The 69,564-nt window shown below is 54.4% G+C and overlaps 2 protein-coding genes across 4 annotated transcripts; both read right to left on the bottom strand.

Annotated features, from left to right (window-relative positions):
- Positions 1-22,961: 22,961 nt before the first annotated feature.
- NOTCH3 (notch receptor 3) lies at positions 22,962-54,528 on the bottom strand. Of its 2 annotated transcripts, XM_046672450.1 has the most exons (34): positions 54,336-54,472; positions 51,759-51,837; positions 50,226-50,277; positions 48,249-48,391; positions 47,831-48,169; positions 47,614-47,736; positions 47,293-47,526; positions 46,522-46,677; positions 46,246-46,431; positions 45,523-45,636; positions 45,170-45,283; positions 44,414-44,647; positions 44,184-44,294; positions 43,526-43,718; positions 43,298-43,449; positions 42,957-43,070; positions 42,357-42,512; positions 41,226-41,451; positions 40,568-40,769; positions 40,182-40,335; positions 39,584-39,768; positions 38,908-39,040; positions 38,564-38,821; positions 38,366-38,484; positions 37,436-37,998; positions 35,784-36,116; positions 34,087-34,241; positions 33,772-33,994; positions 32,722-32,806; positions 30,424-30,586; positions 29,026-29,330; positions 28,590-28,737; positions 26,022-26,119; positions 22,962-25,021 (listed from the first exon to the last, which is right to left on the bottom strand). In XM_046672450.1, exons 2-34 carry the CDS (start codon positions 51,802-51,804, stop codon positions 24,002-24,004), a joined length of 6,837 nt encoding a protein of 2,278 aa, XP_046528406.1. In that variant the 5' UTR covers positions 51,805-51,837; positions 54,336-54,472; the 3' UTR covers positions 22,962-24,001. The 2 variants fall into 2 exon arrangements, with proteins under 2 accessions (XP_046528406.1, XP_046528405.1); XM_046672449.1 differs by lacking the exon at positions 50,226-50,277 and having other exon boundaries at positions 54,336-54,528.
- Positions 54,529-65,107: 10,579 nt separating this feature from the next.
- Positions 65,108-69,082, bottom strand: EPHX3 (epoxide hydrolase 3). 2 transcript variants are annotated; one of them, XM_046672492.1, is made up of 8 exons: positions 69,017-69,082; positions 67,920-68,295; positions 67,666-67,751; positions 67,294-67,451; positions 67,070-67,198; positions 66,070-66,173; positions 65,843-65,979; positions 65,108-65,752 (listed from the first exon to the last, which is right to left on the bottom strand). In XM_046672492.1, exons 2-8 carry the CDS (start codon positions 68,160-68,162, stop codon positions 65,527-65,529), a joined length of 1,083 nt encoding a protein of 360 aa, XP_046528448.1. In that variant the 5' UTR covers positions 68,163-68,295; positions 69,017-69,082; the 3' UTR covers positions 65,108-65,526. The 2 variants fall into 2 exon arrangements, with proteins under 2 accessions (XP_046528448.1, XP_046528447.1); XM_046672491.1 differs by lacking the exon at positions 69,017-69,082 and having other exon boundaries at positions 67,920-68,399.
- Positions 69,083-69,564: the final 482 nt, after the last annotated feature.

Consider the following 69,564-nt stretch of genomic DNA (forward strand, 5'->3'; position numbering starts at 1 on the left):
CTGGTCATGACCAGATCTGACAGAGAGCCTGTGTGAGTCCCCTCTGCCCACTGGCACTCTGCTCCCGAGGGCCTGGGCGCAGCCGACTCCAACCTTACGCACCTGAGCATCGGGACCGAGACTTGAGGCAGATTTGTGAGCAGGCTGCTCACCACACCTCCTGTTCTGGGCCCCAGTGGTGGGGGCAGGAGAGGTGGATGTGGAGAGGGGCAGGCAGAGCGAGACTGGACTATGGAGGGGATGGGTCTCTAGGGCCCGCCTCACCCAGCCTCCCCTCTGCTTCCCAGGGGCTGGGACCCCAGCCACAGCTCTTTTTGACTTATTTCCTTCTGCAGGGGAAGCCCTCAGACCTGAGGCCTCTTATGGGAATCCAAAGATGTGTGAGATCCAGGGTTCTGCCAGTCCCTCTCCAGCCACAGCCCCCGTGGTCCCCAGCCTGAGCTGTGGAGGCAGGAGATTCTCCTTCCAGACCTGAAGACCACTCACGTTCTCAGGTGGTCCTGTGACCCAGCATCCTGGTCAGAATATGGGAAGATGCATGCACGTCTAGAAGAGGCCACAGGGGTCCGGCATCTACCTTGTGTGGACATGAGTGCTTGTGATGTCTAGTGTGGCTGTCCCACACTCAGGCTAGGGCTGAGGCCCAAGGAGGAGTCCGCCTCACTCAGTGAATTACCTGAGCGTCTAGAAAGGACCTGCATGTAGCAGGTGTTTACTATACATTGTTCAACGAATACACCCCAGCCAGACCCTTCCCAGATATCTGAGCGGGCCTGGGGTCCCTCTGCTGCCCCACCAAGGACAAGGACCAAGGCCAGCTGGATGGAATCTCAAAACTCCTTACCAACAGGAAAACAAGCCGACCCCCCTGGACTTTTCCAAACTCAGAAAAGCCAAAGGCCAAGTGGGGGTGAGGCAGAGCTTGTTCTTTGGGGAGAGGATTAAGAAACATGGAAATGTCCAGCATGACCAGCAGCCCTTTCTGCAGAGCCAGGCACCAGGGAAGCACCTGCCGTGGCCAGCCCATGATTTCCTACCACCTTATGAGGCTCAATCTCTTACCTCTCCACTGCTCAGAGGAGCAAAGTGAAGCTCAGAGAGGTGCATTGGCATTCCGCAGACAAACAGTAAGTGGGTGGGAGACTCCCCACAGTGCTCTGGAGGGGGCCGCACTCACCCCTGGAGCAGCTGGTCCACGACCTGTAAGGTGATGTTGACGGCCTTGTATGCATGGAAGGTGGCGATGCAAGAGACCTTTCTATCCAGGAAGGCTGGTGCCAGGGACCCTGCCACCTGCTCCACTGTGCCTGTCTTCAGGGTCGGCATCATGCAGGCCTCACAGAGGGACAGGCTGGACTCCTTTTCACACCATGAGGACGAGGAGGGACACAGAGTCAGCGGCATCACCATGAGCCACCAGGAAGAGCACGGTCTGAAGCTGAGACCAGAAACTCCCATCACCTCAGCAACTTGTGCGAGATGAGGGACATGAGAGCCCACATGGGAAAAGGTTCTGGGCCTTCAAAGTACAGTTTGATTTTGGGGGAGTGATAAACTGGCACCTTCCAGGCATTCTGTGAGCTGAGGAACAATGCCTCCTTCTTGTATTAACGGCCTATATTAAGAGCATTATCCCAGTGAGTCATCAACAAACTTGGCCACTGTAGATGTTGGGAAACAAACGGTTAGTAATTTGAGTGGCTGCTCAAGATCACACAGGTCAGACCCGAGAACGGTATCTGGCTGGGGCTGCTTGACACTCCCTCTCAACCGCCTGAGGCTTGGTCTGCTCCTGGCACAGAGGGGAAGGCTCTCAGGAAACCACATTCCTGTGAGGACCCCAGGGGAATCGCCAAATTGCAGTGTTGGTTCTTGGTCCACCTCAGTCATCTCTGGCTCCTGGGTGTGGAGACCCCTCTGTGCCCACACTTACCCCAGACCAGCAGTGGCTGCTGTGGGTGGCCTGGCGCATCTGCCCCTTGTCTGGGAAGATGGAATATTTACACAGTGACCAGCTCCTGGAGGATGTCCTGAGTGGAGCTCCACAAAGACAGAGCCTGTACTGGACCAGCAGGCATCAGGCACCTTCCACCCCATCAGTGGTCCTCTGTTATGGCCGACCCAGCAAACTAACCCAGTCTATGAGGACAAACTTCCAATGCCCCCTCAGCACTGCTGAAATGGCTCCGAACTGAATCCTGTCAACGTCCAACAACATCAAAGGGCTAAATGGCTGTGGCAAACGCCCTCTTTTATGGGACATTATGAAGGTGAGCAAGGCCACAGTTCCTGACCTGGCGGGCCCACAATGACTTGATTGGTTCTGTGAGATGGCAAGTTGCAGAGAAATGTACACACCACCTTACTCCCACCCCCAGTTTTGTACAAACTGCCCAATCAGGTGTGACAATTCCTAAGGCTCTGAGGAGGTCTGCAAGGACGTGGAGCTAACTGCTCCACGGGACACTTGGGGGCAGTTAAAGCAATCAGAACAGTGGCCAAATGCAAGACAACATAAAAGCTTTTCTCTATTATTCCAACAAATAGGCGAGGAGTGTATTTCTGCTCTACCACACAGCAGGTGGTTACGTGTGGAGGCCCAGACTCCTTTGGGAGCGGGCCTGTGGGACAGGCAGGTGAGAAAGCCCTGGGAGGGCCTCAGGGGAGTCCTGAGACTTGAGTCTGGGTTCTGAGCCTGCCACGATCACCTCCAGATCCCGGGTGTGCACACCCTCTGCTCCTGCTCGCACCTCAGACCAGCACTGGACAGTGCGGGCGGTCTGGTGCACTGGCCCCCTATCTGGGGAGACAGGGTATTGGAACCCACCAATCAGCTCCTCAACGATGTCCTGAAGAGAGTTCTAGAAAGACAGAGCCTGGTAGCCGGGCCAGGAGGTATCAGGGACCTGCCTGGACATCGCCACTAGGTCAATTCCCAAAAGAAATCCTCAGTTCAGGTACAGAGGGGCATCTGCAAAGAATCTAGTCAGGAAAGGAACAAGATGACACCTCAAGGGCTCAGGATTAGCATGCAGACAGAGGAGCCTGGTCCCCAGCACCCACCCTCTCATCCCACCACCCATGACCTGGGGTATGAACATGACAGACCCACCGAGCTTCCAACACCTAACCACCTGCTCCTGCCCAGGAAGGACCCCCCATCCCCTGCCTTCCCCCAACACACACACGACGAGGGGCACGGGGTGTGGGGCGGCTCTGGTGGGATCACAGTTGTGGCCCACCCTGCACAGGGCTGCCCTGTGTTACCTTTGGGTGCCTCCTGCCAACCAGGCAAAGGCATCAAGGATAAGGGCTGAGCAAACATCTACAAAGACAGAAAGGCTTCTCTCTCTGGGCTTTCCTGAGCCCAGAGCCTCTGAAAGTGGGGACACAACAGCAGAATATCTCGTCCTCTGGAGTGTCTCCGGTCAAGTGAGCTGGATACGGGGCTGTGGGTGCCTGGTGACCAGAGTTCTATATTCTGTTGGGGTCTGTCACCGAGGAAGTGAGGTCATTTTTTCAAGACTCGATTACCTGGACCCTTCCATTCAATCAGACCCACTCAGAGCCCCCACCCCGGCTGTTCCTGCTCGCTGTCCTTCCCCGGGCCCTCTCCTTAACTGACAGGGTGAGCTAGCGCAGCCCTAGCCACAGCTCCCCAGACATGTAACTAGGGCCCTAGCATTGAGGAGACAGAGCTGAATTCAGACGTCCTTTTTCTCACCAGTTCTGTGTCCTGTGAAATTCATTGTGCCTCCCAGGTCCTTCCCAGTCTCCCAACCTGCACAGTGGGGATCAGGCTGGAATCTATTTCTTAGAGGGACGTCATCAGGTGTATATGAGACAATACCTACAACACCTGTGGGCTGGTGTCACCCGTATCTAAGGCACAAACTAGAGATGGAAGAATTACAAGAAGGGGTGGGATGCAGCATGGAGCGCCACTCAAAGCAGGCCTGGGTTCCAGCACTGTGGGATTGCAACAGTCACTTCCAACTTGGCCTCATTTTCAGGGCAGCACTGACACCGAGCCTGAAGTGAGTTCGCTCACCCATTGCACAGCAAGCCAATCTCTGACACCAGGTGTGGTGGAAGAAAGTAGGAATTTTATTTTTGCACAGCACTGAGCAAGGAGAGAGGGCAGCCAACGCTGAAATCCCAAACTCCCCAAAAAGCTAAAAGGAAGGGTTTTTATTTGGGGTTTTAGGTAGGGGAGGGGGAGCATATGGCCTTGCTGGTTGGAGATTTCCCACTAGCCTGTCTTTGGCCTTGAGACACTTGCAGAGAGGAGGAAGCCTGTGACCTTGCTGGTCAGCAGCTTTCCCACCAACCCGTAGCCCCTTCTGGGGAGGAGATAATGAATCCAGGTGCTTGTCCCTGGCTGTGTCTGTCTTCATGGAGGATAGTGGATTCTGGAGCCAGGAAGCCAGAGAGTAAGCAGGGAATGAGTGTTTTGGTTTTAACCCCATATATGCTGAGTTTAATGTGGGGAAACTGATATCAGGGTTGGTATCAGCACCATGAGGGGGTTGAAACGAATGGACATTCAGACGCTGCCATCCTCTGCCATAAAACCATTCAGTCGTTTCCTGTTCTATTTAGATTGAGACCCAACGGCTTCATCTCGGCCTATGAGGTGGGCAGTCTTCAGTGTGGTACCCAGTGATCCCCACCCATGGTATACACATCCCTTCCACATCCCTGTGTTACCACTGAGTGGTTAGTGACTGGCTTCTGACCAGCAGAATACAGTCAAAGTGATGAGATGTCTTGTCTAAATTTTAATTACAAAAAGTCTCTCACTTCCCTCTTCCTCCCTCTCTTGTGTTCCACCTTTCTCTCTCTCTCTCTCTCTCTCTCTCTCTCTCTCTCTCTCTCTCTCTGTCTTTCTACCTCTCTCCCTTTGTCTCTCTGTCTCTGTCATATCCATGAAGTGGGGAATCAAGCACGGGTGTTTGGGGCTGCCCAGTGTGAAGGGCCACATAGGAAAGAACCAGGCCAACAGACAGAAAGGAACTCAGGCTCTCAGCCCACACTAATCCTGGAGCTGGGAGTGAACTCAGAGCCGGCCCTCCCCCAGGCCAGCCTCAGTTGAGGCCACAGTCAAAGCCCATGAGACACATTGAGGCCGAGGCCCCCAGCTACCCCGTGCCTGATGGCTGGGCCACACAAACTGTGAGATATTAAATATCTGTTGTTTAAAATGCAAGATTTGAAGGCACTGCAATCAGAGAGGAAAAGATAACTAACACAGTGTCCCAGGCCCCAGGCCCTGGCCCTCCCTTCCACCCCGTCTCAGGCCCTCTTCTGCCAGGCTTCCTGCAGCCACACCACCACCTTTCTAACCTCCTCTGGCCAGATTCACTTCTGCCTGTGAGTCTCTGCACCGCTGGTGCCTGCTCCCTGTGACACGCTGCTCCCAGACCTGCGCAGGGCTGGCTCCCTCTTGTCATGTGGTCCCAGCACACATCCCTCCGGTGAGGCCTTCCAGACCCTCCCAACACGGGCCCCCAGCCCTCCCCACAGTCCCCTGCTCTGTTCCCGGCAGGACCTGCTCTTTTCTTTCTCTTGTCCTGGTTTTTGTCCATCTCCCTCTAGACTGTCAGCTTCTGGCAGGCAGGGACCACTCGGTCACTCTCAGCCCGCACTGAGGCACAGGGCGAGTGCTCGGCGCACAGCTGCTGAATAAAGAAACGAGAAGATCTTGTCCCCTTCTCTTGCTTGTGACCAACTCTGGTCATAGAGATGAACGCCAGTAATAGGAGGTGCAAGTTGTTTCTTAGGTGGAGGACAGCCAGACAGATGTCCGCGTGACCCCCCAGGAGCTGGAGCAGAGCTCATGGGCACCTGGAGGCTGAAGGTGTGCAGCGTAACGACTAGATGTGCAGAGTGTGGAATTAGAGGCACAAGAAGTTCAGTGACGGGTCCAGCGCTGTGGCTCAGTGGTTAAGCTGGCGCGCTCCACTTCAGCGGCCCAGGGTTCGCTGGTTTGGATCCTGGGCACAGACATGGCACCTCATCAGGCCACTCTGAGGTGGTGTCCCATATAGCACAACCAGAGGCACTCACAACTAGCATATGCGACTAGGCACCAGGGGACTTTGGGGAGAAGAAGAAAAAAGAAAAAGAAGATTGGCAACAGATGTTAGCTCAGTTGCCAATCTTTAAAAAAAAAAGTTTAGTGAACACCCATCACCAAAAAGAAAGTTTTCCTTGTGATGACAAGTATAGGATCTACTCTCTTAGCTACTTGCTAATATATCCCACAGAGTGTTAACTTATATGGAGCTGTATGTCAACTGTGTCTCTATAAAACTGAAGAAAACAAAAACCCAACTGCCTGTGCACCACGGACATGGGAGGCTGCCCGCCCCCTGGTGGTCAGCACCAGCACTGCGGCCCAGGCAGGATTTCCGCCAAGCAGAAAGCAGCCTTTCTTGGGGTGCCCTCGAGGCAGAGGCTCTCCAGTGTCCCAGGGGTAGAGGAGCAGGACCTGCAGGCTTCCAGGGAGCAGGAGGAATCTCAAGAGCCTACCTTTCCCCCCTACTTTCTGTCCCCCACCAGGGTGTCTTCTTCACTCCTGAGGCATCCTTACCTCAGCCAGGACAATGATGCCTCCCCACCTCCTAATGTGGACGCTGAGGGTCCACCAAGAACTAGTCTCCTCCCTGGACTCTGGACCTGGTGTCCGGTGCTCTGGCTTCTTCCTCCTAATCCCGAGTTCTCATCCACCCAAGCCCCCAGGGCTCCTCGGTTCTAAAGGATCTCCAGGGAGTGGAAAGCGTTTTCTCAGGCTCTCAGAGCACGGTGGATCATCGATGGAGAAGCCAGCCCGACAGACACGCTGTGAAGCATGGAACCCCTGGAGTCAACTGCAGGGTGCGCTCCACTTTATACAGGAGGATACTCACTGAGGGCTTCTCTCCTGTACCCAAGGTCTGCAAAGGGGAGGATGGCCTCATCACATTCCAGGCGCTCACAGAGGTGGACTGCAGGACCCCAGTCCTGTCCTCTCCAGGCTGGGCCAGGGACGGCTTTGGAACAGGTAGAGACCTGGGAACATTGGGGATCTCTCTACCCATCTCTGCGCCGCCAGGCACGTATCTAGGAGGACGGATGCTACTGCCCTGTGGGAGAGCTGCCTCCACCCTCCATCTCTCCTGCTCTTGTCACTTCCCCAGTACCTGCTCTTTCTTGACTGCACCTCCTGGTCCCCACATGAGAAGTCAATGTGAGTGGGTGTGACAGCGCACATGCGAGGACGCAGAGAGGAAAACAACCCCATATGGGGAGGGGGTGGGCAGGAATCCCTGGGATCTTGGGGTCTCTCATTGCCAGAGGAAACCTGAAGGGAAGGGGTGGAGTCTCGGCCAAGGAAGCCTCAGCTCTCCCTAATCTCCTGGCCTCTGATACCTCCTGTTGTCTGGGCCAGCACCTGCCTGTTTCCAGGCCACAGTGTCCCAGCTGTTCAGGGAGGGGTAAGATGTGGCACAGCATGAGGCTGCACTCAGCCAGGACAAGATGTCGGGCTCCATCAGTACTGGATGGGGTGTCACATGGGCTACTGCTCAAGTGAGCAGAGGCACAGAATGCTTCCTACTACAGGGTGACATTGGGGAACAACCTGCCAGTAAACCAGGCCTTGGGTCCAAGACTTGAAAACAAAAGGGGCCATGAGCCGACCTGAGGATAGCTCATGCATGTGAGCCCAGCCTTGCTGTGCACACGTGGACAACACACCCACAGCTCTGCTCCTGAGGCAGGTCTCGGTGCCCTGCCCCCGCTTCACCCCCTGCCACTCCTTCTATTCCTGATAGAAGAGGATACAGATGTTGGCCAGGCAGCGGCATCAGATATCACAGTCATGCAATCTGCCTCCACTCCTGCTCTGCCACTGTGCACAAGGGGATCTGTCCCAGAGCTGGGTCCTGTGTTGTCTAACATGACATAGCGATTCCATGGTAAAGCACATACAGTGGTTAGGATTAGATCTGGCTACATAATCTAGAAAACCCTCAATATTAGTGGCAGAAATGAGAGTTGTTTCTTTCTCATACAGAAAAAAACCCTTGGAGGCAGGCAGTAGGAAATTTATTCGAGAATCCCTATCATGGCAGTTCAGGGATCATCTGCCTTTCTACTCCAGCATCTCAGTATGTGGTTTCCATCATCAAAGCTGTCTGTGGTCCAGGATGGCTGCTGGAGCTCCAGCCTGGACGAGCCACCATGTCTGCATTTCAGACCACAGGCAGAAGGACAGAAGAAGGCAAAGTGGGCCCTCCCAGCCAGGTCAGCTCCCTCTGAGCAGCCTCCCTACAGTCCCACACCAGACTTCCAGTCACACATCACTGGCCTGAACTTCCTGTGGTCACCTTCAGCAGCAAGAGAAGCCAGGAGCATTACCTCTGAATTTGTTGAATTGCTGCCTGAAGGAAAACTGACTCTGTTCTAAAGGTTGAGGGAGAATGAAAACAGTGGAAATCCCCAGCACCCTCTGCCTGTGCTAACCTTCAGGCTGAAGAGGAGGAGATGATGAGAGAGTCAGACCAATCCAGCATTTGTTCATCTTCCACAGCCTCTCTTTTCTCATTGTTTATTCACTCACAGAGAAAACAAAAAGTCTTGCTTCCAAACCAGGGTATAAGAGTGGGATCCTGCTTTCCATTCCCAGTAGAATGATCAGAACCACTGTGTGGCCGCCATCTTCCTAAACCTTGTAAGTAGATCCTAGCGAGTCCTTTCCATTTCATAGACGCAGTGGGGCAGGTCGGAGTTTGTGGAGCCTTTTAGGCAACCACATGTTTCTAGAAACCTGAGTCAAAAGTGAATCTCTGTATATTCAACTTACAAAAATCAGTTGCATTTCTGTATTCTAATAACAAACTTACAGAAAGAGAACTCAAGAAAACAATTCCATTTACAATCGCAACAAAAAGAATAAAATATCTAGGAATAAATTTAACCAAGGAGGTAAAGGACCTATACAATGAAAACTAAAAGACATTATCGAGGGGCCAGCCCCGTGGCCGAGTGGTTAAGTTTGTGTGCTCCACTTCAGCGACTCAGGGTTTCACAGCTTCGGATCCTGAGCTCAGACATGGCACCACTCGTCAACGCACGCTGAGGCTTCGTCCCACATGCCACAACCAGAGGCACTCACAAGTATAATATACAACAATGTGCCATGGGCTCTGGGGAGAAGAATAAAAAAAAAAACATTATTGAAAGAAATAGATAATGACATAAAGAGATGGAAAGAGAACCCATGCACATGTTTCAGAAGAATAAACATAGTTAAAATGTCCATACTACCCAAAGCAATCTACAGATTCAATGGAATCCCAATCAAAATCCCAATAACATTCTTCACAGAAATAGAACAAAGACTCCTAAAACTCATATGGAGCAACAAAAACCCCAAATTGCTAAAGCAGTACTGAGAAAAAAACAAAGCTGGAGGCATCACAATCCCTAACTTCAAAAGGTACTACAAAGCTACAGTAATCAAAACAGCATGGTAGTGGTACAAAAACAGACACACAGATCAATGGAACAGAACAGAAAGCCCAGAAATAAAACCGCACATCTGCGGACAGCTAATCTTCGACAAAGGAGCCAAGAACATTCAATGAAGAAAAGATAGTTTCTTCAATAAATGGTGTTGGGAAATGTGGACAACAACTTGCAAAAGAATGAAAATAGACCATTATCTCATGCCATACACAAAAATAAACTCAAAATGGATCAAAGACTTGAAGACAAGTCCTGAAACCATAAAACTCCTGGAAGATAATATAGGTACTACACTCTTTGATGCTGAATTTAAAAGGATCTTTTTGAATACCAAGTCTTCTCAGACAAGGGAAACAAAAGAAAAAGTAAACAATTGGGGCTTCATCAGACTAAAGAGCTTCTGCAAGGCAAAAGAAACTAGGATCAAAACAAAAAGACAACTCACCAATTGGGGGAAAATATTTGCAAATCATATATCTGACAAAGGGTTAATCTCCATAATGTGTAAGGACCTCACATAACTGGACAAAAAAATAAAAAACAAACAGCCTGATCCAAAAATGGGCAGAAGATATGAACAGACATTTTTCCAAAGAAGATATACATATGGCCAACAACACTAATCATCAGGGAAATGCAAATCAACATCACTAATCATCAGGGAAATGCAAATCAAAACTACACTAAGATATTACCTCACACCCATCAGAAAGACCATAATCACTAAGACTGAAACAGCAAATGTTGGAGAGGATGTGGAGAGAAGGGAACCCTCATACACTCCCGGTGGGAATGCAAACTGGTGCAGCCACTATGGAAAACAGTACAGAGATTCCTCAAAAAACTAAAAAGAGAAATACCATATGACACGGCTATCCCACTACTGGGTATCTACCTAAAGAACTTGAAATCAACAATCCAAAGTGACATATGTTCCCCTGTGTTCATCGCAGCACTATTCACAATAGCCAAGACGTGGAAGCAACCCAAGTGCCCATTGACCAATGATTGGATAAAGAAGATGTGGTATATATATATATATATATATATATATATATATATATATATATATATAATGGAATACTACTCAGCCATAAAAACAGACAAATTCATCCCATTTGCAACAACATGGATGGACCTGAAGGGTATTATGTTAAGTGAAATAAGCCAGACTGAGAAAGACAAACACGAGATGATTTCACTCATATGTGGAATATAGACAAACACATGGACCAAGAAAACAGTTCAGCGGCTACCATGGGAAGGGGGTCGGGGGGTGGGCACAGGGGGTGAAGGGGAGCACCTGTATGGTGACAGACAAGAAATAACATACAACTGAAATTTCACAATGATGTGAACTATTATGAACTCAATAAAAAAATTGAATCTCTATATACTCAAGAAATACAATATCTTGACCCCACCATATATACTCCAAGGAGACTTTGAACTCACATGGTGAATATTACCAGCTACAATAATCCACACATAATAAAAGCGATAATGGTTAAAATCAGAATTATACAAATTCTGGTAAATTTATCCAGATTTTTCATTTTATCATTGCACATAGTAAAATGTAACATTGACAAAACAACGAAGGGGGAAAAAACACATGAAAACATACTGATCTACAGACCAAAAGAAACTATTAACAAAATGGAAAGACAACCTATAGAATGGGGAAAAAATATTTGCAAACCATACGTCTGACAAGGGATTAATATCTGAGATATATAAAGAACTTACACAATTTAATGGCAAAAAAAAAAAACTCCACAAAGAATGCAATTTAAAAATGGGCAAAGGACTTGAATAGACATTTTTCTGAAAAGATATATGAACATCCAAGAGGTACATGAAAAAGTGTTCAACATCTCTAATCATAAAGGAAATGCAAATCAAAACCACAATGAGACACCACCTCACACTTATTAGAATGGCTGCTATGAAAAAGACTAGAAATAACAAGTGTTGGTGTGGATGTGGAGAAGAAGGAAACCTTGTGCACCGTTGGTAAGAATGCAATTGGTACAGCCACTGCGGAAACTAGATGGAGGTTGCTTAAAAAATTAAAAATAGAACTACCATATGATTGAGCAACTCCACTTTGGGGAATACATCTGAAGAAAACAAAAGCAATACGTTGAAGAGCTATCTGCACCCCATGTTCACAGCAGCTTAATTCACAACAGCCAAGGCATGGGAACAACCTAAGTGTCAGTCAATGGATGAATGGATAAAGAAGTTTTGGGGTGTGTGTGTGTATATATATATATATATATAATGGAATATCAATCAGCCATAAAAAGAAAGAAATCCTGCCATTTGCAACAGCAGAGATGGGCCTCGAGGGCACTATGCTGAGTGAAACAAGCCAGACAGAGAAACACAAATACTGTACGATCTCACTTATAAGTGGAATCTAAAAAAAAGAAAAGAAAAAAACAAACTCATGGAAAGAGAGGTCAAGATTTGTGGTTACCAGAGGCAGAGTGTGTGGGAGGGGAAATTGAGTGAAGGTGGTCAAAGGATAGAAACTTCTGATTAAAAGATCAATAAGTCCTAGGGACGTCATGTACAACCTGATGACTATAGCTAACACCACTGTATGGTGTATTTGAAAGGTGGTAACACGGTAAGTCTTAAGAGCTTTCATTACAAGGAAAAGCCTTTTTCTTCTTTATCTTTTACTTTATTTTTTATATCTATATGAGACGATAGATGTTAACCAAACTTATCGTGGTAACGTTTCACAGTATACGCAAGTAAAATCATTGCGCTGTACACCCTAAACTTACACAGTGTTATATGCCAGTTACTATATCTCAATGAAGCTCAGCTTAAAAATGAAACATTTAATAAGCATAATAAGCGTCAGGAAAGTTGACTTGTACAAATAATGACACCCAAACAAACTTAAAACAGTAGAATATGTAGTCAGTACAGTATGATGTGGACAAAAAATCAAGTCATTTGCATAAAAATAATTGATTCTGAAAAAAATAATTTCAAAGAATTAAAAATGAAAGTGGATAAACTAGAATTTTTTTACTGGGCTATATTTTTTAAAAATTTATCAAAGAATTGATGATGTCACCAAGATAGCATAGTGAGTAGTCTTCTTTGTCTCTCCCCCTTCTAATCTACAACTAATTGGACATTCATCAGTTAACAAAGGCTATCCACCCAGCATCTGAGGACGCCTGAGAGACTTGTGCTGCTATACATCAGAAGGCAGACGGACTTCCCCCTGGGAGGAGGTGGAGATAGGTGAAAACTCTCCGGTCCCCGACTCCCAGACAGCCTAGTACCTGCAAGCGACTTTCCTCCAGCGGACTCCCCCATAGCATCGCCACGCACAAAGGGTGGGAGTGTGTGTGCACTGGTGGAGCGACGGTGGAAACAGGTAACTGGAGCCCTACCTAAGCCCCCCGCGATTACACTTAAGCCCAGGAGGAAACTCCAGTGTCCCGCACCAGCAGAGGGAAAGCCTCTACTCGGCATTAGCAGAGAGGCCCTGCCCAGCATTCAGAATGCTGGGAGGGTCCAAGAGAGGAGGATCCCGGGCAGGGCAGCAGCCGGACAGCCGCCTCTGACTCACGGACTTCAGCTGTGTCCCAGACGGGGCAAGAGACACCCAGTGATCCCGTGGGAGTGGCCAGGGGCTGTGTGGAGCTCCAGTGGCCTGGATCCATGGCCCAGGGTGAAAATCCATGGTCCCACAGCAGCCTCAGCAAAAACCTCTGTGCAGCACTAGTGGAGAGGCTCCAACTGGCAATCACAAGGCTGGAAGGCCCTGGGGCAAAAGTAGCACAGTGAGGTGAGCTAACCACAGACTGCAGGAGATACCCATAGCTCTGCTGTGACCTGTAGGAGACAAGTGAGATTTTGTGGGGTCTGACGGTGACAGAGCTGCGAATATAGGTGATCCTGCTCCCAGCCGCTGGGAAAGCCCATAACACCACTGCAGAGCCTAAAGAGGGAGCGCATCTAGGTGGTCTGCAACAGTAGGCACCAGCAGCCTGAAGCCCCCTTGCGATTGTCCCCATACCTGATGAGAGACCCCCAAAGGACCACTGTGACTACAAGAAGGGGCCCAGGTCCAGTCAGCAACAGCTGACAGTGTTCCTGGTCAGTGCAGTCTAAACAGCTGCTCCCCCCACACACACACACACAGCAGTTGAAACAAGTGGAAGCAGTAACTAAACTCTATCTCTATGCGGAGGCACAAATCCACGCCATCAAGCTGTATGAAAAAATATATTAAATCTCCAGAACAGAAGGAAAATGATAAGTAGCCAGAAAACAATCCCAAAGACAATGAAATCTATAACCTAAATGACAATGATTTCAAGACAGCCATTATTAAAAAACTCAATGAGTTGAAAGAGAATACAGATAGACAACTCAACGAGTTCAGGAGCTATGTCACAAAAGAGCTTGATACTATAAAGAAGAACCAATCAGAAATACTGGAGATGAAGAACACAATGGAGGAGATTAAGAAAAATCTGGACCCTCTGAACAGTAGGGTCGATAATATGGAGGACAGAATTAGCAATTTGGAGGATAGGAATATAGAAATGCTGCAGACAGAGGAGGAGAGAGAACTAAGACTAAAAAGAAATGAAGAAACTCTCCGAGAATTATCCGACTCAGTTAGGAGATGCAACATAAGGATTATAGGTATACCAGAGGGAGAAGAGAAAGAGAAGGGGGCAGAAAGCCTGTTCAAAGAAATAATGGCTGAGAACTTTCCAAACCTGGGGATAGAGATGGAACTTCATGTGACAGAAGCCAATAGATCTCCAAACTTTATCAATGTGAGAAGACCAACCCCAAGGCATATAGTAGTGAAGCTAGCAAAAGTCAACGACAAAGAGAAAATACTAAGGGCAGCCAGGCAGAAGAAAATAACCTACAAAGGAACCCCCATAAGGCTATCAGCAGATTTCTCAGCAGAAACTTTACAGGCTAGAAGAGAGTGGAATGATATATTCAAAACTCTGAAGGACAAAAACCTGTAGCCAAGAGGGGCTGGCCCCGTGGTCGAGTGGTTAAGTTCACGCGCTCCGCTGCAGGCGGCCCAGTGTTTTGTTGGTTCGAATCCTGGGCGCTGACATGGCACTGCTCGTCAGACCACGCTGAGGCAGCGTCCCACATGCCACAACTAGAGGAACCCACAACGAAGAATACACAACTATGTACCGGGGGGCTTTGGGGAGAAAAAGGAAAAAATAAAATCTTTAAAAAAAACAAAAACAAAAAAAAACCCTGTAGCCAAGAATACTCTACCCAGCGAAAATATCCTTCAAATACGATGGAGAATTAAAAACTTTCCCAGATAAATGAAAGTTAAGGGAGTTCATTGCCACAAGACCTCCTCTTCAAGAAATGCTCAGGAAGACCCTCATACCTGAAAAACCAAAAAAAGGAAAGGGGTTACAAAACCAAGAGCAAAGGAGATAAGTAGAAGGACAATAACAGAAAGTAGCAGCTGTCCAGCACAAAAGGTTAGCAAAAGTTAAATAAAACATCAAAGATAAAAGGAAGGGAAACACCAAGGATAAATATAATCCTGTCATTTTAATCACAAACTCACAACACAAGAAGGAGGAAGAAAAAAATCTGACAATGACAATCTAGAAGGGGAAGAGAAAAGAGACGGAACGTATTAATTGAAGCAAAGCTATCACAAAATGGACTATCTCATCCACGAGATGTTTTATACAAACCACCTGGTAACGTCTAAACAAATAACAAGAATAAGGACACAAATTACAAAGAACAAGAAAGCCAACACAGAAATTTACCTATCTGAATTAGGAATCCAAAAATCATGGGACGAGAAACAAAGGAAATGCAAGAGAACCGGAAAACAAGTGATAAAATGGCAGTGGTAGGCCCCCATGTTTCAATAATCACGCTAAATGTAAATAGATTGAACTCTCCAATCAAAAGACACAAAGTGGCAGGATGGATCAAAGAACAAGACCCAACAATATGCTGCCTCCAGGAAACACACCTCAGCCCCAAAGACAAACACAGACTCAGAGTGAAGGGATGGAAGACAATACTCCAAGCTAATAAGGAACAAAAGAAAGCGGGTGTCACCATACTTATATCAGACAAAGTAGACTTCAAAGCACAACAGATAAAGAAAGACAAAGAGGGGCAGTATATAATGATAAAAGGGACTCTCCACCAAGATGACATAACACTTATAAATATATACGCACCCAACACAGGAGCACCAAAATTTGTAAAGCAACTATTAACAGAACTAAAAGGAGACATCAACAACAATACAATAATAGTAGGGGACCTCAACACCCCATTAACACCAATGGATAGATCATCCAGACAGAAAATCAACAAGGAAATTATAGAATTAAATGAAAAATTAGACCAGATGAACTTAATAGATATATATAGAACACTTCATCCCCAAACTGCAGGTTACACATTCTTCTCAAGCACGCATGGAACATTCTCAAGGATAGACCATATCTTGGGAAACAAAGCAAGCATCAATAAATTTAAGAGGGTTGAAATAATATAGAGCATCTCTTCTGATCATAATTCTATGAAACTAGAAATCAACTACAAGAATAAAGCTGGGAAGGGGCAAAAATGTGGAGACTAAACAACATGCTACTGAACAAACAATGGATTATTGAAGAAATTAAAGAAGAAATCAAATATTATCTGGTGAGAAATGAAAATGAAAACACACCATACCAACTCATTTGGGAAGCAGCAAAAACACTCATAAGAGGGAAATTCATTGCAATACAGGCTCACCTCAAAAAACAAGAAAAATCTCACATAAACAACCTCAAACGACACCTAACAGAATTAGAAAAAGAAGAACAAACAAAGCCCAAAGTCAGTAGAAGGAGGGAAATAATAAAAATTCGAGCAGAAATAAATGATATTGAAACAAAACAGACAGTAGAAAGGATCAATGAAACAAAGAGTTGGTTCTTTCAAAAAATTAACAAAATTGACAAACCCTTAGCCAGACTTACTAAAAAAAAAAGACAGAAGACTCAAATAAATAAAATTAGAAATGAGAGAGGAGAAATCACAATGGATACCACAGAAATACAAAGGATCATAAGAGAATACTATGAAAAACTACATGCCAACAAATTGGACAATCTAGAAGAAATGGATAAATTCCTAGACTCTTGCAACCTCCCAAAACTGAAACAGGAAGAAATAGAGAATCTGAATAGACCAATCACAAGTAAAGAAATTGAAACAGTAATCAAAAACCTCCCCCAAAATAAGAGTCCAGGACCAGATGGCTTCTCTGGAGAATTCTACCAAACATTCAAAGAAGAATTTAATACCTATCCTTCTCAAACTATTGCAGAAAATTGAGGAAGAATTTAATACCTATCCTTCTCAAACTATTCCAGAAAATTGAGGAAGATGGAGCACTCGCTAACACATTCTATGAAGCCAACATCACCCTGATCCCCAAACCTGACAAGGACAACACAAAGAAGGAAAACCACAGGCCAATATCACTGATGAACATAGATGCAAAAATCCTCAACGAAATTTTGGCAAATTGAATACAGCAATACAGCAAAAAGATTATACACCATGATCAAGTGGGATTCATACCAGGAACACAGGGATGGTTCAACATCCACAAGTCAATCAACATGATTCAGTACATTAACAAAATGAGAAACAAAAACCACGTGATCATCTCAATAGATGCAGAGAAAGCATTCAACAAGATTCAACATCCATTTATAATAAAAACTCTCAATAAAATGGGTATAGAAGGAAAGTACCTCAACACAATAAAGGCCATATATGACAAACCCACAGCCAACATCATACTCAACGGACAAAAACTGAAACCCATCCCTCTGAGAACAGGGACAAGACAAGGGTGCCCACTTTCACCACTCTTATTCAACATAGTACTGGAGGTGTTGGCCAGAGCAATTTGGCAGGAAAAAGAAATAAAAGGAATCCAAATAGGCAAAGAAGAAGTAAAACTCTCGCTGTTTGCAGACAACATGATCTTATATATAGAAAACCCCAAAGAATCCATAGGAAAACTATTAGAAACAATCAACAGCTACAGCAAAGTTGCAGGGTATAAAATCAACATACATAAATCAGTGGCATTTCTATACGCCAACAATGAACTAACAGAAAAAGAACTCAAGAACTCAATCCCATTCACAATCGCAACAAAAAGAATAAAATACCTTGGGATAAATTTAACCAAGGAAGTGAAAGATCTATACAACGAAAACTACAAGAATTTCTTGAAAGAAATTGATGACGACATAAAGAGATGGAAAGACATTCCATGTACATGGATTGGAAGAATAAACGTAGTTAAAATGTCCATACTACCTAAAGCAATCTACAGATTCAATGCTATCCCAATCAGAATCCCAATGACATTCTTTACACAAATTGAACAAAGAATCCTAAAATTCACATGGGGCAATAAAAGACCCCGAATAGCTAAAGCAATCCTGAGAAAGAAGAACAAAGCCAGAGGCATCACAATCCCTGACTTCAAAGCATACTACAAAGCTACGGTAATCAAAACAGCATGGTACTGGTACAAAAACAGGTGCACAGATCAATGGAACAGAATTGAAAGCCCAGAAATAAAACCACACATCTGTGGACAGCTAATCTTTGACAAAGGAGCTGAGGGCCTACAATGGAGAAAAGAAAGTCTCTTCAACAAATGGTGCTGGGAAAACTGGGAAGCCACGTGTAAAAGATTGAAAATTGACCATTCTTTTTCACCATTCACAAAAATAAACTCAAAATGGATCAAAGACCTAAAGATTAGGCCTGAAACAATAAGTCTTCTAGAAGAGAATATAGGCAGTACACTCTTTGACATCAGTTTCAAAAGAATCTTTTCGGACACCATAACTCCTCAGACAAGGGAAACAATAGAAAGAATAAACAAATGGGACTTCATCAGACTAAAGAGCTTCTTCAAGGCAAATGAAAACAGGATTGAAACAAAAAAACAACCCACTAACTGGGAAAAAATATTTACAAGTTATTTATCCAACAAAAGATTAATCTCCATAATATATAAAGAACTCACACAGCTCAACAACAAAAAATCAAGCAACCCGATCAAGAAATAGGCAGGGGACATGAACAGACATTTCTCCAAAGAAGATATACGGATGGCCAATAGACACATGAGAAGATGCTCATCATCACTAATCATCAGGGAAATGCAAATCAAAACTACACTAAGATATCACTTTATACCTGTTAGAATGGCGAAAATATCCCAAACCAAGAGTGACAAATGTTGGAGAGTTTTGGAGAAAAAGGAACCCTCATACACTGTTGGTGGGAATGCAAACTGGTGCCACCACTACAGAAAACAGTATGGAGATCTCTCAAAAAATTAAAAATAAAAATACCTTATGACCCAGCCATCCCACTACTGGGTATCTATCCTAAGAACCTGAAATCAGCAATTCCAAAAGTCCCATGCACCCCTATGTTCATTGCAGCATATTTACAACAGCCAAGATGTGGAACCAACCTAAATGCCCAGAAACTGATGATTGGATAAAGAAGATATGGTGTATATATATGTATATATATATATACAATGGAATACTACTCAGCCATAAAAAAGGACAAAATCGTCCCATTCACAACAACATGGATGGACCTTGAGGCTATCATGTTGAGTGAAATAAGCCAGACAGAGAAAGACGAACTCTGTATGACTCCACTCATAGGTGTAAGTTAACATATAGACAAGGAGAACTGATAGGTGGTTACCAGGGGAAAGGGGGATGGGGGGAGGGCACAAAGGGTGAAGTGGTGTACCCACAACATGACTAACAATAATGTACAACTGAAAATTCACAAGGTTGTAAACTATCACAATCTTAATAAAAAAATTTATCAAAGAATTAAAAGTCTCATTAAGTTATCTTTGAAAAATACATTTGCAACAAAAATTATTAGTGTTTCGTATAATTCCAATTTCAAAGTTTTATTAGGCACAGAACCAAAACATTTTGTTTGATCAAAATTGTCTCATTTAAAATGGCTGGGACAAAATATCAGGGTCAATATGGGAGATTAAAAATGGCAAGACTAAATTGTCCTGTGCTCATTTCTCTGTATTCGCACTTTTTAAATAAAATATATTTACTTGATGTAAAATACACATAACATGAAATTTATCATCCTAACCTTTTTTCGTGTACATTAAGTTCATTAAGTACATTTAAGTGTATTAAGTACACTCCTATTCTTGTGCAACCGTCACCACGATCCATCTACAGAACTCTTTTCGTCTTGAGAAACTGAAACCCTGTCCCAGTTCATCAATAACACCCCATCACCCCTCTCCCAGCTCCTGGCAAACACCATTCTGCTTTCTGTCTCTAGGAATCTGGCTATGTTAGATACCTCATACAAGTGGAATCACGCAAGGTTTGCATTTTTGTGACTGGCTTATTTCACTTAATAGAATATCTTGAAGATTCGTCCATATTGTAGCATATGTCAGTATTTCCTCCCTTTTTAAGGATGAATAACTTGCCGTTGTATGGGTATATCACATTTTGCTTATCTATTCAGCCCTGAACAGGCATCTGTGTTGCTTCCATGTTTTAGCTATGATGTATGACGATGCTATGAAAATGCGTGTTCACATACATCTTCGAGACCATGCTTTCAATTATTTGGGGTATATACCCAGAAGTGGAATTGGTGGATAATATGGCAATTCTATTGTCAGTTTTTTTAAGAACTTCCAAACTGATTTCCACAGCAACTATACCATTTTACATTCCCACCACAGAGCAGAAGGGTTCCAATTTCTCCACGTTTGCCAACACCGGTTCTTTTCTTTCCGTTTTTGGTATTTTTAAGAGGAGCCATCCTAATGGATGTGAGGTGGTATCTCACGGTGTTTTTGATATGCATTTTCCCAGTGGTTGGTGATGTTAAGCATCTTTTCATATGCTTATTGGCCATGTGTATACCTTCTTTGAGGAAATGTCTATTCACATCATTTGCTCATGTTTGGTTTGGATTGTATATTTTTTGTTGTTGGGCTTAGGAATTCTCTCTCTGTTCTAGATATTACGCCCTTATCAGACATATGGCTTGCAAATACACATCCTCTGGATTGTGTTTTTGCTCCATTGATAATGTCTTTTCAGGTGCACACATTTTAAATATTCACGAAGTCCAATGTATGAATTTCTTTCTTTTATGGCCTGTGCTGTGGGTGTCATATCCATTAAATCTTTGCCAAATCCTATTTTGTGAATCTGTGGAAGATGACTATGGTTAAGCTCCAATTTCAGAGGTAAAAAAAGCTTTGGTTGGTGGAGTAAGACAGCTGCCTGAATTTTAGAAGCAATGGCATGATGATGAGGCCATGATGAGATGTGATGGCTTGATGATAGGAGTATGGGGGGTGGGCAAGCATGAGATGTGTACAGAGAAGGGCACCTTCTATGATTTGTCCACTGCCTACACGGATGATGGGAGCAGTGAGAGATAGAGCTGGAATTGTCCCCAAGGTCAGCCCTTCTTCAAAGTTAGCCATTCCTTTCACTCTGATTCCATTAATGTCTGAAACTTCTCAAGCCCCTGGGGGCCTCATCTTGCATGCTGTAGGGTGATGAATAGAGTGTGGGGTGGCATCTGTCTCCACAGAAGTCATAATCTCTCTCATCTAGGCTAGCCAGAGTCTGGAGTCAATTTCAAGAGTTTAGAACGGCTGGAGAAGACCGGGCTCGAACCCAAGGAGAGAACTGCGTGCCACTCACATGCTGAGCTGGTGTGTGCCCAGCTCACTTGCACTGAGCTCTCATCTGGGAGAGAGGAGCCGGACATGTCTGCAGGTGAGCTGGAGCACCACATCGCCTCCATGAGTGAGGCGTGGACCCTGACCCCAGCCATCCTGCAGGTGAAAGAACTGACCGACATCAGCAAAGGGAAAAACCATCCCTCCACCACCGTCCCCACCACCGGTGCGGGGAACTTTTAAGAGAGGCACTTGTAAGTGGTGGCAGGTGCACACCTAGTACCTCACTGCTGGTATAGAAATTACTTGCTTGAGGTGACTCATCTTGGAGAAAAACTTTATAGCATCCCGTTTATGGTGGCCAGGATTGAGTGGAAGGTCGAGGGGTTGGAACTGAGGACATTTTTTAAAACCTACTAAGGGCTGAACTGAAAATGGCAACATGTCCCGAGAATTTCTGCATGTTAAATAGGCTATTTTATAGTTTCATCACTTGTGGGGAGAGAATAAATTACCCTGTATTTTCCGCATTGGAATAAACAAGACACCAAATCTTGGCTTTTCTTTAAGATGATAAGCGTTTTTATCTCTTTCAAATTTTGACTGAATATCACTTTCCTTGAAAATGAAACATTCAAATGATTGCACGTTGACCTGGGAGGGAGGACAGCGCTTCCCTTTTCCTCAGTGAGCAGGGAAGCCAAGCGGGGGGTGAGGACTCCATCTGTCTCACTGTTCTGATAGCCTCACTGCACCTCAGTTTATTCATCTGTAAAACAGCTATAAATAAAAATAGGGATGCCAAATATTTGCCAAAAGCTCTTACAGCTCTGACTTTAATGGTTGTAAATGACCACATATTGCTTAATCCATGAAGTAGGTGATGTATGAGCTAATATTGTTTTTTCCTTCAAGCCAGCTGGGTACATTTTTGTGTCACTTGGAACCAGAGCGCTCCAACTGACAAGAGGAATCAATGAACATTCAATCCTATCGTTCTCTTCTGGAGGGCCCCAGAGGAAACACAAGATTGTCTTGGGGCACAACTGGTTTCAAGCAGTAGAAACCCAGCCAGGCTGGTATACGTAAAGGAGTATCCATTACATAGGTGCAGCACTGTCTCCAGAACCCAAGGGAGCACGAAGTAGAAGTGAGATCCATGCAGAACCAGCACCAGGCACTTAGAAGGCAACTTATAAATACCTGTGGATGGCCCCAGGATGCTCAATTAACTGGAATTGATGCTCCATCTAGAACTGAAATACTCCCTCCAACCCTCTGGAGCCATTTGTGTTCTCATCGCTGATTCCCCCTGCATATTAGCTCCATTCTGCTGCTCTCTGTTTGCTCATCAGGACCCACCACCCGACCCTGGCCACTCATATTTGTAACCTGCCAGTGACCTTAAAAGCTCCACTGCTGATGGCTCTCTTAGCATTGCCATTAAACAATTTTCTCAAGCAAGGGAATCTGATTAGTTCATCTTATATGAGGTGGCTACCCCGATCCCATCAGTGGAGACATCTCCCAAAGGAGGAAGCATGAGCATGAGCTCCAGGACGGGAGCTCGAGTTAGCCTTGGGGAGACTGGCAGCCCCGCCACTACCAGCCCCAACCTTACCCGGACACAGACCAGTGATACTGAGTGTTAACTATCCTTTTATTACGTGGTGTGAGGAGTTGGGGCTGTACAATGCAAGCCTAGGAATTCAGCTATACAGGGGATGGTGACCAGAAGCCATATTACAAAATAGCCTAAAAATACTTCTATTCTGCTGTGGGGCTGGGCAGGGGAGCACCAGGAGGAGGGGGCCACCGGGCAGCTCCTTCCCTTCCTGCAGTCCTGTATTTACAGGGGGACAAAGTGGAACACACACATCTCCCCTGGTCCTCACATTCCCACCACCGCCCCCCTAGTTCCCAAAGGGAAGTGGCCCAGGTTCTGGGGTTGGGGGGCCTGGGGGCAGGCCCTCTGGGCTAGAAGGGCCCTTCCCCAGCACAGCTATAGAACAAGTTCTATCTGGAATGCAGTGAAGTGAGGGAGGGGGGTGGAGAGGAGCTCCCAAGTCTTGCCCCAGCCCTGGCCCGAGAGGGTGCGCCCAAGGGTGCCTACTTGGTACATACCAGGGCCGTGTACTCGGTACACGGGATCCCGGTCATGCCTGTGTACTCGGTACACAGGATCCAGCTTGGCCGAATGGGCCCACAGACTCAGCCCCACGGGGGCACTGGGGGGCTGGCAGGGAGGAGGGAGCATCTCCATATATATATTTTGTAAAAAATAATAATAATAAGTTTGTTTAAATGAATTTGTTTCTATACAAAATGTAAAAAAAAAATAATAATAATCACTCGTGTCAGAGCGTGAGGAGAGAGGCCAGGAGGCAAGAAAGGAAGCAGGGAAGAGAGAATTGGGGGCAGTGGGGGAAGAGAAGGGAGCCAAGAGGAGGTGTCAGATCCATCACAAGACCCAGAGGGTGGGGGTCAGCCCGCACACCCTATAAATAAAGGAAGACTGACCCCCCAGGCTGCTGCCATATCTGGGTCACACTCCAATGGGGGTGGGGTGCAGGAGGATGAGTGGCGAGAGGAGGATGAAAAGGACCGAAAGGAAAGAGGGGAGAGAGCACGTCAGGACGGGGTGTCTCTTGGTCCCCCAGAATCCAGGAACTGAGACGAGGCTCAGGCCAACACCTGCCTCTTGGGGGCGACTTCCCGCTGGGGCCCCAGCTGGGTCTGGGCCTGAGCCCGGGGGCCGGGCGCGGGCAGGGGCAGCGCCTGCGCGGGCAGGGACCCGGGGGCGGCGGCCGGGCTGGGCGTGGAGTCGGACCAGTCCGAGAGGGCGGGAGGTGAGGGGCTGGCCCAGTGCTCGGGGGACTCGGGGGACGGGGTCAGGTAAGGGTGCTCGCTGGGGACCCGCAGGAAGCGGGCCTTGGGGGGGCTGCCGTGGGCTCCGCCTGCTGGGTACTCCTCGCCGCGCCCCGGGGCCGCCAGGTATGGCGGGGGCCGCTCGCGGGGGGACACGGGGGTCCCGGGGCTCAGCAGCGGGGGCCCCGGCGCCAGCGGCAGCAGGAACGAGGGCGCGGGCGGCGCGGGCGGGGGCAGCCGGGCCCAGTCGAGGGGCACGGCCACCGGGTTCAGCAGCCCCAGGCTGAGCACGCAGCCCGCGGGGGGCTGGCGCCCGAGGCCCGTGCGACCCGCGCCCCCGAGCGGCACGGCCGCGGGGGCCGCGGCGTAGGGCGCCTCGAGGGCGAAGGCGCCGGGGGACGCAGGGGGCCCCCCGAAGGGCCGCGGCGAGTCCAGCGAGTCCACGGGCGAGAGCGTGACGGAGCTCTCGGCCAGCGGGCCCGGGCAGGCCAGCGTCAGCTTCTTGCCCCGGCCGCGCGCGCCCTGCGGCCCCAGCGCCGCCTTCCCCGGCGGCCTGCGGCTCTTCTTGGCGGCCGCGGGCGCCGCCTTGAGGCCCGGGAGGAAGGCCCCCGGCGGGCAGAGCAGGGGCCCGAGGCCGGGCGGGCCGGGCGGGCTGCGCGGCCCCGCGGGCTGGTCCAGCAGGCGCACGATGTCCTGGTGCAGCCGCTCCTGCGCCACGTCGCGCGGCAGCCTGTCCAGGTGGTCGGTGATCTCCCGGTTGGCGAAGTGGTCCAGCAGCAGCTTGGCAGCCTCGTAGCTGCCCTCCCGGGCGGCCAGGAACAGCGGGGTCTCCTCCTGGGGGGCCCAGAACCCACAAGACGTCAGGGTCCCAGGAGCCGACGCTCGCAAGGCCCCCGGCTTCCAGAGAAGCCAGAGAGCAAGAGCTGGACCTCTCCAGCCCGACAGACCTGGGTTCAAATCCCAGCTCTGAGCAAGGTGTCTCCTTCCAACGCTATTCATCAAGTACCTACCAAGGGCCAGTCCCCAAGGCCAGGCCTAGGGTGAGGAGAGTGAGGCACAAAATTCAACGGGGTGTCAAGAACCTCAGTCATCAGAATAAATGATTGCGTGTGAGTATGTGTGTGAGGAAGATCGGCCCTGAGCTAACGTCTGTGCCAATCTTCGTCCATTTTACGTGGGACACTGTCACAGCATGGCTTGACAAGTGGTGCTAGGTCTGTGCCCAGGATCCGAACTTGCAAAGCCCGGGCTGCCAAAGCAGAACGCACGAACTGAACCACTAGGCCACCAAGCCCACTCCAAAATAAATGATATTTTAATGCAATGTTTTTTTTTAAAGTTAAGATTAATGCAAAATAAAACCATAACAAATAAAATACAGAAATTTTAAGTAAGGACAGAAGCCACCCCTGCACCCCTCTGAGCCTCACTTTTCCGATCTGTAAAATGAAGAGAGGAACACCACCTCGTGAGGGTTTTTAAACAAGGATCCTAAGAGTTACCTTTTATTGAGAATCTGCTAAGCACTTTACAAAAGATTTATCTCATTGAATCCTCAGAAGAGGCATGAGATGGGGTACTGTTGCTTCCACACTTCACAGATGAGGACACTGAGGTTCCGAGGAGTTAAGCAACTTGCCCAAGGTCACACAGCAACTGCCACACACTTCCTCCCCCGATCTACTGTTGGAGGCTCTTGGGCCCAAATCCCACCAGTGAAAGCTGGCTGCAGACAGGGTGAATGCCCCCACTAGCCTAGCCCACCCTGCTCTCTGCCACTTGTTGGGGGTTGTGTCAGGGCTGTCCCCCAGGTAGGCCAAGGGCTTGGGCTCACCTTGCTATCCTGCATGTCCTTGTTGGCTCCATTTTTGAGCAGGGCCAAGGTGGCCTCCACATTGTTGACAGCTGCAGCCCAATGTAAGGCTGATTTCCCTGGGGGGAGACAGGAGAGGTCAGGGTCAGGCCCAGGCTCATGTCCTGGTCCCCCATGACAGGGAGGCAGGAAGTACCACGATATGGCCTGGGGGGAGGGGCAGACAGAGCTGCCCTGCGTATCTGAGCACCTATGTTGGGGGGCAGGGATGGCGTGCAGCCCTGTGAAATGGCTCTCTGTCCAAGGGAGACACTGTGCATGTGTACACACACCAGCGACGTGGCTCTGCACACACAGGGCTCCAGTGTGAGCCTCACTCGGCTGCACCTAGAGCTATGCTGTCCAATGCAGCAGCAACCGGTCACGTGTGGCCCTTTAGATTTAAGAAATTAAAATTAAATAAAATAGGTGCCAAGACCATTCAATGGGGAAAGGACAGTTTTCTCAACAAAACTGAGACAACTGGCTCTCCACAGGCAAAAGAATGAAGTTGGACCCCTACCTCACACCATACACAAAAAATAATTCAAAATGATTCAAAAGTCTAAATGTAAAAGCTCAAACTATAAAACATTTAGATGAAAACATAGGACTAACTCTTCATGACATTAAATTAGACGAACAATTCTTAAATATGACACTGAAAACACAAACTACAATATGCCAACAAAAACTTAGATAAATTGGACATCATCAAAATTAAAACTTTTGTGCTTCTCAGGACACCATCAAGAAAGCGAACCTACATCAAGAAAAGAAAAGAAAACCTACAAAATTGGAGAAATATTTATAAGCCATATATCTGACAAGAGACTTATACCTACAGTATATAAAAAAAAACTTATAACTCAATAATAAAAAGACAAGTAACTCACTTTAAAAATGGGCAAAAAATCTGAATAGATGTTTCCCCAAGGTTAGATATGCAAGAGGCCACTAAGCACATGCAAAGAAGCTCTGCATAATTAGCCACCAGGGAAATGCAAATCAAAACCACAATGAGATACCACTTCACACCCACTAGGATGGCTATAACAAAAAGATGGACACTAACAAGTAATGGCAAGGATGTAGAGAATCCTCATACACTGCTGGTGGGAAAGTAAAATGAGGTGGTCACTTTGGAAAACAGTCTGGTGGTTCCTCAAAAAGTTAAACAGAGTTAGCGTACGCCCCAGTAATTCCACTCCTAGGAGTATACGCAAGAGATATGAAAACATATGTCCACACAAAAACCTGTACAAATATGTTCATAGCAGCCAAAAAGTAGGAAAAAACCAAATGTCCACCAATGGAAGAATAATCAAAAGTGTATCCATACAATGGAATATTATTTAATCATAAAAAAATTTAAAAATAAATTAAAAGTCCTGATACATGCTACAACATTCGTGAACCTTCAAAACACTGTGCTAGGTGAAAGCAGCTAGTCCAAAAAGACCATATATTGTATGATTCCATTTATATGAAACATCCAGAATAGGCAGATCCATAGAGACTGAAAGTACAACAGTGGTTGCCAGAGGCTGGGACGATGAGGGGATTGGGAGGCGACAGCTGAGAGGTAGGGGTTTCTTTTTCAGTCGATGAAGATGCTCTAAAATTTATTGTGATCACATGCCTAACTATGTGATTATACTAAAAGCCATTGGATTTTATACCTTGAATGGGTGAATTCCATGGTATATGAATTATATCTAAATAAGCTTAAAAAAAAAACAAAAGCAAGCAAAACAAAGGTTAAAAAACTAAATGAGATAAAATGTTTAGTTCTTCATACACCCCAACCACATTTCAAATGCTCAACAGCTGCCACACATGGCTACCCCAGGGGCCACCATTTTGGACAGCACAGACCGAGAATATTTCCATCCTCACAAAGGGAAGCATGTCTGACACACCCCTCCCAGGGGCAACTGGCAATGTCTGGGACATTGTGGTTGTCACAGCTGGGGAGTGGGGTGCTACTGGCATCTAGTGGATCAAGGCCAAGAACCTTGCTTAACGTCCTACACTGCACAGGACGGCCCCCAGCACAAAGAATGATCCAACCCCAAGTGTCAGTGGTGCTGAGGTTGAGAACACCTGCTCCAAAGGATGTTTACGTATCTACGGTTGTGTGAGGTCCTCTGGACACAAGGGCAGGTTGCTGTGAATATGCACAGGTCGGGTCATGTGCAAGCAAGCCACCTCCACAGAGGGAATCGCCATCATATACAGATTTGGCCAATTTGCAAACTCGTTATACCAGCTGTCCAGCAGATGGCAGGAAAGTGAGTTCTTCTAATGAGGCGGAGGGAAATGAAGCATCTTGGAGAAGGCGCCTTTTTCTAAATCACTGAGGCACCTTTGGGCTAGTGGCCACCATAAAAAAAAAAGCACAAGAGCGTAAGTCTGCTTTGAAGCACTGCTATGTGTGCATGAGCCTCAGTGACTGGGTATCGGTGTGGGTGTGTGTTCACATCTACAAGATGCTCAGAGCCCAGGCAACACCCTCTCAGCCCCCACCCACCGACTCCCCCAGCTTACCAAGCTCATCCACGGCATTGACATCAGCGTGGCTGGCAATGAGCTCCTCCACCATGCCCTCCACCGCCAGGCGGGCCGCCAGGATCAGTGCCGTGGAGCCGTCCGCCATGCGGGCATCCAGGTCTGTGGAGCGGTTCCGGATAAGAATCTAGGGGAGAGGAGGGGAGGGCAGGAGTCATGGCAGGAACAGGGGGGCCACGAGCACATCCCCACCCCCACATCCCCTAGAATCAGTGAGGCCACGAGCACATCCCCACCCCCACATCCCCTAGAATCAGTGAGGTTCAGGGAGCAGCTACTTGGCAGACACTGTGCTCCCATATATCCCCACCTTACAAATGAGAAAAGGAGCTCTGCAAGGTAGAACCAGAGCTCGAACCCACATCCGTCTGATGCCTGTCCAGCTCTGAAGTCCAAAGGGGCAGGCCCCTCGCACCTGGAAGACACCCTGGGCATCGGCAGTGACGGCCGTGTGCAGGGGGGTGCGGCCCGAGTGGTCCTGGGCATTGGTGTCCGCCCCAGCATCCAGGAGCCTTTTGGCCGCATCAGCCCGGGCATAGCGGGCAGCCAAGTGCAGGGCCGTCTCTCCCGTGCGGTCAGTGCGTGCCCCGAGCTGGGCCCCCTGGCAGATCAGGTCTGAGATGATGCTGGCTGACGTATCTTCTGCCTCGTCCTCCTCAGTCGGCATTGGCTCCAGGGCGCCCCCACAGAAGGAGGCCAGCATTAGCGGGGTGAAGCCATCTGCAGGGGATGCAGGTATGTCACAGGGAGGCGGGCACAGGGGCCCTTCCAGGGAACACTACTGAGGGCACTGCACTAAGAGGAAGTGGGACACACAGGGCACAGAGGGAGCGGCCAATCCTCCCGTCTGCAGGTATGCACATGCACACGCACACACACACACACACACACACACGTCAGTGTCAGGTGACCCAGATGCCAACCCAGGATGAGGATTTGCGGGCATGTGATGTGTCACGGACAGGCTCTTAGGCAGCAAGGGACCAAGGACAAGGGAGAGAGGAAGTCAAACAAGCATGCCGATTCCCGGAGGTCATTTCAGCCTGATCCTAAGGGGGACTCGAGGCTGAGTGGTACCTCATAGTTGTCATCCAGCAAAGGAGCTGTGCCTGCCACACTCCCACACCCATTGGTTAAAAGCCACCCCTGGGACACAAAACCCCAGGCCCCTGAGCCCCGGCAGCCTGAGGAACTTCAAAAGAGACCCATAGGTGCAGGCCATTAGAGCAAAACGGAGCTGGGAGAGGAATACCCTAAAATGTAGCAAAGACGGATCCAAGGGGATCCAGACAATGTGGTCTGCTACACTCACCTGAGCTTGTGCCTGGGTTCCCAGAAGGAGCCTCTTGTGCCCCATCCTCCATCCTCAACTCCGAGGTAGAGCTGAACCCCCCCCAGGCCACAGTGATTGGTTCGGGGACAGGCATGTGACCCCAGCCCATCCAATCAGAACTTATCCTGGGATTTTTACTGGTGCAGCTGGGAAAAGGGTTTGCAAGGCTGGTCCTGCCTTTGGCCATCATGCCCCCTGCAGAAAGCCTGCCTGGGCTGGAGCCAAGAGGCGGTGAGTCCTGGATCCAAACATGCCTGACGCTTCCAGTTACAAGAGCCAATAAATCCCTTGCTTTACTTAAGCTAGTTTGAGTTGGGCTATTATCACGTATAATCAACAGCCCTGATTAACACATACCCCCACAGATGGACACCTGGACACACCTAACTCTCACCAGAACACAGACCCAGATGCAACCTCTCAAGAGCAGGACAGCTGAGGGACATCCCGGGGTGGGGGAGGTGGGATGCCATCACTGACCTGGGCCACGCACATTGACATCCATGCCATCAGCATCCGCGTCACCCTGCGGTGGCGTCAATGCCATGGCTGGTGCCACGCGGATGTCAGCAGCAACCAGGTGGTGTTGAGTCCACTGGCGGCAATCCACAGCATCCTCAGCCCCCACGCTGGGCTCCTCCACCTGGTGGCACAAGCACCCAGGAGAGAGACAGCTAGAGGGGCAGCTCTACATCCCCACACATTTGTCTCATGAAGATGCAAACCCAGCCTGAGAAACCATGAACATCCTGCTTCTTTTATAATAAAGAAACAGGAAATGGATGTGCTAGCGCTCAGAGAACTCATAGAGGAGGAACCGGGATTCCACTCTGGGTTGGAAGCGGGGAGGGGTTGGGAACCCAAGGTGGGTGATCAGGCAGAAACCCACAGCATGGCACCTGTCAGTACACACCTGTCTACACACTAGACACAAACACACTGAAAATGAAATTAAGAGGATAAGTCTATTGACAACAGCATCAAGAATTAAATCTTTAGAATTAAATTTAACAGAAGAAATACAAGATGTATTCTGGAAACTACAACTCACGAGATAAAGAAATGTGGGAGCAGGAGGGTCCTCACGGATCAGGATTAATCTGGGGAAGGGGTGAACAGGTGGGAGGGAAGGAGAGAAGCGGGGAGATGCCCCAGATACCACGTGGGGCTCCCACCCAGTACCATGAACACGAACGTGAGGTATCACAACCAAAGAGCCACACACGAACGCGTAGATTCACCTTCGCAAGCTGAGCACCCAGGTCCCTAGCAGGAGCTGGATAAATTCCAGACTCATAGTCTGAAAGGCATGAGTGATGCTATGGAAACAGGACAGAATATTCTTAACTAGCCTGCCAGAGCATTTAAGAGCCTTCCAGCACCAAACACAGAGCCTGATCAAGCCAGACCTGAGCTTAAGAACCCTGTGGGGGAGCTGAATTCCAGGAAAGGGGCGAGCCAGGTGACAGACAGCTAACCAGAAAGGGCCAGGTGGCCAGAGCAGCATGTGATGAGGTTCCAGTGCTGACATGTCACTTAGCAGCTCGCGACCCTTGGCAAATCACATTAGGGCTCTGAGCTTCGCATTGGCAAAATCCAGACAACACTGTCAATCTGTGATGCTAAAATGCCATCAGAAACACACTGTGTCGTCTACTTAATACCCACTTTGGGACAAGAAAGGAAAAACCTGGGGTAAGCAGATTTCTTCAGCTGTCAATCGTAATAGATGTGTCCATTTCACCAACATTAACACACAGGCAGGGGACAGGCGGCTGGGAACTGGGGTGGTATCAACAGCTCCTTTATAGAGTCCTCAGGGAGATGAGCGACCACGCTGCATGTGCCTTCAGGACATCGGGCAAGTGTCAAAGCCATGCTTGCAGGAGGCTGTTACGAATCGCCCCTCAGAAGTCCTATGCTGGGGGCCCATCTTGTGGCAGAGTGGTTAAGTTTATGCACTCTGCTTCAGCGGCCCAGGGTTTCGCCAGTTCGAATCCCGGGCATGGACATGGCACCGCTCATCAGGGCATGCTGAGGCGGCGTCCCACATGCCACAACTAGAAGGACACACAACTAAAAATATACAACTATGTACCGGGGGGCTTTGGGAGAAAAAGGAAAAATAAAATCTTTAAAAAGAAAAAAAGAAGTCCTATGCTGAACCCCTAAACACACATATGTCTGTATGTGGAGATGGGGCCTTTAAGGTTAAATGAGGTCATAAGGGTGGAGCCTGGATTCAATAGAACTGACATCCTTCTAAGAAGAGGAGGACACCCCAGAGTTCTCTCTCTGCCATGTGAGGACACAGTGGGAAGGTGGCCATCTGCAAGCCAGGAAGACAGCCCTCACCCAGAACCAGCCCTGCCAGCACCCTGATCTTGGACATCCAGCCTCCAGAACTGGGAGAAATAAATGTCTATTATTTAAGCCACCGCCATCTCTGGTATTTTGTTATGGCAGCCCAAGCTGACGGGAGACAGAGCCCATGCATGGGTGTGGCCCCGAGAGAGGAAATGGTGCTTGGGACCAGCTGGGAACACTCCCAGGATGGGCAAGCCAAAGTCGGACCCAGGAGAGAGAAAGCAGAGTCACCATCGGGGCCAGGGGACCCCCTCCAGGAAGCCCCCAGGCTGGCCTGGCAGCAGGGGCCTGGTTAGAGAGGCGCAGGACAGGGTGGGTGCTCTCCAGAGCTGGGAAGAGCCGAGACTCCCCTGGGTTCTCCCACTGCCCACTGGGACCCTGAGGGCAGGGGTCAAAGGAGGGGGGCACCACCTTCAGTCGCTTGGCCTCCGGGCACTCCGTGTCCATCCAATCTGTAGCCACCTCCCCCATCAGACTCTCGCCCTTGGCCATGTTCCTATGGAGACAGTGGGAAGGGGGAGGGGAGAGGAGAGAATGAAGACATGCAGCCTGGGAGAGGATCTGGACAGGGTCAGAGCAGAGGGCTCTGGAGTTGGGACCTGGGAGCCTAGGTCAGTAGACGTAGGGGGCAGGGTTGAGACACTGGGTCCAATGAGGGGGTGCGGGATGGGATCAAGGTCACAGGCATAGTCAGCGGTTATGATGGGTGATGGCTGGGGTCTTAAGGTGGAATCCAGGAAGGGACAGAAATGAGTTCAGGGGTCAGAGCAGCAAGCTACCGGATAGATTAGGGTCACAGGCATTCAGCAGGTGTTATAAAGGCTCACATCAGGGGTCATGGAGGATGGAATTATCGTAAAAACAAGTAAGAGATACAGCCAGGATCGCGTAAGCGTGCTGAGGGGTCAGGAGGTCATGAGATCACAGGAGAGGAGTAAATTCAGGGGTTAGACCCAGGGTAAGGTTGAGGGTCTTGAGGGACAGGTCAGAGAGCTGGAGGTGAGGCCCAGGGCCAAGGATTGAGGATCATGGGGAATGGACACTGAGTTGGAGGGGAAAGGGGGTCAAAGGTGAGATCAAAGATCAAAGTGAGTTAGAGCCAGAGGTGGTACTGGGGGTCATAGAGGATAGGGTTGGGCGGTCACCGAGGGGTTGGGGTGCAGTCATGGGTCATGGGGTCAGCAGTCACGTGGGAACAAATGCTGAGCGTCAGGGTGAAGTCTGTGAGGCTGGGGTCAGGGTGGGACTGAGTCAGGGGAACTGGGACATGGGAAATAGGATCAGGGAACGAATCAGGGGTGATCCCCAGGGATCATGGGGGCAGTCAGTGGTCAAGGGGATGAACACGGGGGTCAGGGTGGAGTCTGAAGTCAGGGTGAGGTGGGTCCAGAGTCAGCTCCAGGCAGACTCCAGTGTTCACAGAGCCCCTCAGTTGGGGACAGGGAGAGGGCAGGTCCTCACTTCATGCCCAGTGCATCCTGGCCCACGGGCTCCCGCCGGCCCTTGTGACCAGCGGCCACCTCCTTGTGCAGCGCAAAGCCCTCGGGGAACCAGAGGGTGCTGTGCTCCCGCTTGCGCCGGGCCACCATGACGCCCAGGACGAGGATGACCAACAGGAAGACGGCGCTCGCAGCCAGCAGCGGCAGCAGTGGCACCCGCGGCGGCGGCAGCTCCAGCGGCTCCCCTGGGGGAGAGGAAGCAGGGGCTTCAACCGCGGCCATCCACTGCCGCACCCCACTGCGGGAGCCCCCCGCTCGCCCGGCCCTCAGGCCTCACCCCGCGCCGCTCGCAGTGGGTATGGGAAGTCCAGGCGCTCCACCGCCGACAGCGCCCCCAGGTAGTCAGCCGCGCTCTGCGCGTCAGGGAAGCAGTGGTCATTCTCTGGCGACTGCAGGCACAGCCGGTTGTCAATCTCCAGCATCACCACAGAGCTGCAGGGACAGGCAGGATGGACGGGGCACTTGCCGCAAGCCCAGCACCAGACCCCATCCCCCTCCCCAGCCAGGCTCACTCACCACCCGGCCCCCCTGCCTCCCATCTGGCATGCAGCCCCAGCACATCCCCAAAACCAGCCTTGCGGCGGAGCCATGAATCCGATAGGCATAGTTTTGTGTCAGCCTCTCTAGTGGACACCGTTGGTGCACACCCAGATCACCTTTATCTGGCTGGTGCATCCACCTCCCACCTGCTGTGAGCGTTGGCTTCTAACAGCTGACAGCTGCCCCTTCTCCAGACAACTGGCCTCAGTGAAACGGGGATCCTCTCACTCGGGAGTGACATCTCTCAGGGCAGCCCTCAGCCAGTGACAGGCTGATATGGGGTGTACAAACCTGGCCCTTCTGTCTCACGGTGGGACACTGAGTGGCTATTCACGCTGCAGAGCCCTCAGAGGGATCGGGCTGAGGCCAGACCCCAGTTGACACTATCTCCTGCCTTAGTTTCTCCCCGTCCATCCTGCTTCCCTCATTCCCTCTCTCCTGAGAGCATCCCCTTCAATACATTGCATATATCTGGATCCTCATCTCAGGCTCTCCTTCCAGGAACCCAACTTCTAAACTCCCTCCTGCTTTGGGGACCCCCAATACCCATACCCCGGTTCTCCTATCTCTCTGGCTGCTGCTTCTCTTTCTCTTTTCTGAGCCAATTTCCCTCGACCAATCCTTAGGTCTCAGTGTCCTCAGATCATTCCTCTGTTCCCTTCCCCCCACTTCTTTGAGTCCCTCCCATGGCTTCAGTGATGGCCAATACCCTTTTGTCTTTCTCATCTCCGTATTCAGCCCCTAGCTGCCTCCTGGGGATCTGTGCCATACCCCCTGGACTCTGCAGGCTTGGCAACCCTAAAGTGACTCCCGTTTTTCACCATGTCCTCATCTTGACGAGACTCCCTCCAGCGACTGGGTCACCCCAGCCAGGGACTGGTACATCAGCCACCCTCCTCCATCTCCCACGTCCCAGCTACCCAGTCAGAGTCTCTGCCACATCCTTAACATCCCCGCCCTCCTGTCGGGTCAGGGCCCTACCCTGCTCAGAGGCCACACCTCCCTCCGGGCCCCTCCTCCAGGCCACAGCAGGAGAGTTCTATATTTTCCATTTCTAAAAGAACATACCACACATGACCTTAACCACTCTGCTAGACTCCTGCCTCTCTAGGAGGCAGCGCTAGACCCCAGGGCACTCCTGCTTCCCCAAGGACTCTTGTCCCGGTCTGGAGGCATTTCTGGTTGTCATCTCTTGGAGGGCAGAGGAGGTTGGCAGCCAGGGATGCTGCTGAGCATCCTACAGTGCACAGGACGGCCCCCACAGCAAAGAACGGTCTGGCGGAAATGTTGATGGGGCCGAGGTTGAGACGTGGTGGACGGATTGCCAAGAAGGCTCTCCAAGATGTTAAGGGAAGTGAAACACACAAGACCTATCATCGGTGCCCGGCTCAGAACCTGCGCAGCTCCCAGGTTCCCCGGGGCGGAGCCACTCACCCGATCACCTCTGGGGCCAGCTCCCGCCGGTTCCGGGGTTCCAAACCGGGACCAGGCCGGTGGTAGGGGAAGACCATGGCCTGGCCGTGCTCATCCAGGCGGAAGCGCAGCGCGGTGCGCAGGATGCCGCTGAGCCGCTGCAGGAAGTCGGCGCTGGAGCGCAGCAGCTCCTCGGGCGGCAGCAGCACCGTGAGCACCAGCACACCGCGGGCCAGCAGCGCCGGCACATCGCCGGCACAGTCCAGCCCATCCCAGCCACACTCCTCCGTGTTGCAGCCCTGGTCGCAGCGGCCATCGGCAAAGTGGTCCGCGCAGTACTTCTCGTACACCGGGCTAGGGGGGCGGAGAGGGCCGAGATCAGGGGGCCTCCAACCCGCTGCACACACACACTGTAGAGCCCGCGACTCCGGAGACAGAGGTGGCAGACAGCACGAGCACAAGAGAACCAGAACGTATCCACTGTCAGGCTTTTTGCAAACCCAGCCATGCGCTGGGTAACTATGACTAGCCCGCAACTACCTGCAGCCGCCGGCTCGCTGCTGTAGGCACCAAGGATATGGCCCAGACCTGATCCTTGCCCACGTGGAGCAGGTATTCCAGTGGGCAGAGATGAATGAGCAGAATGTATAGCATTTCAAGTGCAAGTCAATAAAAGCTAAATGTAAACATACACACACAGTGCTATATGGGATTAAATGCTAAGGAGGAAAATAAAACAAGCCAAGTGCTGGGTGTGGCCAAGGAGGAGCTCACTGAGAAGGTGCCACTATTTGAGCAAAAACTTGAAGGCGGTGAGGGAGGAGCCATGCAGCTTCCTGAGGGAAGAGCAGTCCAGAGAGAAGGAACAGCCAGTGCAAGGTGGAACCAAGCCTGGGGTATCTGAGAAAAAGCAGAGAAGCCAGGGTGGCTGGAGCTCAGCAAGCAAGGGGCAGGAAGGCAGAGGAGGAGGACAGGGAGAAGCAGGTGAGGGAAGGGTTCCGGGCCAACAATGAGACACACAGAGCGCCAGAAAGGGCAGAGCACAGGGTGAACAGATGGAATACACGGGACAGACAGACTAGGCTCATGAATAGACAGAGAGAGGGGCAGAAAAGGAGCAGGAATACACAGGCTGGGCCCAGTCAGATGGTGGGCAGAGAGAGAGGCAAAAAAGGGTGAGGGGGTGGACAGAAAGGCAGACAGAAAAAGCACGTGGATGAGCAGGTGGGGCACAAAGATGGACAGATGGACAGACAGATGGGGCATATAGATGGACTGACTGGCATACGGACAGAGGGACAGATAAGGTCCAAGGATGGATAAGGAGGGGCGCAGCAGACAGCTGGGTGCACAGAGGGTTGAAAGGAATGCATGGATAGACAGAAAGATAGACAAACAGGGCCTAAAGAGCAACAGGTGGAATGCAGGGGCAGACAGAAAAACAGACAGGCACTGGCAGATGAACGGACAGGACACATGGGTGGGCAGACAGACAGAAGTGGCCCGCGCATGGACAGACTAGGTGCACAGACAGACACGGCACAGCAAGAAGGGGCAGTGCAACAGCCAGTCTAAGCGCGGACCGACACCAAGGCGCGCAGCGGGCCGCCGCGAGGCGGGGCCCCGGGGGTCGGAGGGGCGCGGGCGCAGGGCAGGCAGGGCGCGCGGCTCACTTGCAGGCGCGGCCCCCGCCGGCGCGGCAGTCAAAGTTGTCGTAGAGGCAGGCGGGCGCGCTGCACGCGGGGTCGCAGCGGCTGTTGTTGAAGAGGCGCCAGCACTGCAGCGCCGCGCACTGCCGCCAGGGGTCGCCCACGCTCAGCGAGCAGTCGCCGCCGTCCCAGCCGCAGCCCGGGCTGTTGCAGTCGCGGTCGCAGCGCCGGTCTCCGCTCTTGGCCGCGCAGGCAGCGCTCAGGCACCGCGGCTCCTCGGACGCCTCGGGCGCCGCCACCGGGCCCTCGCAGCGCGGCCCGGCCCAGCCCGGCGCGCACGCGCAGCGGAAGAAGGGCGCGAGCGGCGCGGGCTGGCAGGAGCCCCCGTGGAGGCAGGGGGAGGCGGCGCAGCTGGCGTTGGCGGCCCCCGGCGGCGACCCCCGGAAGCCCCGGCAGGCGGGCCCCGACAGCCCCGGGGGGCAGGCGCAGCGCGGTCCTCGGGCGGTCTGCTGGCACGGGACGCCCGCCGGGCACTGCAGCTCCCGGCAGGAGTGCGCCACCCGCTCGCAGTGGGGGCCCCAGAACGGCTGGGGGTCCGGCGGGGAGAGGAAGGAAAAGTGCCGCATGGGGCGGATGGGAAGAGGGAAGAGAGGAGAGAGAGGGGAGGGGAGGGGTTCAGGACTCAGAAACAGCTGAACCACCAATCTCCCCAGGTCCGCCCCACCTCTCCCGCTTCCCCGGAGCCCCACCCTGCAGATCATCCCCGCCTTCCCCGGAGACCAAGCCTCCACACCGCAGCCTCACGGACACAGCCCCAACCTCTAAGCAATTTCAACAATTCCCAGAAACCTGCTTCGCTTTCACCTCTTCTCCCCTAAAGCCACGCCCTCCCACGAGGCCACGCTGCCCGCGCCGCTCCCAAAGACACCAACGGGTCCGGCCACCCCTACCTACCGGGACGCAGTGGCAGGTGAAGGTCAGCGCACCCCCAGGGCCCGGGCTGGGACGGCACTGGCCTCCATGCTGGCATGGCTGGGACTCGCAGGGAGACAGGACAGTCTGACAGCGGGGACCTGGACAAGCAGGGGCCGGTGGATCAGCCACCATGGGAAACAGACAGGATCCCAAGCCGACCCCCTCTCCCACACTTACCCGTGAAGCCAGCTCTGCAAAGGCAGTGGAAGCCCCCACCGGGGTCCTGCAGGCAGTCCCGGGTGTGTGCAGCATGGCAGGCGCCCAGGCGACACTCATTAATGTCCGCCTCGCAGCGCAGGCCCGTATAACCCGGGGGGCAGGTGCAGCGGAAGCCACCCACCAGGTCCACGCAGGTACCGTTGTGCAGGCACTGGGGGCCCAGGGCCAGGGGTGGGCCCGGGCCACAGTCGTCCTCATTGATCTCACAGAGCACACCTCAGGGAAGAGAGGAGGAGGGAGCAGTCAGGAGGTGACGCAGACCCAGCCTCCCATCCTGTCCCCCAACCCTGGCCCTGGCATACCCAGCGTCCCAGGGGGGCAGGAGCAGAGATAGCGGGCCACAAGGTCAATGCAGAAGCCCCCGTGCTGGCAGGGCTGGGAGGCACAGTCATCCACATCATCCTCACAGTTGTCACCAGTGTAGCCTGCCGGACACTGTGGTGGGGGTGAGACAGGGTCCCCCTCAGCCCAGACATGGATACTCCCCATGAAGACACAGAGAATCCCAGCACAAAAGCACACACATGGTCGTCCAACGCATGGAGATATGCCCAGGATGCAGAAACACACACACACTCAGTTCACGAAGACACAACCAGACACAGAGAGCTACAGACACACATACATACAAATGCACGGGATGGACACACAGGAGAAACACCCAGATACACCCAAGACACATACAACCGGAGACACACACTTGGACACTGGCACATGAATTCACACCCAAAGAGACACCATGCAGAGAGAGACATAGAGAGACACAGAGATACATCCAGGAAACAACCAAAGACAGAGGCACACCCAAACAGACAGAAACACTCCCAGATCTACCCGGAGTGACACCCACAAAACCAAAAGCCCAGACATGCCTAGAGAGAGGCACACCTACTCAAGGCTGTAGACACACAGAAATGTGTGCCCAGATACACCCAGGCGTGGCTAGCTCCCCTCTCCCCTCTCCTGGGCGCCCCTTACCTCGCACACATAACCCCCCATGTAGCCACGGCAGGTGCCCCCATGCTGGCACGGCTGGGCCAGGCAGGGGTCCACCTCCTGCTCACAGTAGCTGCCTGTGCGGCCCTCTGGGCACATGCAGTAGTGGGAGCTGTCCTTGTCCACGCACTGCCCACCAGCCTGACACAGCTGCTCCAGCCGCACCCCTGTGCAGAAGGGAGCAGGGTCAGGCACACACTCCCCCTCCCTGCTGGCATCAGCCACAGCACCACCCAATGTCCCTGCTGGCATCAGTCACCAGGGTCTCACCCACACTCCATCGAGTTGTCACACATCCCCCCAAACGGGCCCCGTCTCAGTCACTGACACACATACACAAACACCTTCGCTGCTCACACGAGCTGTCACACACACCATTGCAGAGTCATCCCAGTTGTCTCAAGGTGACAGATACACACACCGCCCTGGCCCTGGCTGGCTGTCACACATCTACACACTCAGCCACACACCCCATCATGCCCGTGTGCTCCGTCGCACCCTCATTCGGGTCACACCAGCAGGAAGGATGTGCACAGATGCCCTCACACACCCCACACACCCGGCTGCGGCGCCCTCTCACCGATCTGGGCTGCGGCCTCCCTGCAGGGCAGGCTCTGGACGTCACAGAGGCGGCCGCTCCACCCCGGGGCACAAAGGCAGTGGAAGGAGGCCCCGGTCCGGGCACAGCGACCCCCGTTCTGACAGGGCGCACGGCTGCACCAGTCTACCAGCGTCTAGAGGAGAAGACCTCAGCGTCAGCGCTCGGGGACCCCCTAGAAACTGTGCCCCAGCTTCTCCTCCAGGGTCCCAGGCAGGCCCCAGAACACCTCTCCAGATTCCTCTCGCAGGATCCTGGGCAAGTCCCTCACCACAGCCCCGCTGCAAACCCCTCCCCAGAACCCGGGTGGCCCCTCCCCAGAACATCCCCTCAGACTCCTCCCCTAGGCCCCCAGCGGCCCCGCCCACCTGGCACTGAACGCCAGTGAAGCCCTCTGGGCAGGTGCAGCGGAAGCCAGGGTGGGCAGCAGTGCAGATGCCCCCGTGCAGGCAGGGCCGAGAGAGACAGGGGTCGGCCTCATGCTGGCAGTGTGCACCAGTGTAGCCGGGGCGGCACAGACAGCTGAAGGAGTTCACGCCGTCCACGCAGGTCCCGCCATTGAAGCAGGAGCTGGAGGGGAAGCAAGGTGTGGGTCAGGCAGGCCCGGCCCCTCGAGGGCCCCGCCCTCCTCCCTCGGCACCTCCTAGCGTTGAGTGGGGGCGCTCTGTGACCCCTACCCCCACCAGAAGCTGCAGGCCCAGCAGAGGCCCCGCCCCGCCCCGCCTTGCCCCGCCTCGTCATGTCCCTTAGCCCCGATTTTCCAGGTACTTCAGCGATTTTCCAGGTACTTCAGTGCTAAGGTGGGAGCCGCTGGAGGCTCCGCCCTGGCCTCGCCCCCTCAGGATGCAGCATCCCTCAGGAGACCTCCAAACGGACACTCTGCCCCTTCACGGACAGCGCTCCAGAGATCAGAGTCCTGAGGTGAGGGCCAAGCCGAGGACCCCGCTTCTTGTCCCCACACCTTCTCAGGCCCTGCGCCCCATCCGATGCCAGGGTCCCTGAGCTCCCAGTAGAGGCCACGCCCACCTGGGGCTGCAGTCAGGTAGGTCCTGCTCGCAGCGGAAGCCTCCGTAACCGGGCGGGCAGGTGCAGGCGAAGGAAGCCACGTGGTCGGCACAGGTGCCGGGGCCGCACGGGCTGCTGAGACACTCATCCACGTCCAGGGCGCAGCGGGGGCCAGCGAAGCCAGGGAGGCAGGAACACAAAAAGGAGCCCACGCCGTCCTGGCACGAGCCACCGTTGAGGCAGGGGTCTGCGGCCAGAAGGAAGGGCGTCTGGTCGCTCACCTCACCACCCTCCCACCCCCCACCCCAAGGCAGCCCTGCCTGACCCCTCCAGGCCTCGCAAGAAGGGAATCAGAAGGAACCCAGGCTTGATCAGGCGCGGCACATTGGGTCAGAAGGGTCAAACTTGTCTTGTGTGGCCTCATCCCCCCCCCCACCTGGAAGCTTCACCTATGTGGAAGCAAGAGGGCCTGGGGGAGTCAAACGGTCCCTTTAAGCTGCCGGGCACTCCCTGCTAGCCTCCCCAAGACCTGGGCCAGCCAACAGAGTGGCCACTGGCCACACGTGGCTATGGAGCCCTTGACATGGCTGGTCCAAACTGAGATGTGCTGCAAGTGTAAAATACACAGAGAATTTCAGACTTTGAAGACTTAGTGTGAAAAAAATTAAAATATCTCAATAATTTTTACATTGATCACACGTTGAAGTGATAATATTTTTATATATTAGGTTAAATAAAATATATTATTAAATTTAATATCATCTGTGGTGGTTTTTTCTTTTTCAATGTGGCTATTAGAAAAATTTTAATTGCATTTGTGGCTTGTATTACTTGTCTATCAGGTAGCCTCCTAGAGAGCTCACTGGCGACTATGGTCTCATGCTTTGCCTGCAGTCCTAAGCTGCTTGCTGCCAGAGGCAGGCTCCAGGCTCCAGAGTCAGAGAGACCCGTGCTCTGATCCCAGCTCACCCCCTACTTGCTGTGTGACCATAGGCCAGTCACTTAACCTCCTCCGGGCCTGAGTCTTCCCCATGAGTAAACGGGGAATTAAGAGAACTGTAAAGATGAAATGAAAGCACAGTGCGGGCACACGGTATGGGCTTGAGAACATGTTCCCTAAGGCAGCACCCCCAAGAGTTCCCCTGAACTCACTGGGGTTGCAGTCATCAATGTCCTGATCACAGGAAGGGCCACTGTACCCGCTGTGGCAGGTACAGCTGAAACTCCCTGCCAGGTTGGTGCAGGCACCATGGGGGCCACAGGGTGAGGGGCCGGCACACTCGTCCACATCCTGCTGGCATCGCGGGCCTAGGGGTAGGGAGTAAGGTGACATTTAGGGTTAGAGGGTACAGGGCAGGGTCTCAGGAAGAACCTGCGGGCTGAGGTAAGTGACCGCAGAACAAGCCATGCTGTCATTTGCCTCTGGGCGTTTCACAAGTCCTATCTCAGAACTGCCTTCTCCCTGTTTCAGTGGGTGGTGAATGCCTTCTCTGATTGGAGTCTGCTCCCTCTGGAAGGTGTCCCCAAACCTTCAACCTGAGTCCTAGTTTCTCTGTCCCCATATCCTTTCCTCTACTTCAAAACTGACCACATGGGCTGCAAGCATCTGTGTCCAGCTCTGGTCCCTTCCTAGAAGGAAGCCCTCCTAGAAGGCAAGGTCGGGGTGAGTCCCCCACTGGGTTCCCAGCATCGCCCAGTATGGGGCAGTGTGCAGAGGAGGTGAGCAGGAGGAGGAAGAAGCAGCTGGTGTACCTTGCCAGCCAGGGGGGCAGGAGCAGACAGCCAGCTGGCCAGGGGCAGACTCGCAGTGGCCTCCATGCTCACAGGGGTTTGGGGAACAGGGAGACAGCAGCTCACACTGGCGGCCTGTGGTGGGCAGGCAGAGTGAGACAGTCTTGAGAGATTCCTTGTTCCCATCCCTCCCACCCCCCGCCTGGGGTCCCCACCTTGATACCCATCTCCCAAGCTCCTGGGGAGAAAGAGGAAAAGAAAAAAAGGCAAATTCAGAGGAGGAAGAGAGAGTGGAGCAGGAGGGAAATGAGAAGGAAGAAATGGGGAGGGGGTTCCCGGAAAGGGAGGGTGGGGACACACACCCTGGACACCAGGGGGGCAGATGCAGCGGAAGCCCATTCCATCAGTGGTGCAGGTGCTGCCAGCCCGACAGGGCTGGGATTCACAGGCATCTCGAGCGAGGCTCTGGCTGCACCGGGGTCCACTCCAGCCAGGTTCACACACACAGCGGAACCTGGAGAGGGAGGAAGTCAGGGCCGGCACATGGGCAGGGAGGCAGTGGGGGATCAGGGGTTGGGGAGAGGCCTCACCCTCCGGGTGCATCGTGGCAGACGCCGTGACTGCAGGGTTCTTGGGCACAGGGATGGCTGGGGGGGAGGCAGAGTGGGGGCAGGGAGCCAGGTGGGCAGAGGCAGTGGAAACCGTTCTCCCTGTCCACGCAGGAGCCTCCCTCGCCGCACGGGCTGGACGCACACTCGTTGATCTCCACGTTGCAAAGGGGCCCTGGGAAGTACGCAGGCAACCTCATCCCAGGACAAGGGCGGCCGAGCTAACCAGGAAGCGATAACCTTGCCTCATTTAGCATGGCCATACCCTTGAGCAAGGACAATCTCATAACGCATCAGCTCTTGTGAAAATTAGACAGCCATCTCCTCAGCCCAGAGCTGCCTCGCCCCACATGATCGCCATCCTCATCCCCAAGCTTACATGAAGCCACTTTAATCTCCACCAAGGATTACCTTGGCCCCGCTCAGAAACACCCCTATCCCTGAGACTGGACACTCATCTATGTTCCAGGAAAACCTTGAGCCCATATAAGGATGACCTCATGCCAATGAGAGAGAGCACAACCTCAGGGCTATGTGTGGACAAGCGTGCGCAAGGAGAGCAGCAAAATTCAGCCAAGAAAGACAGGTGATTTCACCCTCACCCTATAAAGACCCCTTTCCGTGGCAGCCGCTTGCCCACCTGTGAAGCCAGGCTGGCAGACACAGTCGTAGCGGTTGATGCCGTCACGGCAGACCCCAAAGGTGCAGGGGTTGCTAGCACAGTCATCGATGTTCACCTCGCAGTTCACACCTGGGGAAAGGCAACAGAGCAGGGGTAGCCAGCACTGTGCCCCGCCAAGGGCACCATTCCCAAAGCCTCTGTGCCCCTCCAGATGTACTGTTCCCGCCTCAGCCCAGCGCCTGGCCCACCTGTGGTGCCGGGAGGGCAGCGGCAGAGGTATTTGTCCACCAGGTCTAGGCATTTGCCCCCGTGGCGGCAGGGCTGGCTGCGGCACTCGTCCACCTGGCTCTCGCAGCGCGTGCCCGTGTAGCCCGGCGCACAGGCGCACGAGAAGCTGGCGATGCCATCCACGCAGCGCCCGTGATGGCACGGGTCCGGCGAGCAGTCATCCACGTTGAGCTCACAGAGCGTGCCCTCGAAGCCTGCGGGGCCAGAGGGTCAGCCTCCGCCCACTTGCCCAGGTCCTGGCCCCAGCCATAGCCTCGGCCCAATCCCGGCTCAGCTCCATCTCAGACCCTGCCCACCGACAACAGGAAGTGGGCTCAACTCAGGCCCCGTCCCTAGCTGGCCTCTGCGCCTTCCAGCTACAAGCCCAGGACTCGCCCCTGCCACAGTCAAATCCCACCCCCAGCGTGGGCCCGCTTCCAATCCTTGCGCTATCAGCCCTGTTCTGCCCCACCCTCCGCTGGAAATAGGGACAGGTGGGAGGTGCCTGGGGATGGAGGGAGTTGGACCCGCCCCCTCCAGACCCTTTGGCCCCACCCCGAGCCTTACGTCCGCCTCTGTCCGTCGTCGGCTCCGCCCCCTGGCGCTGTCATTGGCCCTGCCCTGGTCCTGCCTTGCTGCAGTCCCGGCCCCAACACTTCCCCGAGGCTGTCATTGGCCCTCTTCCCCACTAGCCCCGCCTCCAGATTCTTGCCGGCCTGCCATTGGCCGGCCCTCACCCTCTGCGCAGCGGCACTCATAGCCATCAGGCTGGTCCACGCACTTGGCTCCGTTCCGGCAGGGTGTGCTGGCGCACTCGTCCACGTCCAGCTGACACATGGCCCCGCTGAAGCCTGGGTGGGGAGTGGGATGAGCAAAGGCCCAGATAGGGTCGGAGCAGTCACCCCTCGCCAGCCCTGCTTTGTTTGGGTGGGAAGCCCATTTACTTAGTTTTAAATAAATGTCAACTTTTTCATAACGTGGTTTCTGTTACAATAGTTATCCACTAACATGGTCTTATGGGCTCCCATGCTGGAGCCTTTGCCCCTGCAGGGACCCATCTTTTTCAGCCTCCCTGGCAGAGGGTCCTCACCTGAGGGGCAGGTGCAGCTGAAGCCGTTGACTCTGTCCTTGCAGACCCCGCCGTTGACACACGGGCTGCTCTGACACTCGTCCATGTCCACCTCGCAAAAGGTGCCCGTGAAGCCTGGGGGGGCGAGGGAAGGGAACCAGGGAGGCAGGGGTTAGCCTCTGGTGTGAGGGGAGAGCAAGGTCCTTCCTTCCCCACTCACAGAGAGTTGCCCTGAGCCTTGGCCTTGCCCCCAAACCAACCCCCGATTCATTTTACAGCCTCGGGCTGGACCCTCACCCAGCTGTGGTCCCAACTAACCCAAGCCTTCTGAGACTCCATAGGGGCCCTCCCTTCAGGCCAGCGCCTTCCCGCTCCAGTCCTCACACTAAGCCCTGTCCCCAGCTCCCAGACTCAATCCCACCCCAGTGTTAGGGCCAGACTGTCTGCAGGCTCCACCTCGACTCTACTTCAGCCCCTGGTCCCGCCCTCATATCGTCCCCGCCCCCCAGGGGGTCTTAAAGCCCAGACTCCACTCTTAGGCAATCCCAGGTTCTACTGACTCCATTTGACCATGCCCTCAGCCTCCCACAAACATTCTGTTCTGGCCCCGTCTCTACCTCATCTCCAGCTTCAGTCTCTGAGTCCTACTCCAAATGCGGTTCCACCCGTGTCCCCCCCCCCCCCCCCCCCGTTGGCAGGCTTATCTCGCCCCGCCCCCGGCCTCAGGCCACGCCTACCACGCACCCGCCATGCAGATACAGGTGAACTGTCCTATGCGGTCGAGGCACGTGGCCTGGTTGCGGCAGGGCCCTGACAGGCACTCGTTGACGTCGGTCTCGCAGCGCGGGCCAGTGTAGCCGCGGCCACACTGGCACAGGAATGAGCCCTGTGTGTTCACGCACCTGCCCAGGTGCTCACAAGGGTTGGCGCCTGCGGGAGTAGGCACAGCCGGTGTTAAGTGTGGTCGGCTGAGGACCCGCCTCTCCCGTCCTTCCCAACCCTCAGACAGGGTCCCCTCACCGATGGAGCACTCATCCACATCCTGGTCACACGCCCCGCCAGTGAAGCCCGGTGGACAGGTGCAGATGGCCCGGCCGTTCACTGGGTTAGTGTCACAGATAGCATCCTCGTGACAAGGGTTGCTGACACAGGCATCATCCAGATGACACAGAAGCCCTGGGGAACGGTAGGCAGAGGTCACGGGCGGACCCTCCAGCTCTGCCCAGAGGTCCTACACTGCTGTGTACTGTTTTGTGTTTGGGTTTTATTAACTTGTGGTGTATTTAGTAGCTATTTTCCCCCTAATCATTTATTAGGGAAAATTTCAAACATAGAGAAAAGTTAATTCATACCCCCACCACCTAGATTTAACTATTATAAGCTTTACCTATCTTTTTCTGAACCATTTGAAAATGAGTTGGAAACATCAACATATTGTTTTTAAAGCTGTTGGCTCTTTTTCTGATTATAAAAGGCTCCTACCCTCAAGCCTTTGTTTCTGTGGTATCCCTTGCTTACATGCCCTTCTCTCCATCTCTAAGAGCCCCTTCCAGAGACCTTCTCTGACCTTTGCCACTTCCAAAGGTCCCTTCTCTTTCCCAGTCACAGCACAGCTCTCCATTCCCATGGCTCCTGCCCTGGGCTGTGTGCCAGCCTCCTCCAAGGCTTATCTTCCACCCCAAATCCAGCCTCCAGCATAATCGTTCTAATACTCATGTCAGACTCCATCTTTGCCCCTACTACAGAACCATCAATGGCTCGCTGCTGCCTACAGGGAAAACAGCCACTCACCAGTCTTGCCCATGGGGCAGGCACAGTAGAAGGAGGCCACGCGGTCATGGCAGGTGGCCCCATGGAAGCATACGGCCGTGGCACAGTCATCGATATTCTGACTGCAGCTCTCGCCTGTCCAGCCATTGACACACACACAGCTGTGGCCACCCAGAGTGTTGAAGCAGGTGCCCCCATTGTGGCAAGCATTGGGCTGCAACTGACACTCATCCACATCCTCCGTGCAGAATTGGCCTGTGACACACAGAAGCACCAGTCCAGCCACCTGGTGCAGGATGGCCCAAGGTCTGCCCCCTGGCTCCCTTCAGCCTCAGTGCTCACCTGTCCACTCAGGAGGGCACTGGCAGTTGTAGGTGTTGACGCCATCCACACACGTCCCCCCATTTAGACATCGGTGCCCTGGACAGTCGTCCACATTTACTTCACAGTTCTGGCCCTCGAACCCTAGCAAGGGAGGAGGCAAGGATGGCCCCTGCCAGGCTGGCCTGCTGTCCCCCCACCCCCACCCTGCTGCCTCCCCCAGGGACAGCTCCCTCACCAGGAAGGCAGGCGCAGTCATAGCTGAGATCGCCACCCTGTCTACAGGTACCCCCATTACGGCATGGCGAGGGGGCACAGGGCACTGCGGGGTTCTCACACAGTGGCCCCGTGTAGCCAGCTGGGCACTGGCAGTGGAAGGAGCCAGGCGTGTTGAGGCAGGTGCCCCCGTGGCGGCAGGGCCCGCCCACCCGGCACTCATCCACGTCGCTTCGGCAGCTGCGGCCCTGGTAGCCAGGTGGGCAGGAGCAGATGTAGCGGCCGTCAGGCCCCACCGAGCAGCGGGCACCGTGGGCACAGGGACTGCTGAGGCAAGGGTCTGGCAGGGAGCAGTCAGGGCCTAGAGGGACCAGGAGAGGGTGAGCTTGGGCTGGCCACACCCTTGCCTGCCTCGAGCTCCCCTCCAGACCCTCCCTTACCTCGGAAGCCACGGGGACAGCGGCAGGAGAACCGGGCAGTGCCCGCCACCACTGAGCTCTGGCAGACACCCCGGCCAGCACAGGGGCCTGAATGGCAGGGGTCTTCCAGCTGACATCGCTCACCCACCCAGCCTGGCGGGCACCTATGGGCAGAGATGGCTTGGTGGGGGCAGTACAGGCCAGGACAGCCCCAGACACAGAGATACACACAAGACAGGCAAGAAACAGGCAAACAACCCCAAAACACACACCCTCATTCATTCAGGCAATTAATATCCACTGTGCACCTACTGTGATCGCAGCAACAGGAAAATGGCAGCAAACACAATAAAAGTGGCCCCCTCTTGATGCTCACAGCCAGGTCAGGCAAAGAGAAGATAGACAAATAACGAACTAATAGACAACATGCCGCCATGGGGTAGTGAGGGCCATGAGCACCACAAAGGACATGAAGAGTAGTTTGAGTGGCGGCCCCCAGAAAAGCAAGGTCCATGTCCCAGAACCTGTGACTGTGCCCCTTTTTGGAAAAAGAGTCTTTGCAGATATAACTAAGTGATAGATACCAAGAAGAGACGATACTGGATTTTCCAGATGGGCCCTAAATCCAATGACAAGTGTCTTTATAAGAGAAAGGCAGAGGGAGATTTGTGAGAAAGACGGGAAGGCCGTGTTAAGACAGAGGCAGAGGCTGGAGTGCTGCACCCATAAGCCGAGGAGCGCCTGGAGCTCCCAAAAGGTGGAAGAGGGAAGGAAGGGCCCTCCCCTGAGGCCGCTGGAGACAGCATGGCTGCCAACACCTTGATTGCAGACTTCTGGCCTCCAGAACTGTGAAAATAAGTTTCTATTGCTTTAAACCACCGAGTTTTTGGAATTTGTAATGGCAGCCACAGGAAACCAAGACTCAGGATAAGGGGCACAGAGTGATGGGGAAGGCAAGTATTATGTTTTCACAAACTGAAGAAGGTGAGGGAGCCATGGGGCTGTGTGGGGAAGAGCATTCCAGGCAGAGGGAACAGCAAATGTGAAGTCTCAGACTCCAGAAGACGCACACAGGCAGTCCCAGAAACATATCACAGATACACACACCAGCTCGACCTATTGGCCTGGCGAATACTCAGACAGACACCAACTCACAGCCGGGTTCGTGGATATGGGCAACTCTCACATGGACAGACAGGAGGACCAGCACCAATCCTCTACTCCTTCCCTGGGGGCCATATAACCCTTCCTTCCACCGGGGGCATGAGGCTGACGCCAATGTTGGCGCCCTCTCTTAGCCTAAGGTCCTTCGGCCTGCAGCCCCCTCCCAAAACCGACCAACACAATCTTGAGGGTGAGGGAAATATGAGAACTGGGAAGGGGTTGGTCTTAAGCCGGAGGGAACCTCCGCCCGCCGGACTTCAGCAGACTTCAGCGCCCGCCGGACTTCAGCGGGGTTGGAGGGAGGGCTTGGAGAGGCTGGGGGCTCCAGGCCCCGCCCCCACTCCCGCACAGGTCCCTCCCTCTGGGTTGTCCCAGTCGCTTGGGGCTTAAATCAGCAGCTGACTCAGTCCTTAGCGTCACCCACGAGATCCCCCCACCCCAGCCCCCAGCGAAACAGGTCGGGGCACGGCCGGGCGGGGATACAGGGGTGTTAGAAGGGGAGGGCCCAGCTCCCAGCCCCCTCCCCAAAGGCCTGCAGTGCAAGCAAAGACGCCACGACTGCGGGCCGGGAGGGGGCGCGCTGCGCCGGGCCCCGAGGACTGCCCGTCCCACGGCCCGGCAGGGCGCGGCCCCGGCCCCCTCCCTGCGCCCCGGGCGGGTTCCCACGCTCTGAGCCCCGCGCCCCTGCCGACCGGTCGGGCCGGTTCCAGCCTCCGCCCGCGCCCAGCCCCATGGACCGGGCTTTGGGGGAGACCTGCGGGGGGAGAGCGGACTTGGTAGGGGTTGGCGGGGGAGGCGAGGATGGGAGATAGAGACAAGGGCTTGGGAGCCTACTTTGAGGAGGAGACTTGGGGGATCCATGGAGGGCTGACAGACTGGGACGTCCCTGAAAGGACATGAGTATTTGGGACCTTGAAAGAGATTGAGGGGGCCCCGTGGGGAGTGGTTCCCACGGCCCTGCTCTGGGGACTGAGCCCGTTCCACTCCGGGCGATCCCGGCTCCGGGCGCCGCGCGCGCCGGTGATTCACCTGTCGGGGGGCGGGGCAGCCGCGGGCGCTTTCACCTGTCGGCAGCATTCCAGGCGCGGAGCTCCACTGCGCAGGCGCCCGACCCCGCGGCCCCCCCCCCCAGGTGTGTAGCTCCAGGTAAGGTCACACTGTCCCCCACCCCCACCATCGCAGACTCCCAACCCGAGGAACCCGCTCAGCCAGGCCAAGCCCCCCACCCAGGTGAGCCCAAGTGGGGCTCCAGTCCAAGCGTGTGTGTAACTTCGAAGGGGCTCTCCTGGGTCTAAAAGTCACCCCAGCCCCACCCAGCTTGGGCCTGGCACACGTCGCGTCGAATAAATGAATACATTAATGAATCGATCAGTGGCTACTGGGTGAACTGCAATTACTGATGCTATTATAATAAAAGGAACCAGGCATTTCCCCATAACCTCTCAAGGTTCTCCCTTATGGCACCTATTTCCTGTGTCCCTACTATTATTATTACTTATAATAATAATAATCCCTGGTTATTAAGCACTAACTGTATGCCGAGAACTAGGCTGAGTTCACCATATGAAGTCTTTACAACCAACCCCAGAAAGGAGGACCTATTATTGCCCCCATTTTCCAGAGGGAAAAACTGAGGCTCAGAGAGCTCAAAGCACTTGCTCAAGGTAGCCAGAGCCGGGGATTCAAACTGAGCTCCATCTGCCTCTGACCTGCTCTTTCCCAGCCCCTGCTTCGCTTCCCCTTCCCTCTGCCTTTCCTTGTATCATCCAACAACTGAATTCTTGGGCCCCTTCATGGTCACAAGCCAGGAAAAAGCACCCGTGTTTCACAGAGGCAATGAGGTTCAGAGAGGAGGCGTGACTCACCTAAGTCACACAGCAAGATCATGGCACAGCAGGGCTATATTACAGTCCTCCTGTGCGCCCCCCCCCCCCCCACTAAGTCTGGAGGTATGGGACGGTGCAGATGGTGTACCCACCACTGCCAAGCCACTGCCACTTGTCCCTGAAGATCTGTTGACTGAATGAATAATAACTACCTCCATCAGAGGCTTTACGCTTGACCTCAAACAGCCAAGAACTCTGTCAAGCTGGGGTGAGTGGGCCCATTTCCCAGACCAGGACATTGAGGTTTAAAGAGCTGAAGTCCCAGGCAGTTAGCAATGTGATGTGGGATTTGAACCCAGGCCAGGCCAACTCGAGAGTATCTGCTCTTAAACCTGCTTGATTCCAGTGGGGAAAGGAGAGGCTGCCCAAGCCACACACAGGCAGGAAGTGGTAGGGGGATCCATGGTGGACAGAGAGGCAAGGGGAGAAGACACCGCCTCCCCACACAGGGCCCACCAATGGCTCAGAGCCAGGCACTCACAGGCAGGCAGCCTCCCGGGAGGGCAGCTGGGTGCAGCGACCTCCATTTGCACACGGGCTTCCGTCCAGGCAAGGGGGGGCTGTGTGGGGGTGAAGGGAGATGGGGAGGTCAGGCAGGCGCCCAGGAACCCCAACCTGGAGTGACAGACTCCCTCCTTCCTTCCCCCAGGCAACAGCTGCGCCGGGCTGGGGGGGTGCCTCTGCGGGAGCGGGGAGCCCTCCCAATCACAGTTCCCACGGCCCCCTGCCCCAGCCCCAGCTGTTGGGGCTGCAGCTGTCCCTGCCAGCTCGGGCCCTGGGAACCACAAAGCAGGGGCGGGCAGGAGGAGAGGCCAACTTGTGCCAGATGTGGGGGCTCAGGAAGCTGCCAGAATGGGGGGTGCTAAGGCAGGAAGTGAGGGTGCCGACTGTTAAAGGGAGGTCCGGGACTGTGTGCCCAGATCCTGGGGTAATGGAGGGGGCAGGGCGGGGAGTCCTGGGCCGTGGTCTTCTTTCCCCTGATACTAGGCATCGACTCCAGCTGGGCAGGTCTGCACGGTGGCTCTGGGGAGAGGGGCCGAGGCTGGTACTCTGTGCACAGCCAGCATTGGGCGTTGCAGGGATGGGGTGTGTGTTGAAGGGAGAGGCAGCTGGCACAAGATGTGTGCTGCCCTGTCCAGCGCCCCCATCCCTGAGGGCTGTGTCCCTCTGGGGTGTGGCCCAGTCTAACTGTCCTGCTAGACAGGTCTGGGGCATGGCTGGGTGTGAGCAAGGGGAGAATTGTGTGTGCTGGCAGGTGTGGGGCTGCTGTGTGTGTGTGTGATAGAGAGAGAAAGGGGGAGAGAGACAGAGAAAAACAGAGACAGACATAAAAGAAAACTAGAAGCAGGCCAACACAGAAGAGAAGGAGATAGAGAAGAACAGAGATAGAGAGAAAGGAAGAGAGACAGGACAAGTTGAACTAGACATAAGAATGGGCCAACATAACTTGTGGCCCCTTCCTCAGGGGACAAGCAGATATGACACTATCAACTGTGGGTGTTTGTGAACTCACACTGGGGACCACGTGACACAGGCTGTGAGCCTTGTGAGCTGTGTTTATGGGTGACTGCATGGGTGTACACAGGCTGGATCTGTTGTGCATCCATGTATATGACCCGTGTATCTGGGTATACAGCTGTGTGTCTGTGTTCCACCTGTGGGTGCACAGGTGTGTGTATGTATAGGTTGGATATGCCTGTCTGCATGTGTGAGCTGGGTGTAGGCATGCCCTTGGATCTGTGTCTGAGCGTGTGCAGGTAGCACGTGCAAGGCCTTGGGCTGGTGATGCACAGGATGTGTGCGTATGCACGCACATGTGTGATTGTACATGCACATACACCAATGTATGAGTTGTGTGTGTCCGAGTATGTCTTGTTTGAGCTGGGTGTGTAAGTCTATGGGTATACTCTGTGAGTGTGTGTGCACGTCTACATCTCTGTATGTATGACCCAGGGCTGTGTGTGCCTGCTGCGTGTGACAGGCCATGTGTGTGCGGGCTGGTCCCGCGGGGACGGCGGTTCCTGCCGGGTCCTGCCCGTAGGGCCCAGGGGCTGGGCTGGGGAGGCCGGTCCCTCCCAGCGCCCAGCCCCACAGCAGGGCCCAGAGACCCCAGGCTAGGGCCGCTCGGCCTGCGTCCCTCCTCTGCCGGCCAGGCCTCCCTTGGGGGTTGCGCCCCCGCAGACCCCGCCCGGGCCCTGCAGCCCGTCCCGCTTTGTCTGGCAAAGAAAGCGCGAGGCCGGCCGGGGGGAGGGGGTGTCTAGACGGCGCGGCCATTGTCCCGGGCGGGGGAGGGGAGAGCGGGGAGGAGGAGGGGCGGGGGGCCCTGGCTGGCTGGGGAGGGGCTCGGGCTGTGGGGAGGGGGCGCTGGAGCGGGAGAAGAGCACGTGGCCTCGCGCCCCCTGCCCTCCCTTCCCGGCCCCAGGCGAGGACCGGGTCCCGGGGCCGCCTGGGGCTGGCGGCCAGAGGAGGGAGCCGGGCCGCGGGCGGGGGAAGGGGCGCGGGCGCGCTGTGGCTCCAACTCCGGCTCCGGCTCCGGGTCTTGCCGCGCTCCGGCCTGGGAAGTTTTCTCCGAGTTCAGGGCTCCGAGCACTTCGCGCCCCCTCCCCGATCCCCGTCCCCCGCCCGGCCAGGCCTGCCCCGGGTGTGGGGGGGCGCTTTTGTGCTAGGGGTCCCCGGCCTGGAGGTCCAATCATGACCTTCCCAGAACTCCAGACGGGCGTGGATGGGGAGCGAGCCCCAGACTGTTGGTTCCCCCCAAATCCTGAGTCCCTGATCCCCGCACCTCGAGCTCCCAGTCCCGGACTCCTGGGTCTCTTCATCGCCAACCCTCATCACTCCTGGACCCCTGTTGCTCAGGCCTCTGGGGCCTGTCCCATACTGAGTCCCTGTCCCCCCGGGACGGGCATGCAGCCCCCGGGCTCCTGCGCTCCCTGCCCCTGCTCTGGTCAGTGGCTCCCGGGCGCCCCCAACTCAGTCCCAGACTCGAGGGTCCTTGCACTCTGTCTTGCCCTCCCACCCCCACCCCGTCCCGCCCGTCCGCCAGGTCCCGGCCCCTCACCTGCAGCCCCCGGCCCCGCTAGCAGCAGCAATAGGGACAGCGCCCGCAGGGACGGCAGTGGTGGCAGCCGAGGCGACATCGGGCGGCGGCGGCGGCGGGGGCCCCGGGCCCCCGGCCCCATGGCGGCCGGCCGAGACCCTCCCTCCCGCCTCCTCCCTCCTTCCCTGGGATCCGGGCGCGTCCCGGGCCAGCCTCCGCGCCGCCAACTTCGCCGAAGTGAGACTGCCGGGCCGCCCCGCCCCCAGCCCTCGGCCGCTTGCCCCGCCCCGGGGCCGGCCCTGCGCTCCGCGCTCCCGCCGGGCCTCCCGGGGTCCCTGCCCACCCTACGCCCACACGGCCGGGGACCTGCAGACCCTCGGAAACTCAGGCCGGCCTTGCAATGAGACGAGGGCTACCCGCAGTGACAGACACACCCAGCCTTGTGAACCCCGCTCCGAACACACACCCAGAGCCAGGGACCCAGAGAGCCAGGACGCCAACACAGACCCCCAGACACCCTGAAACTGAGGCCAGGCACGTCCTGAGAGGCTCGTGAACACACAGCACGATGCACAAATGCAGAGGCATGCGCAGAGCTTCTTGGGACTTAAAATCTGAAACACCCGAAAGTCGGGCCCAGCCAGGCCTCGAGCCTGCGGCGGCACTTGCAGCCTCGACCTCAGACACGCACTAGGAGTCTCCTGCTTGTGGGCAAACACACACACACCCCTTCTTACTCTCTGCCCTCCCAGAAAGCCATCCCCTTACTCGCTTCCCGCGTGAAGCTGGAAGGTCCACCCCAGCCCCTCAGCCCCAGCCCATCCCCTACACAGCTTCACTGCTCAGTCTGGCTCAATTTGATCAAGTACCTTCTCCAGAATCAGTCATGCTGCAAAGTCGCCCTGCAGCTCACTCTGTCCCAGGGGTGAGAATGGGGGCCACCGAAAGGTCCCACCCACGCCCAGCCCTGGAGGGTCCCTCAGTCTGAGGAAGAAAAAGCCAGACACAGGCACCCCCAGCACTGTGGGCTCAGGGCTGGGCCAGAGGGAGGGCCAGAGTCTGGGGAGGGCACCCAGAGGGGGTTCTTTTTCGTTCATTCATTTATTCAACAAGTGGGTATAAAGCTCCAGCTCTCTGTCCGGCTTTGTTCCAGAGCTGGGGGTACACCTTCCTCCCCAGAGAGGGCTTCCCAGAAGAGGGTCGGGGCGGGGGGGGGGCCTGGCCTGAGGATCTGGAGGAAAGATATCCTAGCAGAGGGACAGGTCTGCACCCAGAGGAGAGGGCAGATTTGGGAGGGAGAGTGGGCAGGCCAGGGGTCCTGCAGCCATGACGAGGAGGAGGAGAAAGAAGCCAAGCTGACCCCCTGGTACTGGCGTTGGTGATGATGCTGCAGGAGGGAAAAATGCGTCAGGGGTGAGGTACTGACTCTGAGGAGCCTGGGGGTCACCCACGAGGCAGCTGAACACCGGGGCTGAGCAGGGGGAGCCATGGTGGGAGACAGGGACATGGGCACCCCAGAGATCCCTGGGTAATTTTTAAATTTTGAAATAATTTTAAACACAGAATAATGCAATTTCCATATGCCCTTTGTCCAGATTCACCAACTGTGCCTATACTTGGCCACATTTGCTTTATAATTGTATATATATACTCTTATCTATCTATATGCTTTTGTATCTTTGAGAACAAGTTGCAGACATGATGTTCCTTTGCCCCTAAATTCATCAATATGTGTTTCCTAAAAACAAGGGCGTTCTCTTACCTAAACATACCACAGTTTTCACCCTCAGTCCATAGTCAAGTTCTCCATTGCCCCGATCATATCCTCTATAGCATGTTTCTTTGCTGCTCCAGGATCTAATCTTTGACCATGTGTTGCATTTAATCCTCATGTCTCTTGGTGTCCTCTAATCTGAATCAGTTCCTCAGCCTTCCCGTGTCTTTCACAACATTGACATTTTTGGAGAGTTGAGGTCACTGGTTTAGCAGAACGCCCCCAGTGGGCGGGCCTGCTGGTTCCTGGTGGCCGGGTTCAGGTTGTGCATCTTTGGCAGGATCCGCAGAGGCGATGCTGGTCCTCCCCGGCACATCGTATCAGGAGGCCCCTGACTTCGGTCCCAACAGTGGTGATGCTAAACTTTGATCACTTGAGTGAAGTCGGCCAAGTCTCTCTGTAGACTGTAAAGGTACGGTTCCATTCCCATCCCCCCGCCTTGTAAAGCATAAATATCCATATTGTGTGGGGAGACGCTTTGAGACTGTGTGAATATCCTGGTGCCCATCTAACTTTCACCCACTGGTCCTGGCATTTATTGATGATTTCTTCTGATGATTTTTTAATTGAGATAAAATCTGTGTAACATAAAATTAACCACTTATCATTTTAAAGTGTACAGTTCAGTGGCATTTAGTGCAACCATCACCTCTATCTAGTTCTAAGATATTTCCATCACCTCTAAGGAAACCTTGAACCCACTAGCAGTCACTTCCCATCCCCTCTCCCTCAGCCCCTGGCAACCACTAATCTGCTTTCTGTCTCTGTGGATTTGCCTGTTCAGAACATTTCATGTGAATGGAATCATACAATGTGTCGCCTTTTGTGTCTGGCTTCTTTTGCTCAGCGTGAAGTTTTTGAGGTTCATTCACATTGCAGCGTGTGTCAGAGCTTCGTTCATTTTTATGGTTGAGTAATATTCCATTGAATGGCTCTCACACATCTTATTTACCATCATACCTTGGATGACTTTTAAAGGCTGGAAGAGGAAGAGTCAAAGGAGGCAGAGAAAGACTGTTAGAGAGAAAGAAGAAGCATGAAGAGCCAAGGGTGAAAGGTGAATGACTGACCAGGACCCAGCCTCAGGGGATGCTCAGACACTCCCATTGCATACATGCAGCCCCCATCTGGGAGAGGAGCTATCCACCCATCTCACAGATGCAGCCCCTGGGGGTGAGGGTGGGGGGCTCTGCCCATGTTAGTGTGACTTGCTTAGGGGCTTCCTAGAGGAAGAGCTGAGATTTGAACCAGGCCTGAGTGACTCCAGGCAACTTGGAGTGCCAGGGGGTTTGAGGCTGGGGATTGGGCAGAGGAAAGGACACAAGTTGCCTAGAAGGGGCAAGCCTGACTCACCCTGAGTGTGCTGAGTCACCAGGCCCCTGGGGCAGGCACAGCTTCAGTCCCTGCCTGTGCCCATCACCACAGGAGGGAATCCAAGCCCTCGGCACAGGGATCTGGGCCTGACCTTTTCCTGCCCACCCCTCAGCACACTGACCTCTGCCTTCTCACGGCCTTTGCTCGGGTTCTTCCTGCGGCCCAGGACACCCAGCTGGTTAAAAGGATCCTTCTGCTTCCTCCCCAAGCAGGAACTCACAGCAAATGTGTTCTCTTCAAAAATGCACTTTCTTCTAGTTATAGGGAATGCTCTGCTCTTTCCCACATCTGCCACCCCTGTGCCCTGCTGCTCCCTCTTTCTAGCATGCCTCCCCTCCCCCTACTCCTGTACCTAGTGAGTGCCCGTACATTCTGCAAGGTAGCAACTCCAGGCAGCCCTCTCTGCCCTCTGGCTCAGCCTCGTCCATAACAGGCTGGGGGTGTCTCTGTCCTGCCCTGTTTCCCTCTCAAGACTGGGGGCTCCCTGGGGACCAGGCATCATGAAGCATAGGGTGGGCACAGAGAGGGTGACATGGGAGAGTCTGGTGACTCAGGAAGTGGCTGAAGGAGTTGGGATGCCTAGCTCAGAAGAGCGGCCACAGGGGACCAGGACCACTCTCTTCAGTGCCATTCTGGGGGCCTCTGTTGTTGCTAGTGCTGTTAAGTCACTTCCAACTCCTAGGGACCCTGTGCACAGTGGAGCGGAACCCTGCTCTGTCTTTTTACATGACCCGCTCCCCTTCCAGCCCTGTACCAGACAATGCTCTGCTGCTATTCACAGGGATTTCATGACCAATTTTTTCGGAAATGGGTGCCGAGGTCCTTCTTCCTGGTCTTAGTCTGGAAGCTCCACTGAAACCTGTCCGCCATGGGGAACCTGCTGGGACTTGAGATCCCAGTGGCAGAGCTTTCAGCATCACAGCAACACACAGCCACCACTGTATGACAACCGGCAGACCAGAGGAGTGATGTGGTTCCCTGACTGGGAAACAAACCCAGGCCATGGGGGTGAGAGCGCTGAATCTGAACCACTAGACCACCAGGGTTAGGGGTCTGGGGGTCCAGAAAAGGGTCTGGGAGTCCAGTACAAAGGTACGGGCTTCAGGAGGGGCATGCTTTTCCCCTGACCCATCTGAGAAAGGATTTTCTGCTGAAATCTGGTCTAGGAGGTGCCGAGCTCCACATCACAAGGAGCAGCCAAGGAAACTGGTCACACATTCTTCTAGGCAGGAAGTCCAGAGTCTGCAACTCTGCTGATCAGGCGGCCCGGGGTCTGTGGCAGACAGAGATGGCAAGGGAGCAGTAACCAGTAACGGTGAAATAGCAGGCTGAGGGCAGCGGGGGCCAAAGGAAGAAAAACATTTACAGGGCCCCTACTGTGTGCCAGCCCCTTTAGGAAGCCCCCACGGCCGCAAGGGCACCCACTCAGCAAGCAGGAGGTGGGGTCCTGGCTCTGGGTTCCTGCTGCTGCCCTCCAACCATGGTGGCAGGACCAGTCGAAGGTGTCCACTGCTCGGGACAGGCCCATTGGAGCGACCATTCCCACGGCCTTGCAGTGGGCGGCCGCATGGTTCCCAATGTGGTGGGGGCAGGGTGGGCTTGAGCCTGCCTCCACTGCCCCAGCAGCCGCCTTGGCTGGGGAGTGCATTTCTCCTCAATGAGCTCAGTCCCCAGGGACGTGGGACCTGGGGCCAGGCCAAGACACAGCTGCTGGGCCCAGGCCCGCTGACCGGGAACCTGAGAACGCGCCCTCAGCCTCTCCTCCAGGGACCACAGTCTCGCCCTCTGCACGCAAGCTGGGCCAGGCCCTCCTGCCCAGGCAGTGGGCCATGGGAGCCCAACAAGAACCCGCAGGCATGAGGCTGCCAGGCTTGGGCAAGAGTGGAAAGCTGGATCTCAGGGTCTGTGGCTGCAGACCCAGCCAGGTCTCCTGGCACTGCCTCCCTGGGGTCCTCTCCTGCTCAAACCCTGCATGGCTCCCCACTGCCTGGAAGGACACCCTCCTTGCCTCACTAGCTTCACTTCTCTGCCTCCCATCCCTCCTAGTCTTTGCCTGGACTGTGCCCACTCCCAGGAGCACCCTTCTCATACCCCAAAGGCTCCCTTCGCCTGGCAGCTCACTCTAACCCTCCAGCCCTTCTCACCTTCCTTCAGTCACTCAACAAACATTACTGACGGTCAGCCCTGGGGGCCTAGTGGTTAAGCTTGCCACTTTCCACTTTGGTGGGCCAGGTTCGGTTCCTGGGCATGGACTTACACCATCTGTCAGTGGCCGTACTGTGGTGGAGACCCACATACAAAGCAGAGGAAGACTGGCCACAGATGTTAGCTCAGGGTGAATCTCCCTCGGCAAAAAGAAGAGGAAGATTGGCAACAGATATTAGTTCAGGGCAAGTCTTCCTCGGCAAAATTAACAAACAAAAACATCACTGAGTACCTACTTGGTGCCAGGCCCTATTATAGGTAGAGGGGACTAAGACACAGCCAGGTCCTGCCCTGACACAGGAAACAGACAAGAAACAAGAAAGCAAACAAGAACCATCAAGTGTGACGTGAGCGAGGGAGAGATTTTAACGTGGGGGGGGGTCAGGACAGGCCTGGATGACAAGGGGACATTGGAACTGAGACCTGAAGGAGGAGCAGGAGGCAGAAGGCAAGCAGCCAAGGGAGGGTGATCCAGGCCGAGAGAAAGGAGGCCTTGAGGATGAGCGGCGGGAGGATGAGAGGAGGCCCGGTGCTGGGTGCAGAGTGAGTGAGGGGTGGGAGGTCAGGGAAGCTGATGGGGTCCAGTCCCAAAGGACCAAGGGGTCTGGGATTCTCTCCCAAGCACAGTGGATGCCCCCGCGGGGTTTCAGCGGGGGAAGCTGATCTGACTGAGGTTGTGGAAGATCACTCCAAAGCTCTGCCATCTTTGCTCCCGGGGAGTGGTCCCTGTGACTGCACAGGGTCTCCTCTGGGCTCCCACGGCCTCTTCCCTCCACACAAGCCTGCCTGGCTCCCCCAGCAGATTCTGGGCTCCGTGGGTGCCTGTCTTGCTCACTGCCGAATCCCCCTTGTCTAGCATAGAGCCTGGCACACAGCAGGTGAGGTAACTGTCTGAACTGAATGATAATTGAATGAATGAAAATGCCTGGCACATCTTGGGGCAGAGGAGGACCCAGCAGCTGGGACGGAACGTGCCCAACGCCAGCCTGTGAAATGCCCGTGTCTGAACACAGACATGTCCATTCGCCCAGTTAGATCAGGGCTACGTCAGAGGAAGGGATGGGGGCTGGTGGGGCTTCCTGGAGAAGGAGAAGGCGTGAGAACTAAAGAAAGGGGAGTCGAGAGAAGAAAATTCACTTCAATCGAGCACCTGCCGGCTCTGCAGGGGAAGAGGGGAGGCCACCCCCAACCCCTTCTGGGGGCGGTGGCTTCCCTGCCTTAGGACCTTCCATTGGACCGGTATCCAATAGGGTGTCTTGGCCTCATGGGCCCTGGGCTCAGATCACTCCAATCTTCCAAGCCCATGGCCTCACCCAGGACCCCATCTCTCCCTCTGAACCATGACGCTCTGATGTCCCCTAACTGCTTGTCCTTGCCTCCCTGGCTCCTGAAACTTGCCTTCCTTCCTGAAGGTGTAGCACTTGTCCTACCCACCTTTCCTCCTGCTTCAGAGAAGGGGAGTGCCTCCCTGGGGCTTTACATTACCTCTGCTCTTGGCCATAGGTTGAGGTCTCTTCTGCAAAAAGGTGGAATCTGCAGCGAATGCTCATCTCACATTCCCGCAGCCCCCAAGCTCCTCTGCATCTCCCCTCACTGCTGGCTGCATTCTTCCCCTTCTCCACACCCTCTACCCCGAGAGGCTGACCTCTACAGACTGTATCAATGGACATCCTTGTGCTCTGGTTTCCAGGTGGGTTGGGCCAATAGGAGGCACTGGCAGAAGATGAAGCAGGAGAGAACAGGATATTAATCCTCCTGCAACCCTCCCTGTAGGGTCTCCTCAGCTGACTGTGTCTCTTTACCAAAGGCCCTATCTACACAAATGTCTCTCTGGGCTCAGCTAACATCCTTCCTTCCCCTTGCTCAGTCAGGGAGACCCAAAGATGGCCGTGGCTCTCCATGGATGCTGCACTGATCCCTGTCAGCTTCCCCAAACTCTGCCCATTGTGTCTGGTCCCTGTAGCAAACCTACCTCAAATTACCCCATTTGAATGTGTCAGTTGTTTCCTCCAGGCTCGGACTGGGGTCCCCATTCTCCCCCACCATCCCTGTGTAGCTCTCTCCGAGCATCCAAGCTCTCTGTCCTCAGCCTCCACAGCCAGGTGTCCTCCTTCACGATCCGCATGGCTCCATTTCTGAAGTTTCTCAGCAGTTTTTTTGGTTTTTTTTTTTGAGGAAGATTAGCCCTGAGCTAACTGCTGCCAATCCTCCTCTTTTCGCTAAGGAAGAATGGCCCTGAGCTAACATCTGTGCCCATCTTCCTCTACTTTATATGCAGGACGCCTACCACAGCATGGCTTTTGCCAAGCAGTGCCATGTCCGCGCCCGGGATCTGAACCGGCGAACCCCGGGCCACCAAGAAGCGGAACATGTGAACTTAACCGCTGCACCACCAGGCGGCCTCTCTCAGCAGCTTTTGACCCCATGGGCTGTGCTTCCCCTCCTTGAAATTCCCCCTCTCCACTCCCACCCCACACTTGCCTGCTTCCCCTCCTACCTCCGTGGTCTTTCTCCTCTGCCTGTCCCTTAGATATTGGGGACCCCCAAGGCTCAGTCTCCAGTCTTGTGCTCCACTCTGTTCTGGGGAGACTTCATCCTCTCTCCCAGCTTCACTGCCCCTCTGCCCCACCACTCACCGATGCTCACTGGGACATCTTTGTCTTTAATCTATTAGATGCTCCTAGGTCCCTGTCCCAGGGGTCCAGCCCCCTCAGATTGCACATGATCCAAACCTGCTTCTGGCCTTCCTGGCACATCTGCTCCTCCCCCAGGACCTAGACTTGGGCCTCCACCTTCCATTGCCTGGACTTCACACATCCTCCTTCCAGGCCTCCCCAACCTCAGTCTTCCCCCTCCGGTCCTGCTCCTCAGCAGGCCCCAAGTAATATTCCAGACACACAGATTTGTCCAGAACCCTCCCCTGATGGCTGCCATGAAGCTGGGGATCGAGCTCCTTGCCTGGTGTTTGAAGCCCTTTGCAATCCCACGTCTTCCCATCCCAGACTTTCCTCCCGCTCTCACGGAAATGCTAAATCACCTAGCACAGGAGGCTTCCGTGGATTGGAGCACATCCTTGCAGGGTTCAGCTCCAAGGCCGCCTCCTCCAGGCAGCCTTTCCTTCCTCCCCTCAGGTAAGTGCCCCTCTCCTGTTCCTCATCCCACTCGGGCCTGACTGCACAGAGTTGGGAGCGTCTGTGCCCGGCTTCGGCGGGGCCAGCGGCTTAGAGCGGGTGGCAAGGACCCCAGAATGCGTGAATCAGTGAATAATGAGTGAATGAAGGAAGGCGGTCCAGAAGCGGGCGCTCAGAGCGGGGAGAGGGAGGCCGAGCCCGGGAGGAGCCTCGGCCCGAGCCGCCCCCTTCCGAGACCTGGGTCTCCGCTCTCGCCCAGAGTCCGGAGCGCGCCCCGCCCCTCAGCCGGAAGAAAGGCGCGCCCGGATTGGCTCAGGCTGGGAGAGGCGGGCTTCGGCCGAGCCCGGAGTCGCTATTGGCTCACTGGCCAGAACTCTGCCCAATTAACGCGATCGCTTCCCTCCCCCGGCCCAAGACGTCGTCCTTTTCCCGCCCGCAGCCGTGGAGGCGGAAGACGGCGCCTCCTCGTTACCCTGGCAACCGTCGGCGGACCCCGTCGCCTTGGCAACGGCCCGAGGCCTCCAGTCAGCCTTCGCCTGGGCCCCTCAGGTCGCCCAGACAACCACTACCCGTTCCGGTCAACCGTCAGCCCTTTCCCCGTCGCCCTGGCAACCGCAGCCGGCCCCGCCGCCCGCTGGACCCACGGTCCTCAGGCTGCCCGCGGGCCTCCTCGCCCCAGACCTCCACCGTCCCGGAGCTCAGAGGCCCCTGCTCCTGCCGCCCACCTCTCCGCCCCCAGGGGGCACTGCTCCCGCCACTGCTCCCGCCCTTGCAGGGCCCCGGGGATGGGTTGGGCCCTGGGGGTCCTGGCTTGGGTCGGGCTAACGTACCGCCCGGCGCTGAGGCTGTGCGCAGCCCCCAGCTGGCCGGTCTCCCCGCTCGCACTTCTGCATGGGACTGTCCAGCCGCCACAGGGAACTTTTCAAAATACAAACCATGTCCCTCCGCTGCTGAAATCTACCCCCTTCCGCCCCCCACCCCCCACCCCGCTCCCCTTGAGAATTGAATCCAAACTCCTCAGCCCGTGGCGGTCTGGCGTGGCCTCTTCTCCCGCGTGCCTCCTCCCTCGCTCTGCCCTGGTAGCCACTAATCCCCGCGTTGTTACTCCAGTCGCCTGAACTTATTCCCGCCTCCCACCCCCCCTATTTACTGCTCCCCGCTCCTGGAAAAGTGTGTCCCCCAGCTAGGGAAGCCTTTCCTGAGCCCCATCACACACGCACATAGCTCTATGCCTCATCTGTGCTCAGCTCTAGAATGGGGCTACATTCTTGCTCACACACCATCCCCAGCGCCTAGAAGAGTGCCTGACACAGTTGACGAGTGGATGTTACGTTGGGGAGGGCTGGGGGTGGGGGAGGAAATCAGCGGGCAGGTTTTGGCCAGGAAGGCCCATCCCAGAGATAAGAAGATGTATTTCTGTGGTCTGCTAGGTCCCCAGAGGGATTCATCATGCTGCAGGTCATGACAGTGTCCCCAAAGGCCAGGCAATGGCCGGGGTGATAGAAGCTGATGCTGTGACCAGCCTGGGGCTGGGTGATCCACCCTGGACTTGCACTGCCCTTGTTTGGAGGCTGGAGCCTGGGACCCCCAGCAAGAATCAGCAGAAACTGTGGTTAATTTGGAGCAGAAGATTCCAGGAGCTAGAGAGGCAGCCATCAGATCCCAGATGGCCCTTCAGGGAGCTGGTCACTTCCTGTGCCGAGTCCAGGCTCTCACATATCCTAATAGAATGGGGAGCTATTTTCCCATGGATCTGAGTCAGGGATCCCAGGGATCTTTTCCAGGCTGCAGCAAGAGAACTTGACCTTACAAGGCCTGGAGGCACAACCAGGAGGAAGATCGTGGGAGCTGCCCAGGGCCTGGCTGGAGAGGAGTCTGGACGTCCACTTGACTGCTCATGAGGGTTTTCCCTTGGCAAGGTGATCAGGGGCCAGGCAGGGAGGCACTCTTCTCTAGGAATAACCTCATCAGCACTGTCCAACAGAACTTTTTTTTCTTTTTTGGTGAGGAAGATTGGCCCTGAGCTAACATCTGTTGCCAATCTTCCTCCTTTTGCTTGAAGAAGATTGTTGCTGAGTTAATATCTGTGACAATCTTCCTCCATTTTGTAGGTGGGACGCTGCCACAGCATGGCTTGATGAGGAGTGTGTAGGTCCACACCTGGGATCTGAACCTGCAAACCCCGGTCCACTGAAGCAGAGTCTGTGAATTTAACCACTGTGCCACACCAGGCCGGCCCCTCTGATACAAGTTTTTATGTTGATGTGGCAAAGTGAACCCTTGAAATATGGCTAGTGTAACTAAGGAACTGCACTTTTAATTGTTATTTAATTTTAATTAATGTGCATTTAAAGTGGAGTAGCCCGATGTGGCTATCAGTACCACATTGGACAGAGCAGCATTTAGCTGAAGACCCAGACTGGGCATGGAAGCTGGGGACGGGAAGGTCAGACTTTATGGTTTGTGCAGCTCTGGCAGCCAACTCTGGCAAGAAAAGTGGTACCCCTGGGAGGGAGGGGTAGGACACTAGGCATCTAGCTCTGAGGAGGAGAGGCATACCTGGTTCCCTGGGGTCAAAGTGCTTGCTCACACGGGCACACATACACCTATGTGTGAGCATATGGGTTGGCGTGCCTGAGGGCACCCAGAGATGCGCGATCCAGGAGTGCATCTGTGTATGTACGTCATATGGACTTCTAGGTGCACGCGGGCCAGTGAGCGAGGGCCACTAGTCCAGCAGGTCTTGCAAGAAGGCCCACATGTACTGGTGCATTTCCTTGGGGTGGCTCTGTGGGATCCAGTGCCCTGTGCCTGGCAAGATGTGGGCCTCCAGCCGGCCTGGCACAAAGCGGCTGCTGATGGCACCCACCAGCCCCTGCTCCAAGTAGGGGTCCTTCTCCCCCCACAGCAGCAGTGTGGGAGTGGCCAGTTCCTGGGGCTCCAGGGGGAAGTTCCTGTGGTCAAGACAGACAGGCAGAAAGATGGCTGCCCCCGGCCCCTGCCCCCACAACTCTCCTGATCTTCTGCCCTGGGTCTGGTCTCACCTGAAGAGGTTTCGGTAGTAGTTGAGGGGCCCAATGAGGCCACCGGGCTGTGAGAAGTCATAAAGGAAGGCCTCAAGCTCGCTGGGGGTCAAGTGTGGGATGCCCCTCTTGTGGTGGGTGAGGGTGGTCTTCAGGATCTGGGCACACAGCAGGACTCTGGCTTCATTCCCAACCCACTCCAAATTTGCTACCCTCCACCCACCCCTGGGGCCTTCACCCTACTGCACCTGGAAGTCAGACATGGACAGCAACTTCTCGGGCAGCCAGGGAAGCTGGAACAGGAACATGTAGTTGGAACGGAAGAACTGGCCAATGTGGTGCATAGAGTAGTCTGGGGAGAGGGGAAGGCAGGCGTGAGGCCTGGGCCTGGCGTGGCTCCACACCCCTGCACCCCTACGCACATCCAGGTCAGGCACACAGGTGTGTCAACACTCAAGAATGTCACCCGTGCCTGCCTGAGCCTGTGAGGACGCTCAAAACCACTTGCCAGACCCAGGCACCAGTTTCCTTCTGTGCTGAGTGATCACTGTACCCAGAGAATGGGGGTCTCTCCCTATAGCTCCCAGGAACCCCCACACCGCTGGTGTGCTTTCCCTGTTCAGGCCCGGATGCATTTCCCCTGCTTCATTCAACAAACACTTATTGAGCACCTACTGTGTGCCAGGCCCTGTTCTAGACCCTGGAGACAGCAGTGAATGAGAAAGACAAAACTCCCTTCAAGGGAGCTGACAGTCTAGAGATGGAGACAGACAAGAAACCACAGCAAAAAAGAGAGCAAGTGAGCAAGCATGGAGCTATGACCACAGTGCCGGGAATTGAAATCAGGTGACATGATTGACACCGCATAGCCAGAGATAGTGTCTCATGCTATTGTGGTTGCTTAGTTATCTATGTCTTCCCTGCCAGAAGAAAGCCTCTCTCTCCTCAGTTTCCCCAACTGGACCATGTGGATGATAACATTTTCGAAAGCCCAGGAGGCTTGTGTAGGTTACTGTATGCAGGCTCCTTGTCACGGCAATTGTTACCCGGAAGTGTTCAAAAAACGTGGGTTACTCCTAAGCATACTGTCATTGATTGTAGATTGGGAATGCCACAGGGGAAGGGACCTAGGTCCATTGCTGCGCCCCCAGCCCCTGCAGTGTTGACTGGTAGACGGAGAAGTGTAGGCACGGACACACGGCCCTTCACACAGGCACATCCCACACAGTGCCAGGCACCCCAACACACCTTGGTACACAGACATAGGGGCAGCACTGACCACTACCAGCCGTTCAACCAAGGATGGGTAGTAGATGGAGAAATTCCAGGCTAGGAGTGCACCCCAGTCGTGGGCCACGAGGATGCACTTGGAGTAACCTGGGGGAGTCAGAGGAACTGGAGTAAGGGCGATGCCAGGCAGAGGTGGGGTAGGGGTGGGGGAGGCCAGGGCAGAGATGGGGGAGCATCCCCACCCAGGCCCAGAATGACATCCTGGATATCAGCCATTAGCAGGTCGATGGTGTAACAGTCCACATCCCTTGGTGCATCTGAAGAGCCGTATCCCCGAAGATCCACAGCCACCACGTGGAAGCGGCCCTGGAACTCCCGCAGCTGGTAGCGCCAGGAGAACCTGTCGGGTGGGCACGGGATGGAGATTGCATCAAGGTGCACCTGCACCCCAGCAGGGGCCTTCTGTGACTCCACCTTCCCGCCCTGGACTTCCCAGAAGGGAGGATGGGGAATTCCCGGCTGAGTGTGAGGTCACCTGGCCTGGAATCCAGGGCGGTGTCAACATGGACACCTCTTTGTTCCATCCCTTCGGGGCCCCTGGGTCTCAGACATACCAGGTCTCCGGGAAGCCGTGCAGAAACAGCATGAGGGGCCCGTTGCCGCGTCCAGCGGAGACATAGTGCAGGCGCAGGCCAGAGCTCTGGGGGAGGGAGGGCACAGTCTGAGAGTGAGGGAACCCCTCCTCCGTAGGCTTGAACTCCCAGCTGTGTGCCGACCCCGGTTTGGATTCAAACATTTGCTCTCTGCTCCCCGCGCCCGGCCCACAGGTCCCGCCTCCCAGGCCCAGAGAGCGCCCCCGCGTGCTCACCCTGAGGGTCAGGAAGCAGTGCTCGCCCAGCGCGGGGTCGCTCAGGCAGGCGGGCGGGGCGCGCCGGGGGCGCCCGCAGCAGCCGCGCCGGGGCCGGCACAGCACGTGCGCGAGCGCGATGCAGCCGTAGCCGGCGGCGGCCACCAGCGCCGCCGAGAACACGAGGCTCCACATGAAGGCGCGCAGCAGCTTCAGAGTGAGGCGCGACGGCGCCAGCAGCGCCGTCACTACCAGCTCGGGCATGTCGCCGCGACCCGGGCCGACTGTGGCGCCGCCGTCGGGGATCTGGGCGGGGGGCGCGGGCTGCGGCGGAGAGGCGGGACCCGGGCCGGGGAGCCCACCGCCTTGGGCCTGGGGCCGCTCCGTGCCGCCGGGCCTGCCGAACGCGCCGAGAGAAGAGGCGGGCGACTCAGACTGAAGCCGCCACCGCGCACGACTCACCTAACTGCCAGGCAAAACTCGGGGGCGACGGCGACAGGGAGCAGGGCCGGGGCGCGGGGCGGGGCCGGCCAGGACCAGGCTTCGGCGGCTGGAAAGGGGCTTTGGGAGAAGGGTGCAAGGGGCCGGAGTTGTGGGCGGGGCCCAGGAGGGCTCGGGCAGGGCTTAAGAAGGGGCGGGGTCTAGGAGGCCCCGCAGCAGGTGGTGGGGTCTCAGGTCTAGAGGGCATCGAGTCCTGCTTGCACAGTAGCGAGGAGGCGCCGTGGGGAGAGGGCCGGGGCCTGAGTGGGGGCGGGGCCATGCAGAGTGGGTGCGGCCTCCGAGCCGGAAAGGTGGATCTGCCTGGGCCTCGGAGCGTGGAGGGCTGGGGGCGTGGCGAGGGCGGAGCCTACAGGAGGCGGGGCCGAGCGCTGGGCGGAGCAGGCCCGGGGGCTGGGCCAATGAGAGGTGGGCTGGGCCGGAACCTAATATGGCGGGGCGGCGGGCCCGGAAGCGGAAGGAGAGGGACTGGCAGCAGCCTGGCTAGGATGGGGAGGGAGCCGCGGACGGTCGCCGCACCCTCAGGAGGCCTCAGAGCCCCTGCCACCGCCCCCTGGGAGCTCCCCGCCCTGGAGCGCAGGACTCTCCCCTCAGCTTGGCTCCGAAAGACCTAGCGGTACCTTCACCCGGTCCCGGTTCCAACGGAAGGCTCCAGCGGCCTCGACCCCTCGCCAGCCTCGCGTTGGCCTGGCGCGTCCGCCGGCCCGCCCCTGCACAGCTGTAATTGGACGCCGGGGTTATTGACATGCGGGAGACGGGTCCGCCCGGAGCCAATCGGCAGGCGCGGAGGCCGAGCTCCTCCAGGGCAGCCTCTGACTCCTGAAAGACAGGCCCGGCAGGGGTCGGAGCAGCGCCGGGCCGCCGGCCGAAAGAAAGAGGAACCGGGCAGGACCAGGCGAGAGTCCTGGCAGGGCAGCTGCTTCCACCTCCTGTTTTGCAACACTCCCCCAAGATCCTGACCATTTCAGGGTCACTCATCATTTAACCCTTATAAGCTCCGGAGATGTAGGTACTACTATCACATCCCTGTTACAGACCCCAGCCTGAAACTGCCTCAGGCCAGACAGCTGACTAAACAGCACCCCAGGATTTAGGCAGAAAAGCAGCAATTTGAATTCTACCTCTCCTTCCACTGGAGACTGCCAACGGAACGCTTTTACCTTTCTTC

Source organism: Equus quagga, chromosome 9 (assembly GCF_021613505.1).
Source record: "Equus quagga isolate Etosha38 chromosome 9, UCLA_HA_Equagga_1.0, whole genome shotgun sequence".
NCBI lineage: Eukaryota > Metazoa > Chordata > Mammalia > Perissodactyla > Equidae > Equus > Equus quagga.

What these genes read in the sequence shown, in the direction of transcription:
- NOTCH3 (XM_046672449.1), bottom strand. Translation starts at nt 54,456, where the DNA reads ATGGGGCCGGGGGCCCGGGGCCCCCGCCGCCGCCGCCGCCCGATGTCG. An exon ending in CTGTCCCCGTGGCTTCCGAG is followed by an intron (nt 48,170 to 48,248) that starts GTAAGGGAGGGT and finishes TGGTCCCTCTAG; the next exon opens with GCCCTGACTGCTCCCTGCCA. An exon ending in TGACTGCGCCTGCCTTCCTG is followed by an intron (nt 47,737 to 47,830) that starts GTGAGGGAGCTG and finishes CTCCCTTGCTAG; the next exon opens with GGTTCGAGGGCCAGAACTGT.
- EPHX3 (XM_046672492.1), bottom strand. Translation starts at nt 68,162, where the DNA reads ATGCCCGAGCTGGTAGTGACGGCGCTGCTGGCGCCGTCGCGCCTCACT. An exon ending in CACGGCTTCCCGGAGACCTG is followed by an intron (nt 67,452 to 67,665) that starts GTATGTCTGAGA and finishes CCCACCCGACAG; the next exon opens with GTTCTCCTGGCGCTACCAGC. An exon ending in CCCTATGTCTGTGTACCAAG is followed by an intron (nt 66,174 to 67,069) that starts GTGTGTTGGGGT and finishes CCCTCTCCCCAG; the next exon opens with ACTACTCTATGCACCACATT.